Source organism: Narcine bancroftii, chromosome 9 (assembly GCF_036971445.1).
Source record: "Narcine bancroftii isolate sNarBan1 chromosome 9, sNarBan1.hap1, whole genome shotgun sequence".
In the NCBI taxonomy this organism is placed as follows: domain Eukaryota; kingdom Metazoa; phylum Chordata; class Chondrichthyes; order Torpediniformes; family Narcinidae; genus Narcine; species Narcine bancroftii.
Window position 1 is genome coordinate 50,565,972 of NC_091477.1, and position 72,089 is coordinate 50,638,060.

Genomic DNA, 72,089 nt, shown 5'->3' on the forward strand with positions numbered 1-72,089 from the left:
ACTATGTTGGGCTAGAAGTATGTTCGTGCTAAGCGCATGGTACTCAACTTCCCAAAAAAAATACCATCAAAGTCATGGAAAATAAGCAAAATAGATTGTCAGCTGCCTGTAAACATTAACGTCAAAATATTTGCTAGATTATTCTCAGTTTACCTTTGCATTTTGGGAAAGAATCAAATCACTGAAACAAGATCCCAAAAGGTTGCTAACATCAAGATGCTGAAGGTTGCTGAGTTTGAATAATAGGACCATGCAAATATTGGCTGAGTGTTTATCCAGCCTGGGATCTTCTTTCTTCATTGTCAGCCATATATTCCGAATCCTGAACTCAGCCCAGTAGAGTTGGGGTAACCTGAACCTTATGCTGGCAGTTAAATCTATTGATTTAAAGAGGCGAGCTGCAGCAAACATTTAAATTCTGATGGAATCTGAAATGGTGACTTGAAGAAGAATCCTCTTCATTCATCTGTCTGTGCCTTACATCCGAACAGGAAGTCTGAATCATCCACTTCATATTTAATGGGTAGAAACCTCAGACATCCTTGGCTCTGAGTCAATTTCATATTGAGTCAAATTAACATATGCTGTGCAACTCCTTCTCTTTATGCCATTTTGAGGTGTTATGCAACGCACCTTTGATCTCATCAGGCAGTGGCCAGCATGGAACCTCCTGCAGACACTGAGAGCCAAAGATTTGATGGATACTGTGGGGTTATCATGGTTGCGTACCCACCTTGACCAGGTACCATGAGTATTCATTCGGAGTGACGTGCGTGGGATATGGTGCGCATGCACAAGCCGGCTACCATTTGTAATGTGCAGTCAGCTGCCGTTGGTAACGTGCACGTGTGAGCAGAGTGAGGAGTTCCAATGACCACGTGTGGAGAAGCCAACAGATAGGCAAGAGGGAGTGGTGCGAGTGGAGTATAGAAGAAAGGAAGGAGACCATTGGGAATGGTTGGAGAGTGAAATAAAGTTAGGCAGTCACCCATTTATAGATGTTACAATTTGTGAGTGTTTGCTTTATTTTTAGATCTATTTAAATTACACTCCTACAGAGTGGTTCCTTGAACAGACTGTCCAGGTCATCTGGTGGAATGCCTCATTGCCAGAACTAGCACTAGGGCCGGGCATGGGTGGTGGTGAAAGTTTTCCTTCTGTTTAGTAATATCATCCCTAATGCACATTGCCCTTGAGATGAGTATGATGGGGAAGAGACAGGCTCCCACCTCTGTTGACTGGATTTTCTAAGAGTGGATGGAGAAGGATGGAAGGATCCTTAAACGGTTCATCCCTAGCAATAGCGTAACAGAGGACTTTCTGTATTACAGGCTGTTCCCAGGGACGTACGCAGAGACAGAATATCCAGAGCTGCAGGAAGTTTATCAATGAAAGAAGCCCTTTGGTCTGGAAACTTGTTGGTCATCCAGTGCCATGAGATAGCAGTGAGGGAATGCTCCAAACTGGCACGTTCCAGACTGCTGAACTACATGCTGAGGCTTGGATCAGCCATTATGAGATCTTTGTGGAGAAGGACCATAGTCAAAAATCCATCCACTGCTGGAGATTGAGAGGTAAAATTGTGGTTCAAAGAACAGCTGGCTGATGCATATTTCACAAGGGCATACAAGGACATCTCAGGGAAGAGCAATTTAGAGAGCTTCAATATTCAAAATATCACTGAATGGTCAAACACTCACATATTCAACTTACTTTGTGAATTAGAATATCCATGAATTTTTTTTGTGCTCTTTCCAGCAAGGAGATGAGGGATATTTCCCACAGGATCACATGATATGGCCAAAAGTACTCAACACACAAATAAAGGGAGAAACCAGCCTTGAAGGTTGCCCGGGCCAAATATGTCAGACTATCAAATTCTTAAAGCAAAGACAACAGAGTAAAAAAAACCACCACCAACTCAACAAAACCTTACTAAAAACCTAAAAATCAAAGAACTGTTTAGAAGTCTCTCAAATTATTTAGATGTTCACATTTTAAAATGTACATGAACAATCTATTAGAAATATAACTATTTATCAGGAAAACAAAAAAAAAATAATTATGAACCTGTCTAAAAATACTTTTACAATTAAAAAAAAAATAAAATTTGCTTGAGGTTGTTGCAGCCATCTCCTTTCAATTCAATCAAGAGGAAAAGTGTACTTCCTCCTTGCTGTATTCTTACATGAGCCTAGGATGTAGGAAAGGGGAGGCTGTTGTTCCTACGCTGAATTCCAAGAAGAGTCCAGTTAAACACAGTCAGCTAGCCAGGGTTTCAATCCTCAAACACACAAGCATGGTAGGGCTAATGTTGTTGATGCTTACATGGTGTCATCTTGACTCTGCAAAATCAGGGCCTTTGATCAGCAAGTTGGGGGAGAAAGAGGGAGGTGTTTTATTTTGAATGCTACACATAGCCTTGAAATGGTGACTAAACGTAATCGCATAAAGGATTTGCAATCATCACAGAATGTGTAAGAGGGTTGAAAAAGGTAATACGAGAACGGAGTGAAATACCAGCAAAAATGATTGAGCTGACATGCTTTTTTCCTCACTTGAGGAGTGATCTCTAGAAGTCTTTAAGGTACTGATAGTTGTCTTTGTGCGGAGGATATTTCTAAATGGCCATGCGCAGAATTAGGATCCTTAGTTGTGTGATAAATAACTGATTGAGGTAGCTGAATGCTAAATAAGTGCATTGCAGGGAGAGAAAGAGTATTAGGAGATGTGTGCAGTGAGATGGAAGGAATATTATGAGAAACTTAACTGCCAGTCTTGATCAGCTAGAGAAAGTGTCTGTTTAGTGGAACTCCATGCAATTCTATAAATGCTGTCTGAATTCAAATGGCAATTATTCCATTTTTCAGCATTAAAGCCCAGCCACTTTATGAGCTATAAAACAGGATAATAAATTAATTTCTTATTCCCATTACAGAGAACTGAATGACCTTGAATGACTGGGTAAACCACCGTGAGATGACAAATTATTAATTAACTGGCTTAAATCAATCCCATCCAAAAACCTTCCGACCGTTGTGCATGGCGGTCATCATCAAGCCTGGAATGCAGCCCCTTTACAAATTTCCACTGCCCAGAGCCAAAACAGACAATATCTTGTCTTGTAAGAAGAGCTGGTTAATATTCATATATCATTCTTTTATTACTGGCTTTCACAGAAAGACTCGTCACCTCCGTCGCTTCAATGCTCTGGAGCTTGTTTAAGTAATGGTGTTCTGGCTATTAATCAGATGCTTGGAGGTAAATTTCTTGGAAGTTTTCCATCCATTTTTGCTTTGATTCCAGGCTATTGATGCATCAGCAGATCTGCAGGGTTGAAGTTTGAATAAGGTGAGGAGATTTTTTTTAAATGTAGCATTTCTTTACAAATGAATGATGCATTGATTGAAAGATGGAGACATGGAGAGTGGGCATCTCCATCATACCCTTCACAGCTGAGCAGCTTGGGAATAATAATCATTGCCCATTTTCAGAAGGAAGGTCATAGCAGTGGTAATGGTGGTGTGTGCGTGTGCGTGTGCGCGTGTCGTGCGTGTGTGTCTATATATATCTCTATATCTATTTATCTACATATATACATATACTTATATATTAACTATACAGTTATGATATGTGTCCCAGGACTCGAAGGGCATTCCTACTGTCACTGTGCTTTCTTCACCAATCATTGAGATCATGGTTGAAAGGCTCAAGGAGTATTTTGTATCAACACTTTAGTGCCCCAAATTCTCTCCATTGCACTCCTGAATAAAACTAATGACTGAACATCTACAGCCCCCTGGCCTGGACATTTACAGCCATCAGACTGAAAACAATCTGCTCAGCTTGGTTCTAATTGCCATCACTTTATCCTGAGAATGTTACCTCTAATTCTAAAATCTTCAGCAAAGAGTAAATCTTAGCATTTAACCTGTAAACGCCTCTGAGGAGTTTGTACTTCAGTTAGAACATCATTAATTCCTCAACTTCAGAGATGCCATGGTTGGTGAAGCGATTAGCGCAAAGCCTTTACAGCGCCAACGATCAGGACCGGGGTTTGAATACTGCGCTATCTGTAAGGAGTTGCACGTTCTCCCCGTGTCTCTGTGGGTTTTCCTTGGGGGCTCTAGTATCTTCCCACTGTTTGAAACATAATCGGGGTTTAGGTTAATTGGGTATCAATGAGTGACATGGAGTTGTGGGCCGAAATGGCCTGCTCCCATGCTGTATATCTAAAAAATTTTTAATATAATTTTAAATTTTAAATTTTTAGAATGTAATCTAATTATTCCCTTCTCATTTCATAACCCTTTAACACTAGGAATCAACTGATTGAATGTTCATTGCACTGCTCTGAAACAAATGTTCCTTCCTTCAGTGAAAAGACTCAAACTACACCAAAGGTGTGACAGTTATAATCTCAACAATGTCCTATATAATCCCAGCAATATTTATTTTCTTTTGTTACACAATCACATGATTAACTGTTAGCTTGAAACGTATTGGGGATGTAGATTAATTGGGGATGTAGATTAATTGGGTGTAATTGGGCGGCATGAACTCGTGGGCTGAAATGTCTATATTTATTTAAAATTTAAATTATTCATTCACATTTTTCAGTCAGTTTTAACTTTCACAAAGGCTCCAACATCATTCTTGATCCCAACCTTTACATCCTACATTTAAAATTTATCCTGTTTTTCTATTAATCTATCCAAGCTTCATAATTTCACAGTGCCACATATTAAATATTAACTGCAATTTCTCTGCCATACTATTAAAGATGAAACCTCTTTATCTTCTTCTCAAGGCTGACTTCCTCACAGCTTTGTATCAACAGTTCCTGAAAGGATCATTTATTCTTTTACTTTATTAATGGAATATTGACCAATTCTCAATCTCAGGGTTATAAATTACCATGACCCCACAGGCCCTAATCTTGTGGAATCAATTCTCATGCAACCTTATCAAATGTTTTCTTTAAAACCCAACATCTGTCTCTGCCACATCTGTCCAACACCTGTTGTCCCCTCCCAGCTTCTTTTCCACTTCATGTACATAATATCACCCTCTTTTCACTTTAGTCTTGGTAAAGGGTCCAGACCCAAACCACTGACTGACCATTTTATCCAAGGATGTTGTCTGTCCTGCTGCGTTTGCACATTACATCAACTTTTTCAGATGAGGATTGGTGTCCCACTCTTATTTTGATCAATGAATCTTCATTTTGTGGAAGGCCCTGTTTATTATAATTTAAGGTGGTACATGTCTAAACAAATTATTCTGTTTCTATGCAGATGATGATCTATTTTGTGAAAAGTGTAAAATTTTTGAAGCCTCACTGATTCATATGTTTAGGGAATGTTCTAAATTACAAAATTATTGGCAGAATATTTTTAATTCTTTGTCAATAATTTTTAAGATTAGATTCTTGCCCTGTTTGGTTTTTCATGTGAACTGCATAAACTTTTATCGGCATCTCAAGAGAAAATTTCAGCTTTGAGCACGTTGATAGCCGTTGATAGCCAGACGAGCAGTATTAATGAAATGGAAAGATGAACTCTCACCAACTCATGCATAGTGGCTACAAGCTTAGAGAAAATTCCATATAGTATTAAAGATAAAAAGATTCAGTTTGAAAAGGTATAGGCCCATTTATAGAATACTATCATAATTGCCAGTTTTAGAGGATTAGAATGCTCTGGGGCTGTTCCATTCATCTTCTAGAGGTCACGACCTGATCCATCTTTTTACTTTTCTTATAACATTGATTAGAGGGTGGTTGGGGGGGGGGTGGGGGGAATTAATTTTTTTTCTTTTTACTTTTAGATGTGGATTTGTTGGTTAAATTATCCCTATTTTTTAGATGTTATTAAGATATACTGTGATTTGTTGTAAAAGTAATTAACTGATTTTTATGTGTAATTACTTTAATAGATAATCACAACTAATATTAAGCGATAGAATTTAAAATATGTCATATTGTGTATTTACTTGATTTTATGTTTTGTATATGTAATTATTTTGCCTTTCTTTTTAATATTTTGTGTGTGAATGGTTAAACTCAATAAAATATTTTAAAAAGAAAAGAATGGGAGAATTTTTTTAGCAAAGGGAAAGGTATGGCTGATTTGGACACAGGGAATAAGATGAGTCATGTGAAACAAGTAACTGTGGGAAAATGTTTACAGAGCCCTGATTATGATTTGAAACCATGTTTATTGTGGACCAAATGGCTATCAGAGTCTTGAACATCCCTTTGTGACACTAATTACTGACTGTTCCGAAGGGACAGCAAAGGGACCATCTGCACTTTTGGAACCACACTTATTTTGCACGATGATAATTGTTAATATTTGATGCCTATCTTTGATTTTATTATCTCGTTTTATTTTAATATATGCTATTGCAGTGTTTTTTTTTCATGAAATACCTGCTCAACTGCACCAAATGAGAATTTATTTACTCATTGAATGAACATTGAACAATGCATATCACAATAAGCTTCCATCATAATCATTATCAAGGGCTGTTCAGGCACTGTAGTGTTCTATGTTCCATGAATGTAGATCACTCAAAGGTATAAACAATCATCTGTAGTCTGACTGATTTCAAGGGGATGAGCAGGTCACGTCAGCCAATCAGAGGAAAATGTGAGGAGCATTAAAGGAAGAGATGGTTCAGTAAGGTCTGGAGACATTCTCAGCAGGAAGACAGGGAGGCAACCAAAACTGAAGCAGTCTGGAAAAGAGTAAAATGAAGAAGGGAAATTATGCATATGGCAGGTGTTGGTAATATACCACTCAAGAGAAGTAAACCAGTGGTTCTCAACATTTTTATTTCCACTCACATATCATTTTAAGTATTCCTTATGCCATCGATGCTCTATGATTAGTAAGGGATTGCTTAAGGTGGGATGTAGGTGAAAAAGTTTGAAAACCACTGTTTTAATCGTACATAATTGATTCGTGATGTGCACAGTTTCATACCTCCAAAGGAAATGGGCCAATGACAATTTTTCTCAAGCAAAATATTTCAGTAACAATTGGGTCTAGAGCAGTGGTTCTCAACCTTCCCTTCCCACTCACAGACCACCTTAAGCAATCCCTTACTAATCACAGAGCTCCGATGGCACAGGGATGACTTAAAGTGGGATGTGAATGGAAAGAAGGTTGAGAACCATTGAAGCAGACTGATTAATTTAAAGGTCAGAAGGAAACTAACAAAAGTGATAAAAACATAATATGGAATTAAAACTTCTTCAAATGTTGTGAACAACAACTGTGCAGGATGCCCACTCAGGGACCAGCATTAAGGTATGAGACTATATGGAACTGGAAAGTTGAATGGGCATATGTTTAAGCTATTTGTAGTGGATTGTCTCTCTTCACAGTCTCACCAGTGTAATGTACCATTAGAATAAGTACATCATAAATAGGGGAAGAGAATATAAAACAAGGACCTCATGAAACAAAAGGAATAAAAAACTGAAAAACAAGATGCTGGAATCTTGTGCAAACATGGTCACTGGGATTAAAAAGAGACTTTGTGCCGTGCAGGTGACTTCTGTGTGCGCCGACTGCATTGGTGGCAAGAGTGCTTTCCTTGCTGCCTAATCCTGAGGAGGGCAGACAAAGCTCTACATCAGAATAGAGAGCACCACTGTGAGAGGCTCCAGGGTGAGTAATTTGTTCAAAGATAAATAGACTCTTATGGAGGAGACCAAGGCAGGTATCGCACAACAAGTGGTGAGATGCTAAGTATGCACCTGGGGTATGGAAGTTTCAACAATCTTACCAGTAAACAAGTCACACCTTAAAAAAAGGTCAGAGGTTATCAACGGTTAGAAACAGACACCAGTCAGAGAAAAGTTTAATTAAAAACACAGAAATACTGGAGGAAGTTAGCAGGTCTTGCAGCGTCCATAGGAGGTAAAGATATATAATTAAAGTTTCAGGACTGAGCCCTTCTTCAGGGCATCATTTGCTACCTTGAAGAAAATATCAGGTCCAAAAAGTTGGCTATATAATTTTACATCCTATCGATGCAGCAAGACCGGCTGAGCTCCTCCAGCATTTCCGACCTTTTACTACATTCACAGCAGTTGCGGACTTTCACAGAGAAAGTTTGCACATTTGTATGAAAGTCATCAGAAGATATCTTGCCAAAGATGAAGAGACTTCAGAGTCATGGTTAGGGTGCAGTGCCTGGAATTTTATTTTCCCCATGGAACAGGCAAGGTTAAGGGAAGACTTGACTGAACAATTTAAAATAATGGGAATGAAGTCAGAGTTTAACAGACAATTCTGCGAGTGTTTGGAGTTTGGAAGGCACTGTCAGGTGAGAAGTGGAGACAGATTACATCAGGACATTAGAGGGAAGGGAATGCAAAGAATAGCCCTTTTTATGATTGGAAAAAAAGGGCAATTTTACCTTTTCTGGTGATGATCTATAAGGCAGATCCCACAGTGTCTTCATGCAGTGCTGTGATGAGAGCCAGATTCTGGAGCTGAGGGAGGCTGGGATGAGTGTTGCAGTCGCGCCACCTGCCACCGCGACATCAAATGTACATGCCGAGAAGGGAAAGCAGTCTATACTCAAAAATGGCAACCGAAGAGCAGGTAAGAGCATTAGTGGAGATCTGTGTAAGCAGTCTTGGGACTCAGGCAGATCTCCTGTGCAACATAATCACCACTATTGACCACGTTTTATTTTAAATTCATGCTCCTGGGTCGCGGGATGATGGTGTCACCGTGATGTGATCAGCCCTTCCCTTTGGAGCCGCATTCAGCGGCATTCCTTTTACAGAGGAGGTGGAGTGACTTCGCTCCACTTCTGAGCCTAACCCCCCCCCAGGCAGATGGAAACTGCAGTGAGTTTGACCAGTCAATCTGCCTTTGGACCTTTTATGGAGGCAAGTGAAGTGAATTAAAGACAGAGAATCTTTGTCTTCACAATCGCTTTTATTTTCCACTATAATAGGGCCTTATGAAAGACAACAGGGGTGGAACAAGGTGGGGCCACCTTGGAATTTAGCTGGATGCCTCTTACATAGGACTGTAAAATGTCTGAATGGATTGTCCCATCAAGGAAATGTTAATTAATTGAGAATTATATATTTAAATTCTTCACTTTGTTCCTTTTATTGGCATGTAATAAAACATTGAAAATGTAAGTTACACGATATACCTCAGCTTTTGTCTGCGTAAGGCAAACAAAGAGTTGCCATGAGGATTGCCCGCCACTGCTAACAATAGGAGAAAGGGAAGCAAAAAAGAATCCCTTCAGAGACACCAAGTATTCCTGGATTTGCCTCTGGTGAACCCAAAGCATCAGCAGCTGCACAGACTCTAGTTCACGTCTTCAGCAACCCAAACCCCAGATTCAGACCTCCGACACGATCAGGAAGTCTTCAATATTCAAGGCCCTTCGAGAGCCATTCTTGCCCTCAGCACCCTTTGGAATCCTGATTCCGTTACCTGATTCCCAGGAGCCAGTCTCTAGCGGCCCACCGCTTGTGTGAATCCTTCGACTGTAAGTCGCAAACAGCCCACAGCCCTTCAACCACTGAGCCCCACACCGGTCCGCTGTTTCTCCTTTTTGATGGGCTGCAGGGGTGGGGTGGGGGGGGGGGGGGGCTGGAGTGGTTGGTGAGTGGGGATGGGTGTTCTCCCTATTTCTGGTACCCTGCGCCAGTCTGTTACACCTCCGGAGCTTGCAATGCCTTGTGGCATGCTGCCCAGCACAGGTACTGCCATCTTGGGCCCAGACATCTGAGGTGGCAGGATTTTTTTTTAAAATTACCGTCAGCTTCTTTAATGGGCCACTTAAAGCCTGTACGGAGCCATCAGCATTATGACCAGGGAGTTGAATTCTGCAGTGTGACTCCACTCCCCGCTCTCCTGAGTCTACAACAATAGCAGCAACACTGCTGTGACAGCAGCACCACCATTTTTGCAATCCCAATTATATCTTCTATCTTTTCATCCAATTCCCCATATCTGCCTCAGCCAAATTGGGTTTCATAGATCAGTAATTAGCTTAGATTAAATGTAATTTTCAGATTTAACCACAGTATTACCAACATTAATCTGAATGTCTATCCTATTATCCCTCACCCTCAGGCTGTCCCTTCTAAAAGTTAATTAACCATGAGTCATTACACAATCTTAGATCCACAGTAACCTGTCATGCAGATAGGCCCTCAATCAAACATTGCAGAAACTGTCTCATATTCATTCTAGGAACTCAATCTCGAAGCTAATTGTTATCACTGTGTTTCCAATCCATCTGAAGATCAATCCTCCTGGTGAACTTTATAGTTCCCTTCAGCTCATTTAATTAATTAATGTTTACCGCAGCTGTCATTAATGATCATGGAAAATAAACATCTTGGTACTTTATAACTTTGATAATTCTTACCCACAAATATTTTTTTTCTCTTGTGAGACAAAATCATGATTTGCCATTCCCATACTTCTTATCTTAGAAAGAATAAAAATGCTATTTTGCCTAATTTCTTTAAAAAAAATGTAGTGTCTTGGAATCAAATGAGTTCCCTCCTTAAAGCCTTCTGATCTTTCAGGTCCCCACTGTGTTAGTGGCCAGAGGGTTCCAGCAATACACCATTTCCCGATCAGGATCGCATTTAGCATTGAAGAGAAACTTGCAGGTGGTGGTGCCTTATGCTTGAGCTTGCTAGTTTAGGAGCCATCCAAGTGAGCAGCATTGCATGTTTTGAAGATGGGTTGCTGTTGGTGAAGGGAATGATGGTGGATGAGGAACTCATAAAGTCCTGGATGCAGTAAGGTTTCTGGAATTACATTGGAGCTTCACTCATTGAGAGTGTTCTGGACATGCCCCACTGATGACAGAAAGGCATTGGAGTCAGTCACTCACTGCATGACTGAGCCTATGATCAGTTCTTGAGATCGCAGTGTTGATGTGGATGCTTTATTAAATGTTATAGCCAATGGCAATCAACTGGATATTGATTATGGTCCACTCAGTACTTTAGAGTTAAGCTCACTCTAGATCAAGATGGCCTTAGCATGTTTGTGCCACATATCATCCAATGCCCAGAATGTTGACTGATTTATCAAGCATGGGCTACCCCATTTCCTGCAGAGTTGTAAATGCAATCATCGGTGGATGTGCTGGCTATACAGTGGGCAAGAGATCATTGTTGGAATCTGCATTGTAGACTACAGCAAATAGATGTAAATCACTTATGTGATTGATATTCAATCCATCTTTGTTGAAATCAGAAAAATAAAACATTCTTTCTGCATGGATTGTGCTGTTCACAAGATTTGACTCATCATTTCTGCTCATGTTAGAAAGCACGAGTATGTTCAGATGTTTATTGCATGAGACACCCACAGACTGATGTCATCCATGATCCTATTCTCTTTGGAGCAATTTAATCTGAAATTAGATGAGGATTTTCTGCTTCAGAGAACCGAGTTTCCATCACATCCTATTCTTGAAAAGGTTAATCAGCCACTTGCCTCTGCCTTAGAGAATGCTTGGCCTCTGGAGAAAGTGACCCAGGGTAAAGGGGACTTCCTTATCCCCATATTACCACTTCCTTGCAGCTTCTTCCATAGTGGCCCTACGATAGGCTCCAAGAGGAGAGGCTGGAAGACAGTATTCAGGTTTGATGCAGGCATGCTCAAGGACAGAGAAAGAGAGAATCATAGCACATTTCTCTTGGACTTGTCCCTCAAGAGTGTTCAGGATGCAGTACTCTTTAGAGTTCAAACAAGAATGTCACTTCAGTCACTCGCAAAAAAGATCTGCGGTTCAGTGTGGAGGAAGCTCCAGCCATATGACTGACTCTGGACTGCTCTCTCTGTGGACATTTAGGTCACTATCATCTTGACCTTCCACGCTCCTAGGTTATCCCAGAAGACAGCAGCTGACAGTTGCCACATTTCACACTGCACCACACCACTGTAGCAGCTGTAGGTATAATATTGTTGCTTAGCGGGTGAAATAATGAAGAGAGAATCAAAGCCAGCTATTCTCAATGGGGACCATACAGCCCCCTGGGCCAACAGCACATTTAAGGGAGGCCACAGACTGAAATCATAATTTTTTTAAATGTAGTCAGTAGGAGAGAGCTATGGAACTAAGCTGGTTCACAGGGAAAGGGGCCCATAAACTTTGAACAGATTCCTTAGGGGGAAGAGCCAAAAAATATGGTTGAGAATGGGTACTCTAACCATACATCCTTTTCTCATGAGCTGATGGGAATCTCAGAAGGGCAGCCAGGCATCTCCATGTTGATGCTCATGGTTCATCATAACGGAGTAAGAGGGGAAGATTTTGATTGTAATCTTTTTATCAACAAGCAGCACTCAACCAAAAGCAGTGGAAGGTAGGATAATGCATAAAAGTTAAGCCACGTGCTACATGTATTTCTTGAACCAACATTATCCACTGCTTTCCCTTTCAAAAAGTAAATACCTCTACCCATGTGTCAATTTTACCAATTATATGTGAAATTATACAAGTGAACTAATGATCAAAAAAAAATCTACATCCACCACTTTATTGTCGAAGTATTGGAGCACATGAAACTTGATCCCTTTTTCTCTGTTTAACTTTTAGTGTTTTCAATCAGCCAGGATCAATTCCAGACATCCTGTCTTACTTGGATACATACCTCATTTCCAAAACGCCTGAGACCAGACGTTTTTGGGTTTTTTTTCGGATTTTGGAACAATGGAACAAAGTAGCACAGTCGCACTAGCAGAATACTGGTATCATCAGTTAAACAGCAACAACAAACAACGGGCAGCTTTTTTGACCACCAACATGATGCCACAAGTGGAAAATTCACATGAAATAATGTTTAGTACTTACCAAAAAAAACTTGTTCTTTACTTACAATATAAGATAATTGCAGCATCAAACACTAGAAATTCTCCTCGATGGCTTTTTCAAATGTTTCGTCCAGTGTCATCTGCCTCAGTGGTTTTTGCCTTAGAAGTCTCCCTTCGATTTTATAAACTGACGATTTCTTGCTCTGTTATGAATGCACACTGTTCTAGTCCTTCAATAAGTCCACCAGACATTTTCACCACGTCGTCTATAGGCACTTTTTCTGCAGTGTTAACAAAGTCTTCTATCTTCTCTCTCACTCACTTTAATTCAGCACCATTTCACCATCAGTCAGTGAATGAACAACTGGAGCCTCATTATCGATGTTAAAAATTTCTTCAATATCCACTTCTTCAAGCTGACTGACCGACTCTGAATGTGCATAGGAACATAGGAAGTAGGAACAGGAGTAGGCCAAAAATGGCCCATCGAGCCTGCTCTGCCATTCAATACAATCATGGCTGATCTAATTTATGACCTAACTCCACCTACCTGCCTTCTCCCCATATCCCCTAATTCCTCTATCATGCATGTAAAAATTTATCTAACCGAATTTTAAATATGTTTAATGATGCAGCCTCAACCACTTCCCTGGTTAGAGAATTCCAAACATTCACTACTCTCTGGGAAAAACTATTTTTCCTCATCTCTGTCCTAAATCTACTCCCCCGAATCTTGAGACTGTGTCCTCTCGTTTTAGTTTCCTCAGCCATACCCTTTATAATCCTATATGTTTCTATAAGATCTCCTCTCATTCTCCTGAACTCGAGCGAGTTTTGCATATATCTTTTGCATATGTAAGGAGGTCGCACAACATTGTTTCTTTCCCTCACCGGACGTACGGAATCCTTCAAAATCACCATCTTGTTCATCATCATTGCTGAATCTAGCTGCAGACCAGAGGTTGTGCCAGTCATGTACAACTGTGCCTTTAGTCACTGAGATCCAAGCGTTGGCAACAGCATAAACGGCATCCTTTATGCTAAACTCATTTTGGAAACAGGCCACACCTAAGAGCCTCTGTTCACTGCTGACAGGAAGTTGTTCAAGAAAATATTTTTATATTATTTCTCATAGATCTAGGGGTTCCTTGGTCACATGGCTGCATTAATGAAGTCACATTTGGGGGAAAAGTACATAACGTCAGCTGAATATCTGTTCGAGGATGAGCAAAACAGTTGCCAAGGAATAAAAAAAAAATCTTGCAGTCATCATCCAGTCCATTTTCCTTGGAGTTAGCACTACTTGCTGGCACAAAATGTTTGTGAAAACAATCATAAAAGATATTTCTGGTGACTCATGCCTTTCTGTTTGCATAATAATGGACTGGTAAGAAATTTACTCCTTTAAAACAACAAGGATGCAAGCTTTTGTCTATCACAGCCTGCTGCATTAACACATCCAAACACAGTTATTCTGTCCTTGGCATCCTTAATTCCTGTAGGGGCTGTCTCATCAGCTATAGTCAGTGTTCTTCTGGGGCAATATCACTAAACAGTGATGTTTCATCAGCATTATCAACTTGCTCTGGCGTCAGATTTTCCTCAGCGATAATCTTGGCAAACTCATCAATGAATTTCTCTGCTGCTTCATGATCAGCAGACGCTTTATCACCACAAATCTTAAAAAATTTAATGCCATGTCTTTTCTTAATCCCCTCAGTAATGGTCAGCCTCATGACACCCACCATCTATTCTGCCATTACAGTCAACGTGGGCTAACTAACAGCCCCAACTGCACACAAACCCTGCGCATGCGCCAACTCCAAGTCCATAGCACAAGCACACTGGAAGATATTGGCCCCTAATTATTATGTTTCAAATTAAAAATAACAATCAAATACATTAAATTCCAATACTATATAGATCTTCATTCTTCATAGGCCTGAGGATACCAGCACATAGCCTCCAAAAGAATGATCTTTACCACCCCTCTAGACCAGTAATGTCTGTAGACTGTGTAGTGTGCAAGGGGCAAAAAAGCAAAAAATAAAGTCAGCCAGTTTTTGGGTTTCTTCCACGGTCATAGCATTATATTAGGATATTCTAATTCCACTATCTTTAGCCCTTTAACGATATCCTGTTCATTTTAGCATTTTTGTCAAGAAATTCTGTTTCAAGAACACTGTCTCCTTTTGCATTCCCAATGCACATTGGAATATTTATGGTACTTCTGCAGGTTGAGGTAGCCAGGCACACAGAATCTATTTGATCCATCAATTATATCATAAACAGGGTTGAATACACAGCACTGTTAACCATATAACCATTTACAGCACGGAAACAGGCCATGTCGGCCCTCCGAATCCGCGCTGGTTGACTTGAACAACTCCATTAGCTCCCCCCTCCCGCTCTCTGCCCATAATCCTCCAACCCCCTCACATCCATGTACACATCCAACCTACTCTTAAATGACAGAAGGGACCCTGCTGCAACTATCTCTTCTGGAAGACCATTCCTTCACCTTCCCTAGGAATTTTGATCCATTGCAAGACCAATCACATAATGTAAAAACTGTACGTTGCTGGAGTGTTGTACACAGAATTGCAACTCCCTTGCATTTTGTAGTCCAAAATATCGTGACATTCGTTTAGTGCATATCCCAGATTATTACCACAGTCACCCCAGAACATCCAATATTTTGCTGAGCACCAGCAAAAATCAAACCAAACTTTGCTGGCTTTGAAAGAAAACTTGAGGACATGTCACAGACTAGCACAGTTCCCTTTATGTTTGGAATAAAGGGGAATTCCCACCATGAATACAATATTAAACACAAGAGGCATTCAGGTTCAAATTCCAATTGCTTGGATCAGGAATAGCCCTGTCAGCATCAAGGTTGGGGAGTACAATATTCACTTTTCCATATTTCTCTGCTTCTTTGGCTGCATTGGTAGACCAGGCCCCAGTAACCACATAATCCACATTCCTCCCTTCTTTTAATCCCATAAAGATACAGTTCCACCTCCCTGGAGAAAGATCACTTTGTAGTTTTCAAGAATTTTTAGTAGCTCTTTTAGATCATTTTCTGCAGTGTTGAGAACTTTGATGAAGTCTGCCGATCTATGGCTCACTTCCAGAACACTAATTCCAAATCCCTCTATAATCGAACAGCTCCTTCTGTGCTTCTGAATCCTGGAGAATACCCACAACTTCTTTCAAAGGATGCTTAACAGGAAGGGTCCTTCTGTCTCAGATCACTCTTCCAAACTCAATAACTGACTGCATTTGGGCAACTGCTACCTCAATATGTTTATCAATAACAGATTCCCTTCCTTGTCAGAGCATGAGGTAGGGAATGCTTTGTGCATCTTTATTTTCTCTAGAGGATGGATCAACCAAGTGCCTTACATTCTTGTACATGAGCCCTATGAAAAATGGTGTAATGGGTGCCATCAGCCAGCCCATGACAAATAAAACAGCAAACAGTTTCCAAAGCCCTTTCACATTTCCCAGTACCATCTTTACCCTTTAAACTTCTACGATTCATTTGCACATACCAGCTCGTGAGCATGTCCGCAAATTTGACTAGTCTGGGCACTACAGTCTGCATGCTTCCATTTCTGCTTTGAAAAATTAGATGAGGGATTGTGTAAATGAATGCATTCATTTATCCATGAAGTCGTCACTGCCCTCATCTGCCCTTCCATGGAAAAGAAATTGAATATCCTGTTGCTTCTGCAGTCTCTGAATAAGGAGTCTGGACGCATTGTACCAAGGAAGACATCCTTGAGAATATTTCTCACTCCTTTAAACCATAGATTTTCTGCTCTGACAACAGGGAAATTAATAAGGTATGACCTCAATGCATCTGCACCACAGGGATTAACAATGTGAATTGGATGTGGGTAATTCTTCTTATGTTTGTTCATTTTCTGACCATGGTTATTATGCATTGACAGGTCACCAACAGTTCCGTAACTGTCCTCACACGCATCTTCAAAATGATGCAGTTGAGCAGATGTCGTCATTCCAAATTCTGTGGGCTTGAAGCACCTGTCAACATCTTCCAGCTGGCGAAGATCCTGAACCCAACGTATCCATTCCTGTTCTTTTGTTTCTCAAATAATTTGAAGAACTCAGAGAACAATGTTTCAATTGAATTAATCTCCTTTAAGACTTTCTGTTTTTCTTGTGTTCCTTTCTCTAGCTCTGCCTTGGTCTCTTCATTCTTTTTTGTCATAGGCCGACAATTTTGGCATATTCTTCAACAATTATTTTTCATCCCTGTGCTCTATCCAAGGCTTTCCTCATGTGTGTGTTTCCATTCCAAAGGACTGCAAGCTCTTATTTTACAGCTCACATTGCAGCATCCATGACTTTCTGGCTGTATTTTAAAACTTCAACAATTGGACCAGCAGGAAACAGTAGGTGCAAAACCAGCTACGAGATCTCACTGAAAATATATTGTGCATCAGGGATTAAGGAAGCCACATCCACCATTTTGTGATTCGAATGAGAAAGAACAGACCCAGCTTCAAGATCTACGATACTTCTAGTTGTTGGAACTTCCACATCAAACTTTGTGTCCAAGGGATTAACCAACACCTTCAAAGGACTTTCCTTTAAAGGTAATCCAATGCAATAATAGTCACCAACTAGCTTGGCATATTTTGAGACAAAATCCAAGAACTGCTTGTCTTCTCTTGAAGCCTCTTAGTCGTCCCTGAGGCCCTCAGGAAAGTCAGTCCTGAACTGTTGTTCCCACAGCTCATCAGGTTTCACCACTGATTGTGATGACTGCTCCTAAGCATTATCAATTTTACTTCCTAGTTGTCCACAAGCGTGAGGTCCTTCTCCCACACTCCGTATTACATCCAGTGGTTCCAGAGCCTGTGGTACATCTGAGCCAATCAGCAACTCTATCTCACTGCTAATTTCAGGAGGATGAACATTTCTCATATGAGACCGCTGATCGATATTGTTTTGATGTGGGATGTTTCCTTTGTGAACAGACATAGTTTTCTGAGTGCATATGACTGGGTGATCACAAAATCCAGTCCATTCCCCTTCCTGGTCTTGACTTGTACAGGGCCTATTGAGAGTTTGAGTGATCCTCCCCAGCCCCAGTGAAACCACTTGTCTGAACAGAGGCTTCAGCTCTGTTTTCAGCTGCTTCCTTTCTTTCTACTCGCTCCTTCTCCATTTCCTTCTTTCTCCGATGTACATGCAGCGTCTGGGATGCTTTAAACTGCGTATGTTGCAGCTGGGTCCCTTTCTACAGTTTGTGCTGATGTGGCCTTTACCCAGACAGACAAAACATACTCCCTTTTTTAGGAAAGCGATTTTCTCCCTATGTGCCCTCTTTTCTAACTGTGGACACGTTTCCAAATCGTGTCGACCTCTACAGAACGAGCAACTCGTCACAGCAGGAAAACTCTCCTTCTCCTTGGTTCCTTTATCATTTTCCTTATCTGCAATTGTCACAGTGGTGGCAAAGATGCTTCCTTTTATCCTTGGATGAAGCTGTGCCTTGGACCTCCCCACATTTCTGCTCACTGTTGGAGCGTCTTTGATAGCTTCAAATACTGGCTCTGTTGCAATCTTCACTTGTCTTTCAAGCAAATCCACCATATCCTTAAGGGTAGCTCTTCGACTGATGAAGATTTAGCCTTCAAGAATCTATCTGAGGCCACACCTTACCAATCCCTTTGGCTGTCCTCTTGTATACTGTTCCAGATAAGAGAGACAATCTCTGGGGGGTTTGTTTTTGGTTTCAATACTGTGTACAAAGGATTTAATGAACGCTTGGTACTGAAGTGGGTCACCATCAATAACTTGAATCTCCTTCTTGGACAAAGAAGAGAGACACTGCAGCTGGACCAATAACGCAGTGATTTCATTTTGCCTTTCCATAGCTGTGAATACATTGGTCTGTTCGCCATTGCTTGTAACAGGTAATGTAGCTGGAGATGTCACATGTGGATGTTCACCCAGATTTCTGATGCTTGACCGGAGTGTCAAGGGAGCTGTGGTGAGACATTGCATTTAAGCTACAGCTCTGTCTTTGGTTGTTATTAGTGGTGTTTGTGGATTGGTAACACCGTGCTTTGGGAGGATTTTTCCATCTGCATGTGGTACTAAAGGATCTGCCTTAGCATTAAGATTTTCCTTTTCCTGTTGTCCTTTCTCAAAATACGACTCCATAACATCAGTCACTTCAGATAAGTGAGTTCGATCACCAGATCCCTCTGAGACTTCTAGTACCTCGCCTTGGCCGTATGAGCAGCAATGTTTGCTTCCAGCTCCTTCTGCCTCCTTAGTTGCCGCTCTTGCTTTTTTAAGGCATGTTTATCCTTAAGCCATTTTTTTCATGCAACAAGAGGAGCCACTTCAGCCTCAGCCTTTAACTGTGCAGATGTTGGACTGGAGACTCCACAGCTTGATCCAGAAGATGCATCATCACTTACCACAAAAGACTGAGGTTGTGAAACCATCGGGCTTTGATTGACTATAGACTGGAGCAGCAGCCAGCCTCATGGACCGATCCTGGAAGAATGAATGGTGAGTGTGCAAGGAGTTGTGGGTAGGATCGATCTTGCAAGGCATGTCCAGCCGGCAGTAGGCAATCACAGCATTACTGTGGTCACAGTATGACTTTGTTTGCTTCTCCTGCTTCCAACATTTGACACACTGTCACTTGGTTGTATTAGATCCTGCATGTCAGATATTGCCTTAATATTTGACTCTTTCTCCAGTTTGAATTGCACATCCTTTGTGTTTTCATCCTCTTCACCACCATTTTGTAACACACTTTTTCCAAGTTGCTGACTTTAAATTTAGTCGATGTCTTTTTCTATTTTAATATTTTTATTGATTTTGCACAAATAAACATACATGCGCAAAACATTATGGGATGCACAACAGGAATGAAAAATTACATAATTAAAAAATATTGATACATTGGCAGCAGCGGTGGCGGCCATTTTACGGGTCTCCATCCAACTGTCCGCTGAGCTCGAGCACCAAGCACACACAAAACTAGCACAACGTCAATAGTCCCCAGAGGACGAATGGCTGCACCTCCAAACTGTGTTCAAACTAAATAAATACAGAAGGAATCCACAAAAGTAATCCTACCACTTTTGATGGCTCTGGTGCGCTGCTGTCAACGAGCAAGTTTCCACCATGGCAGAGTCCATGGTATCGCTGTGATTCTTGACAAATCATTCTGCCAGCGTGTTCATAGGATGTTCTGCTCTAGGGTTAGAAGCCATGGACCCCTCTGTGGCCGATGCTCAGTCCAATGGAGGTGGATTGCTGTCAGCGGCCTGATCTAGGCTTTCCCAATATGGCCACCATATTGATTTCAGTATCGCTCAAAACCAAAGAGGGATGGTAGGACTGTTTCAACAATGTCCATTCAATCAAATTCAGTCATTGATGCAGCTATTTTCTACCGACTAAATGTAGTGACTAATATCCATAAAAATAGCCACTTGGAGGCTGAGTGGACTCTTTGACGTGCTCGAGGAATTCACGACAAAGACCAGATGAGTTTGAAAACGGCTTATTAATTAACACAAAAGGACTCGTAATGTTTGTGGTAATGTGCTTAAATTTGGTAACGGTAACAATTAATCCCCCTGGTAATGGTTAACAGAAAATACCATGGCCTCACTCACCCACCGTCTTTTCCACCATTACAGTCAACATGGGCTAACTAACTGTTCTAACAGTGCACAACTCCCGTGTGAGTGACAACCCAACTCCATAGTGTGTGTGCTCTGGAAGATTCTGAACGTGTGCAGCCTCCAGACCCCGGGATGCTGCCGATGCCCTCAGCCAAACTGACAATAATAAACAAAGAGCCTTTGGCTCTTACAATAGGTTTCACATTGACATCATCAAAGACCATAGGATTAGTGGGTATCCTGTCATTTGAATGTTTGCTAATAGCCCAGCCCTGAAACAAAATGACAATATTACTTTGATATAGGGAAACAGCAGAGTTTGTAGCTAGGAATCGGTGCTGATATTCAGGATCATCAAGAATATTTATTTATTCCCATCTTCCTGTGCATAAATTCTGTTTCATATATTCATTTTAAATGCATTTTGTCATTATGTTACACTCTAAAGATTTCAAATTCTCTCATGTCTTTGCACACAAAATTAACATCTTCCAGCTTTTCGAAAGATTCACAAACGTTCTGCCTTTCTGAGTCTAATTCAATAATGAACTAAATTTGCAAACAAATGCTAAATGCAGCCTCTCTGAAACTCAGGATGGAAAACAAATAACAGAGTAATATTTTTCACTCCTGTAGCCAGGTTGAAATTCATTTATTGTCGTGTGTGCCAAGGAGTAGTGAAGAAAAGGTACATTTTCACCCTCGCCCCCTCCCTTACCACCATTCGGGCCCCCAAACAGGTCTTCTAAGTGAAGCAACATTTCACTTGTGAATCTGCAGGGCTCATTTCCTGCATCTGGTGCTCCCGTTGTGGCCTCCTCTACATTAGAGAGACTGGATCCAGACTGGTTTCATTAAGCGACCTTGCTCTGGTTGCTCCAATAACAGGGATCTCCTGGTGGTCAACCATTTCAATTTCGCACCCCACTCCAATGCCAACATGACCGTACATGGCTTCATGCTTTGCTGAACTGAGGCCATCCGCAAATTGGAGGAACAGCACCGAATATTCTGTTTGGGCACTGTCTAACCAGATCGCATTAATATCAACTTCTCCAGTTTCTGTTAGGCCACTCTCTCCTTTCCTTTACCTTCCATCCCCTTCCTTCTCCATTCAGAGCTGTCCCCTCCCTTCATCACTTCTCAGCTTTTTTCTCTTATGCCCTCCCACCCCTCAGTCCGCTTGCCTATGGGTCTGTGCTCATCCCCCTTCCACTCCCCTACAATTTTATTGAGGTGCCTGTCTGCATTTTGTTCATTAATTGCTGAAAGGCCTAGCTCGAAACTTTGGTTATGTACCTTTCTCTTCGCTACATTAAAAAATGCAGTGCGACTTGTCAAGCTTCTCCAGTATTTTTGTGTAAACCTCAATCATGGCGTCTGTACTTTCATTCTTCCACTCTGAAGTGAAAATTATTTGTTTGGGATGCAATCCAGCAAGACCACCCATACACCACTAAAACAGGGCAGCATGCACATTTAGAAAACAATCAATTAGAATGGCATGAGGACAACATATTTTCCCAGTGCGAAGCCCTTCTTCAGTGCCAAAGAAACGGTCCTTGAATGCTGGGGTACACAATTTCTCATTAGTGTCATAGAACATACATCACATCTAATCCATGCTAAACTATTATTGTCTTGTACTATTGACCTGCACTCAGACCTCCATAACCCTCCCATCCATGTACCTATCCAAACTTGTCTTAATTGTTGAAATCGAGCTTCCCAATAGGAGGAAGAAGAAAATGTTGGTGTGGGAGGAGTCCTTTAATTTGTTGGCCACTTTTCAAAAGCAATAAGATGGGGTCATGGTGTTCTACAGCATGGAAACACTTGGTATAGTTGGAGTCAAAATGGAGGTTTGTATGATGATCTGAATTGCGTTCACCACTCTCTATAGTTTCTTCTTCATTCTATTTGCTCTGTCTGCTCTATGCACTTTGATTCTCTGCTTTGGCCAGGTGGTAAAGGTTTCATTATTGTTACATAATACAGGTGCCTAACCATTTATCCAGAATTCCAAAAACCAGCAACCTCCAAAAACAGGCAATTTTTTTTCAATAGGTGGCATCTGCTCATCAAAGTTAGGGTTTGGCATCAAATAGGACCCTATGTGACCCTCGCTCAACTCCTGTGTATCCCATTGTGTTCCACATCCCTAATTAGTGATATAATTACTTTATAAGTATCCTACCCATCGAGCATGACCCTCGCTCAACTCACATTGGAATATCCCATGTTGGTCCACTACTTTATAAGCGGCTCTGAATTGCTGTACATTGATGCCGGTCCAGCGTTGCGGCGCTTTCAGTTGGCCCGGCAACTCAATGGCCATTGTTGCTACCCATTATCCCCCCATGCACCTGTAACTACTCTGCCAATGTAGGGGAACTGAGAAGGGGCCATTCTCCTGGTGCTGGTACAGTGGTGGGGAAAGCGAGAGACTGCAGCGCCATTCGGGCAGGTGAGGGGGTGAGATAGCAGCGAGACGTGGGCAAAGGGGGAGAGACAGCAGCCCGAGGTGAGTAGATGGGGAAGAGACAGCAGAGTGACTCAGGTGGGCTTAAAGGGACCGAAATCAACACGATTCCAAAAATCTGGAAGATTCCGAACAACAGCAGGTGTCCAGTCCCGATGATCCCGAATTAAAGGTTAGGCACCCGTACTACATTCAGAATGTAACAAACATGAAATTCTCGAACTTTTGTCTAGGGTAAGGCAGACAGAAAGTTGCCACTTTGTCCCGCGCCCCTCACAGAAACCTACAGCACCTGGTGTTCCTAGGCGGTCTCCACTCCAAGTACTACCAGGCTTAGCTTCCGCAATCAGACAATCCCAGGCATACTCAGGCTATTAGGTAAGCAAATATTGTCCTTCAGAAACTATAAAATGCAAACTGCAGATAATTGAAACATAATTTGCTGAAAATAACTCAGCAGGTCACGCAATTTCTCTGAAGAGAAACAAAGTTAACTTTTCCCCAGTCGATAACCTTTCAATAGAACTGGAAACTAGAACATATTTTAAATTGCTCCTTGTACATATCCTAGTTGCTCCATCCTGTAACAGACATTCCCCTTCTTCATGATCTTCCCCCTACTCGATGACTTGTAACATGCCCGTTTTCTAACCTTTCCCAGTTCTGATGGAAGGTCTTCACCCTAACTGCTAACTCTGGTCGTCTCTCAACTGATACTAATGGGCCTGCTGTGGTTGCCAACATTTTCTATTTCTCTGTTGGAAACATGACCTGCATGAGTGGTCATTTTCTGCTGAACTCAACAGATTCTGTTATCCTTAATGAGGTTCTTCCCCTTTACATTCCTAATCATAATAGCTCTTTGTAACTTTTTTTATGTACGTTCAACCTTCTTGTCTTGAAAATGACAGGGAAGACACTATTCTGATTCAAGTATCACACACCTGTTCGAAGAGGAGGTAGTTTATTTTAAAACAATGGAGAACTGGCACAGAGGAGATGATGACTGCAACTGACCAGCCATGTTCACGTTGATGCTGCTGGAGGGGCTGGATAGCTCTACTCTCTTGCATGCCAAAATGAAATAGGAAGATAAAGAACAGAAACATTGAGACTGGATGACTTTGAACCAAGTAATAATACGAGGCACAACAAATTTAATACTATTGATTTGCAAATATACAGACAACTTGAAACTCAATTACATGCTTGCAGAAACATTATGCATTTTCACTGAGATCCGAGTTACACAAAAGTCACATCATTCTTCTTGACACTTACTCCCTGTCCGCTTCTCCCAGTCGAGGAGGGACACCTTGGCCGCCTGCTTTTTCATCGACCTAAGCTGAAGGAAAAAGAACCACAGACTTGCGCTGACCACTGGGCAAACAGTGGCTTTTTACACACACTGCCGGTTAAACTTTACAACTTCTTCTCTGTCCCCAACATTAATAACATCGATCTTGTTAATACAACACCCCAATGAGGTACAATACAAGCAAAACATGAACATGGTAAATTTTTATCTCCTCAGAATGTTCTCCTGTTCCCTTGGTGCAGGCACAGAAGCAGCAAGAGAACACAAGACTGATTTTATTGATGCTATTATCGTATGATATCAAAGGGTTATATTTTAGAATGCAGACAAAGCAATAGAAGGAGACCCTTTTTATATTACAACTAATAGAAGCGCCAATAATCCCCTAGTTTAGGCTTCAGCCACTTAATGAGGCATAGCCAAGGCCTATGATAATGAAAATAACTAAAGACACAGAAAAAATTAATGAAGCAGAGGTAGTGAAAGTTCTTTTGACAAAATCTCCAGAAGACCAACATGAAATTGAAAGAGGAGGACATTTTTTTTTAATTTTTAAACATGCAAACACTTCTGGAGTCATTTTGTGATTCCCAGTACCTGATAGGAGGCCAGTTTTGAGGCCTCAGACAGAACCGTGCACAGTTTTCTAACCATCCAAATGAAAACCAGAGGCAGTGCTCCTTGAATTTCTGAGCATTGTTTACAACATGCAAGGCACTCTACAGTGCACACATAGTTAACAATTACACTTCTGTTTTTTTTGTGATGGGAATGGCAGTGTTGCTGATTCTTTTACCGCCTGGGAAAGGGCCGAATTATTATTTGATGGTAACGTGACACAGTTTGAGAATGCTTCTCCATCACACATCAGCATGTAAATTATGAGATCACAGTGGAACACAAGTTTATATTTTTGCATACAATTAAAAGACATTAGAAACATTGCTCCCACTATTGACAATAAATAATGGCCCTGATTATTCACATGCACAGTTAGCGGTACCTAGTGACAAGTGAACATTGAGTGATGAGGAACTGAATCTCCTGTGGCTTTTGCTGTCTGGGAGCTTGGAAACGTTATTCATCCCGATGATCAAGGCCCCAGTCGGACAAAGAGGAGCTCAGGTCAATTTTGAACCTTCTCAACCATTATTTCATCATCTTCTGTGGAGGAAAAGAGTTCTTCACTTTCAGTAGTTTCCTGAAAACAGGCAAGAAGAGCAGATAATGAAATATTATCATCCCAGGCTGCACATTAAGAGTTGAGTCCTTGTCACTCCCGATTTAAGTGCAAGTATGGTCTGACAGGTCATTCTGAATTTATAGGCTAGAAACTTGAATCACACTCACACCTTCAGCACGGCAAGTCATCCAGACTATCAGGAATTATAGACCAATGTGGGTACCAACATAGTTTAATTTTTGTTAGTTCATAGGAATAAGCTGCTAGAACCTGGGAAATGCCCAAAATATTAATTTGTTTAATTTTACTTTGTAACTTTTAACAATGTACTTTAAATCCACTGGGCGGCATCTAGGGCAAGGCTAGATTTTCCATTCAATACTTCTAACAAGAGGCCAACGCACTATAGATGGCACTGAGATTGCCAATGGGTTTGAGGCCAACTCAAAACAGGTGAAGTGGTTGCATCAATTTTTCTGAAGTCAGTTCATTTCACCGATACAAGGACACAGCAGGAGAGGAATACATTTATGTAGGAAGACTCTCAAACATATAGCAAAACATTGGAAGTCTTTGCGAAGGCATGTAGGGGGACAAAGAAGGGATGGTGAAAACAGAAGGAAAAGACTTTGGTTTGAAGATCAAAGGCAGAGACCCCACTTGATGTGCAGACAATTGAATGCTGAGAGAGGTGACTGTGACAATTGGCTCTCAGGTTCAGTATCATAGCAGTCCTTGCAAGGAGATGCAGTAATGTTGCACCCTTGTGTCTATGACCATACAACCTTTATGTTACATGGTCACTGTACATGCCTTTGCAGAGGATGCATCTGTCCTGCACCTACTTGTCTGCTCACTCAGATCCACATCAATATTCTTGAGAGGTATTTGTTCCATAATCACGGAGGTAAAATATGAATGGTGTGGTGCCACTGGGAGCACAAAGGAAAACACCCAACTCCAGTTGAGATGAGCAAAAAAACTGTTTTATTCCCTTTCCAACCAACTTTTAATGTCACTTCCAGTTTGGCCATCCCAAAACCGGAAGTGACATCGTGAGGTCCCCGGCGCGTTTCTCAGTTCACGGGCTTTGTCCAAGGTGAAGTGGGGGGGGGGGGTGGGTCTAGCGCCATCTCAGCATGGGCCCACAAGATGCAAGGTCAGCCGCCCTAAGGGGACGATTTGCATGCCACTCCATATGGGATTAATGAGGGCGTTCCAAACATGTAGCACAACACTTGGTGTGCCAATAGTCATTAATTCAAAAGATAAAGTAAGGTAATTACTGCATCCCAAATGGAAAGCAAATACAACATTCTCTCTCTTCATCCCATCACCAAATCACCTTTTCAGACTGATTACTATCACTGGACAACAAAGATTTTGCTTCTTGAGTACTTTTGGGTGCATTTTATGGATTTTGAGCTGCTGATCATGAAAATTGCCTTAAAGATTTCCCATCATGAATTTATTTAGATAAAAACCTATGTTTTGTGATTTCCTGGCATATTTTAAGTCGACTAGTACATTGCCCACAAAGCAAGGTGTTTTTGGTCATTCCAAGCACACCTGGGCATGGATTCAGTGCAGGTACGATGCAAACATTGTCTGAGGCCTGGACATGCTTGGAAGGCATTTAAAGATGTTGAGAATTTTCTTGGCAGCTGTGGAGCACCAAGGTACACCAGCTCATTGACAACGTGGCTCCCGCACACAAAACCATGAAGTGCATCATCTCATTCAATCCATTCTCTGTCTTCACATTTGGATTTCTTCCCTGCTGACCCTGGTGCCATCAGAGATGAACACAGTGAAAGGTTTTACCAGGACATTGTGACCACGACAACTGGAATCCATCAATGCTGGCCGATTATTGTTGGACGCTGACACAAGAGGCATCTGATTCAGAGTACAAACAAAAATCAGCGGGAAAACTTTTTTTTAGGTCAATTGAACTGACGCAGTGTGTCAGCATCATTATGTGATTAAACATGCAGCACAGTTAGTATAGAAGTAGTATATCTAAAAAAAATTAAGAAGTGAAGAATGCCAAATTCAGTAAAAGTTAATTTAATGTTTCTCCAACTTGCTACAGCCCCTTTCACACTTGCATTCCATTAAATTGCCTATTCAGTGTCCTGGGATAGGAATAGGGGTTTGACTTTTCCACTCCTAACTGGGACACTGAACGCTATCACACTTGCAAGGAGCCATCGCCAGGGTTAGGACCCTTCGACCTTCTACCAGAGAGGTCATGATGCATCGAGTGATTTTTTAACCTGCCTTAAATTCTGATCGATGTATTATGATCTTATATTTGAACAAACTTAATCATGCCTAATTATAACATAATTAAGCTTTATGTAGAGCACAGTTGTGATAGTACAGATCTATCACCAATGTACATAGTGTATATAGTTACTGTATCTAGACTGTGCTTACAGCGATTGGCTGAGAGCTAAGCCACACCTATTGTCTGGGCCTTAAAGGGTTGTGTCCCGAGCCAGGTCAGATCATTCCGGACTGGTCGGCCACCTGTGAAGAGCTCCGGTCTTTTGCTAATAAAAGCCTTGGTTTGGATCAACAAGTCTTTGGTTCTTTCGACGAGCTCTACAACAGTATGAGCTCATCAGCTCCTGTTGTGGTTGTGCTAACCTATATAATCACTCTGGCAAGAGTGAAAGGGGTTTACGAGATACAGCAAATCTGAAATCAGGTTGGTGTTCAGATCAAAGTTGACTCCCATAATCCCCAATTTTTTCAGGAACCAAACCTTTTAAAAAATTTGTATTCCAACAATTTGATACAAATTTAAATTGATCAATGTAAAAGATTGCATGGGGGAGTGGGAGGGAATGATTTGTAAAATGTTACAACTGGATAGAAGATCTAAACTTCATTTCACACCACTTACATCCCACATATTATTGAGTGCTAAATACTTTAAAGGAAGTGGCTTTTGTGTGAATGCAACAATCAGACCTACAATGAAGGCAATTAGCAAACAAGTCAAAACACTTGCAAAAGTTTTTTTTGTGACCACAGGATATTTCAAATTGATACACAGCCAATGAGCTACTTTGGAGAAGCAATTGCTTCCTGACATGAGACTCTATAATAAATTTGTCCAAAACAAAATCTCACAAGCAACCATCTATTGTGGTTTCCTCGCACAACCCAAGAATTGGGTTGGTGGGCTAATGGGATACTGTGAATGACCGGCTGGTGGTGGGTAGAAAAACCAAGGAGAGTGGCAAGGTGTGTTAGTAGAGTAACTGCCTCATAGTTCCAGCAATCTGATCAATCCTGGAGGTGCACAAGTAGAGTCTGGGTTGGGGGGACATTGATGAGAACAGCACAGCTGGTCTAGCGGTTAGCACAACACCATTGCAGCGCCAGCGTTCGGAACCGGGGTTTGAATCCAGCGTCGTCTATAAGGAGTTTGTAAGTTCTCGCCATGTCTGCGTGGGTTTCCCCGAAGGGGCTCTGGCATCCACCCACCGTTCAAATGGGTGGCACGGGCTCATGCGCCAAAATGTTACCATGTTGTATGTCTAATTCAAATTTAAATAAAGAGCACAGGGAAAATAAAATGTGATTCGTGCAAGAGGTGTTTGATTGTTTGAACGGACTCAGGAGATTTGGTGCTGGTCATATTCCACATCTTCTCAAGACTTTTTAAAAAAAAAAATCATCTATTCATCTGGATTCATAAGCTTTGATTTTTAGCTTTCAGAGGAATCCATCCCTATAGCATAAGAAAAATGTATAGAATTAAGAGAATTCAATGTAGGGAAATACTTGGGAGAAGGGGAATCATTTAACAGCCTTCATGGACCCAAAGCCACAAGGATATTAGTATATTTTTAAATTTTCATTTAACTGAATTATTCTTTCCAATAGATTACACAGGCACAATAGGCCAAGTGATCCCCCTCAATAACTCGTAATTCCAGAATAAGAGTGAGCAGCTTGTGCTGATCAGGTTAGATGAGGGTCTGGGATGGCTGTCGGGGTTATTGAACCAAATGCCATTTTCTAAAGTGTGCATTCCATGCAATTCTGAAATAGTGGAATGGTCAGCAAGCAGTGGGTGTCTCGAGCTCTCATTACCTTCAGTTTTTCCAGTTCTTGTCTTCCAGGCAGGGATATCTGAGGCGTGTGAAAAGCCTATCACAAGAAGAAAAGTCCTTGGTCACCAGAAAAATCAGAAAAACGTTTGGGACATGAAATAGATTTGGAGGTCAACAAGGATGAAAGGGACACTTTTCCTCCTGTGTGCCCAGGCAGATTTCACTTCTCAGAACTTCTTTTAGAGAGTATCTTGCCATTGGTTTTGTGCACTGGTAGAACCCACGTGCCCAGGTACAGAGGAGACCAAGACCTCCAATCAATAGATGTATTTCAGTACATTGTCACATTAAGAATCCAAAGTTCAATTCAATTAAAATGAACATATCTCCATTTTAAAATTCATAACCCTGTGTGAATCATATTGTCTATCAACATGCAAATATATACATTGGTTTTAATGATACAACATGTTAGAAGGCCCTTCCTGTCCAAGAAATCCATGTTGCCTAAATAACTCACCAACCCCATACATTTTAATCAACTGAGGTTGCTAGTTATTAAAGGAACTCTCCTAACCGTCCTGTGTGCAATTAAAGTAAATAAATATTCCTTATGGAGGTAGAATGAATGTACACATGAGAAGCAGGAATAACCACTTAATCCTCAAGCCTGCTCTTCCATTTAACAAGGCCATGGGTAATATGATGCATTCTTTCCCATCTCCACTAGCACCCCCCCCACCCGCTGTAATCTTGTTTATTTCGAACCAATGATAGAATATTCATTGATGTGATCATCTTCTGCCCGACTGCATACAAAGAATGTTACTAGAATAACGTAGCACCCATTGAAGAATAATTCAGACCAGAATCTCAACAAGGCGGCTTGGAAAAGCTGATACAGAAATGATCTTTCAACCACAATATGAATTAGCTTGACGGGCAGGACTCGTCTTTATCTAGACAGGGAAGGGTTTCAACAAGTTGAACGTTTATAAAGAAAGACCTTCTTTGCCTGCACAATTTCATCCGTGGATTTTGAGCGACTCTTGACATTTTGCTTCTGTGGTGAAGGTGATTCATTCTGAGGGAAAACAGAAGGTTGCAGGGCATTAAAAGTCCATTCGGGAGTGTCAGCTTCCAAATGAGAAGCTGGCAAATCTTCTGCGAGTTGTTTCCAAGTGATACAAAGCAAAAAGCTGTAAATACTGCAAATGTGAAAACAGCTGCTCAAGTCACTAATTCGGAAAAAAGGAGACCAGCATGAAGCATTACCCTCTTTGGAAAGGTGTTGCCTGACCTTTTGAGTGTATCTTCTTTATTAAATATCAAATTCTAGAATCTGTAGTTATATTTTCTCTTTTTCATAAATTTAACTTATTTAGACTTCAGAAAATAAGGCGATATAACTATTTTAGGTTCTGATAGGATATATACTTTTATTGTTATGACATGTTTCATATCTGGTAATGAAAAGACTTGCAATGCACATTGGTTAATGGTCAGCTTGCCTTCTCTACAGTAAGGTAGCAGTGGCAGTGAACTTGAGAGGTGAATTTTGTGTCTTGGAACTATCGATCTACCTGATCTGAGAACAGTTAAAAACAACAACAACAAAAAAACTTTTAAGGTAAAACTGTGTGAAAAGTCTTTGGACACAGTCACTCTGACATGTGAATGACCCTTTACAATTCACAAGGAAAGAAAATAGCCATGGTTGAATTATTAGTTCACACCGTGGCCACTGTCAGAAATTGATCACACTTGAGCTGAATGAGGATAAAGGACAGGAGGGTTGAATATCCAAAATATGGGAGGAGGAGTAGCGACATTATCTAGTCAAACTCATGGAAGAACTTTAGGCAATGACCAATTCTATAAGGAATGATCCTACGCAATTGACATTGATTCTATTGGGAACCTATGATTAGATTGGTGCTGATGAATTGAAAGTAAAATGGTGGATAGATGACAATAACACTTATAGAGAATTGAATGTATTTGAACGTGCAACACAAGTTTTTTTTAAAATTTAGACATACACCATGGTAACAGGCCATATCAACTCATGAGTCCATGCCGCCCAATTTACACCCAACTAACCTACACCACCCCCCCCCCCCCTCCCCGGGTACATTTTGAACAGTGGGAGGAAACCCGAGCTCCTGAAGAAAATCCATGCAGACACGGGGAGAACGTACAAACTCCTTGCAGATAATGTGGGATTTGAACCCTGGTCCTGATCGCTTGTGCTGTCAAGGTGTTGCACTAACCGCTGTCAACTGTACGACCCATACAATTAAAAAAATAATAATTCAATTATTTGGTTATAATGTCATAATTAACTGTAAAGTCAGAATTATAGAAGGAGCAGAAAGGCTCTTCTGACAATGCAATAAAGAAAGGGGGCCAAACTGAGTACATTTATTGCATTGCTCTTTCTGATACAAAGAATTAATATTAGAGGTAACTGTCTTACCATTTTGTCCATCTTGAGCTTTCTGCAGGAGTTCCGTGCACTAATTGCTGTGGCTTTCCCTTGTTATCAACCTTCTCCCTTTAGCAGAACAAATGCATATGCAAATAAATAGCATATTTATTGCCCACTTACAGAAAGTCATTGTACTAAAGTGTTCTTGGTACTGCACCTCTTACATCCACGTCAAACTCAGCAGGAGGAGGCTGACCCAAGGATGCCTCCCTGAACCACTCACAAATGTACCTCCATGTGAATTACTGAAAATATACTTCAACACAAGCCAGCTCAAACACATCAACATTGTTGTAACTGCAACAAAATATAATTCGGCCCAAGGATACAACACAAATTATCTAAAATATACGTTGACAGTTATCTCAACAATATTTCATCACAAATACCCTCAACATGAACAAACTGCAAACAAACACATTACAGTAATAGAAAAATATCTCAATGGGATGTGCTATAAAATATTCAGAGATTAGTGCAACTATAGAGTGACACCATTGCACTGGGAATGGAGAAGACATTTAGAATAGAATTAATTTTAAATTGGGCCATTTTGGCCCACGAGTCTGTGCCACCCAATTTACACCCAAATAAACTACAACCCCTGATATATTTTGAAGGGTGGGAGGAAATCAGAGCCACTGGAGAAAACACAGAGAGAGAGGGGTGAACGTACAAACTTCTTACAGACAGCCCAGGATTCAAACCCCAATCTGGAATGTTGGTGTTGCACTAACCTCTGCACCAACCATGCCTGGTTTAAAATGGAGCTTTTGAAATGTAGCACTCTGATATTGCTCAGGAGGGTAAAGTTTTGTCTATGTAATGGTAGCCAGGTGACAATAAATGGTGAAGGTGTCTGATCAATTTGAACGTAGCTTGGAGGAATTTGCAACTAAGAGTGCCATTTCAATGACTTTAACTATATCATGGAGATAATCATCCTCATGGACATCTCTCACCAATTCGATCTGATCTGCAATCAGATTGCAGAATGTCAGTTCAACAGAAGGTTTTTCTGGAGGAGTCACGTGATGGAGTAGTGGCCAGTAGGAGAATACCAGCCCGCTCCAGAAAAGAAGGAAAAAAGTAAAGAAAAAGCAAAGCAACAAACACACAAACCACAACAAATAAAAAATAAAGATGTGGAGAAAATGGCACCAAAGAAAGAAAAGCCAAAAACAACGGGAAAAGAAGAAGGAATGACGTCGGAAGAGAAAGGTGAAGGCCTTACCTGTATGAAGAAGTAGGGACCCACTGTGGAGAGAGGAGCCCACTACCTGAGGTCAGTGGAAACCTCGAATGGTCATGACCCACCGAGCGCAGGACTACAAGGATGGCTCACAGAGCCAAACAGAGGTGCGCAACCGCGCATGCGCACAACGAAGACAACACCGACGGGAGGGGGGACCAGCTGAGTAAGACCCGACAGCAGGGCTCCCAGCAGGAAGATACAGAAAATAATGGGAATGAGAGGGAGGAGAATGAAAAAAGGAAATCATAGACTCAACAGATGACCAGCCCAGAGAAAGAGGACCAACATCAAGACACCATTAATAAAAAAAAATACCCAGCAAACTGAGATAAACAGCCCAACAAGAAAGTCAGAAGAGACACAGATACAAGGAAGAGAGGTAGAGGACACAGGTCTTGGAGTGGACTCAGGGGAAGAGGAGGGAGAACATCAAGCTCTGCATTGAAAAATAGAAGATAAAGGGAATGGACTGTATATAGATAGGAAATTTTTTGAAGAATATATAGAAGCAGTAAAAGAATGGCAGACAAGAGAATTTAATGAAATAAAAAGAAGAATAAAAGGTACAGAAGAAAAAGTGAATAGATTAGAGATGGTAATGACAAAAATAGGGAAAAGAATAGACAAGATGGAAGAACGAGAAACAGCCATAGAAATGGAAGTGGACGACTTAAAAAGGAAATTGGAAGAATCTGATAAAAAATTTAAAGAAACACAGGAGTTGTTAGCTTAGAAGATGGATATAATGGAAAACTATAGTAGGAGAAACAATATAAAGATAGTGGGCCTTAAGGAAGATGAAGAAGCCAAAGATATGAAAGAATTTATAAAAGAATGGATCCCCAGGGTCCTAGCAATGCCAGAATTACAGGAAGGAATGGAAATAGAAAGGGCACACAGAACATTAGCCCTTAAACCACAGCCACAACAAAAAAATCAAGATCCATTCGAGTAAAATTCCTGAGATATACGACAAGAGAATATATATTGGAGAATGCAATGAAAAAAATAAGAAAAGACAAAGAGCCACTGGAATACAAAGGTCAATTTTTTTTTTCTACCCATACACAAGTTTTGAGCTCCTGAAGAAGAGGAAGGAGTTTAACGCAGCAAAATCGATCCTATGGAAGAAAGACTTATGTTAAGATATCCAGCGGTGCTTAAAATAGTTATCCCGGAGCAGCAAAGCAAACTGTTCTCCGATCCGGAGAAAGCACAAGAATATGCAGAACGCCTGCAAAACAGACGGAGAGATGAAGAGATGTAACAAGAACAAGAATGATGAAAAAACTTCATATAAAGAAGAAGAAGAAAGTATAAGTAAGAACTAAGAAGGGGAAGAAAGGAAGTAAGGGGGGAATTAAGAGAGTGAGCTTTGTTATATGTGAAGATATAACTTCTGGAGGGGGCTGTGTGGGAGAGAACAACCAGTCACTGCGAAATCAGTTGACGCTTGCGAGCGGGTTCGCAATCCAAACGGAGAGGGGAGATGTGGTTTCCCGACCAGGGATAAGGGGCAACTCAGAGAGGGGGGGGACATTTGGGGTTAAGTGAATTTTAGATGTGGGAATAGTGTAAATATTTTATGTTTTAGAAGTGTTGACTTACAGTGCGTTCAAAAAAAGAAAACAGAAATGGATAAGGAGGGAAGGTGGTGATGAGGAAGCAGAAAGGAAAGGTAAACAAAGTATGAAATGGCCATGTTGAACTATATGACTATAAATATTAATGGAATACATAACCAAATCAAAAGGAAGAGGCTGTTAAATTTACTGAAGAAAAAAAAAATTGATATAGCATTTGTGCAAGAAACACATCTAATTGAAGTGGAACACAAGAAATTAAGGAGAGACTGGGTAGGGCACATAACGGCAGCATCATATAATTCAAAACCAAGAGGAGTAGCTATATTAATCAATAAAAATGTACCAATCAAAATAGAGGAGGAAATAATAGATCCAGCAGGGAGGTATGTAATGATAAAGTGTCATATATATTCAGAATTTTGGAATTTACTCAATGTATATGCACCTAATGAAGAAGATCAAAAATTTATGCAAGGTATCTTTTTGAAGATTGGAGATATGCAGGGGAATATACTGATAGGAGGGGACTTTAACCTTAATTTGGACTCAAAGATGGATAAAACTGGAAAAAAAGACTAGCAGAAAGAACAAAGTAACCAAATTTATGGTTAAATCGATGCAGGAAATGCAACTTTTGGATATATGGAGGAGACAACACCCAAAGGAGAAGGAATACTCATATTATTTGGGTAGACATAAAACATACTCAAGGATAGACCTGTTCCTGTTGTCAGCCCACATCCAAGGGAGAGTTAAGAAAATGGAATATAAAGCTAGATTGTTATCGGATCATTCACCCCTGTTATTGGCAATAGAGCTGGAGGACATCCCACCGAGAATGTATAGATGGAAATTAAAAAAGCAGGATTTTAGAGAATTAATTGAGCGACAACTTAAAATGTACATTGAAATAAATACAGAATCAGTGAAAGTTTATACTATGGGATGCAATGAAAGTGTTCATCAGAGGGCAGATAATAAGTTATGTAACTAAGATGAAGAAGGACTACAATTGGGAAATAGAACAGTTGGAAAGGGAAATAGCAAGTACAGAAAAAGAATTAGCAATAAAGGAAGATACAACAAAAAGAAGAGAATTGGTGGACAAAAAAATACAATATGAAACACTACAAATGTACAAGGTGTAGAAGAACATAATGAAGACAAAACAGAAGTATTATGAGCTGGGAGAAAAAAAACCACACAAAATACTAGCTTGGCAGCTTAAGACAGAACAAACTAAAAGAACGGTATTGGCATCAAGGAAAAAGGACAAACAAATTACATATAACCCAACGGATATCAACAAAAACTTCAAGGAATTGTACGAGCCACTATATAGAACTGAGCATGAAGGGAAAGAAGACAAAATAGATGAATTTCTAGCTAAAATTGAACTACCGAAATTGCAAGAAGAGGAGCAAAATAAATTAATAAAACCATTTGCAATAGAGGAAATACAAGATATATTAAAAGGATACCTTCTGGTAACCTCAGACTGCTTCCCAATTTGTCCTTCAAGTAGGTTTATGAGAGAGGATGGACTCCCAATAGAATTCTATAAAACATTTAAAGACTTATTAATTCCTCCTCTCCTGGAGGTAATGAACCAGATTGAAGAAACACAAAACATGCCAGAGTCATGCAAAACAGCAATAATTACAGTAATAGCAAAGATGGGAAAGATCCACTAACACCAGCATCGTATAGACCAATATCTCTACATAATACAGATTATAAGATAATAGCTAAACTATTAGCAAATAGATTGGCCGACTGTGTACCAAAAATAGTAAAACTAGATCAAACTGGATTTATTAAGAAAAGATGAAAAACGGACAATATCTGTAAGTTCATTAACTTAATCCATGCAGTACAAGGAAAAAAGATGTCAACAGTGGCGGTTGCTTTAGACACAGAGAAAGTCTTTGACAGAGTAGAATGGAATTATTTATTCAAAGTACTACAGAGGTTCAACCTACCAGAGAAATATATTAATTGGATTAAACCATTATATAAGGGACCATTGGCGAAGGTAAATGGATATATATCAAACCAATTTAAATTAAGCAGATCAACTAGGCAGGGATGTCCACTACCTCCCTCACTGTTCGCATTAGCTATAGAAACCATGGCAGAACTGATAAGAACAGAAAATAAAATAAGAGGGTTAAAAATAAAAGAGAAGGAATATAAAATCAGTCTATTTGCAGATGATGTCATAGTATACTTAACAGAACCAGAAATATAAATAAAAGAATTAAATAAAAAATTGATGGAATATGGAGAAGTATCGGGATACAAGATCAACGCAAATAAAAGTGAAGCAATGCCAATGAATAATGTGGATTTCACAAAATTTAAGAAAGAATCACCATTTAGATGGCAAACACAACCAATTCAGTACCTAGGTATACAACTAGATAATAATTTAGGCTATCTATACAAACTTAATTATCAGCCATTAATGAAGAAATTACAAGACAACTTAGAACACTGGAAAGACTTACCACTAACACTGATAGGAAGGGTAAATTGTATTAAAATGGATATCTTCCCAAGGATACAATACCTATTTCAATTGTTACCAATTCACTCAACAGAGAAATTCTTCAAGGAGCTAAAGAAAATATTAAGGAAATTTTTATGAAAAGGGGAGAAACCGAGGATAGCGCTAGATAAATTAACAGAATGGTACAAACAAGGGGGCTTACAGCTACCAAACTTTTAAGAATTATTATAGAGCAGCACAATTAAGATACCTATCAGATTTTTATCAAACAAGGGAAAAATCAGATTGGACCAGATTAGAGCTAGATAAAATAGGGGAGAAGGTACCTGAATATATACTATATAAGTGGGATGAAAAGCTGGTGCAGCATAGGAATTCACCAGTACTGCACCATCTGCTCAACATTTGGAAGAAGATTCACATAGAAAGGAATAAAACAAATTATCAACTATCAAAATTAATATTGACGCAAAATCAACTAATCCCTTTCACAATAGATAACCTTTCCTTTGGAGAATGGGAGAGAAAAGAGATTAAAAGAATAGAAAATTGTTTTTCGGGAAATGAATTATTATCTTTTGAACAAATGAAGGACAAATATGGTATAACTCACGGTACAATGTTCACATGCCACCAACTGAAAACCTACTTGAAGGACAAATTGGGAAGCAGTCTGAGGTTACCAGAAGGAAGCAAATTTGAATATGTGATTACAGACATAATGATAATTAAAAGATTTATAACAAACATGTACATCAAACTGCAAGAGAAAGAGAACGAGGAAACAAGCTGTAAACCCAAACAAAAATGGGAACAAGATCTAAACATAAAGATAAAGAATGAAACATGGGAAAAGCTATGCTCCGGAACTATGAGAAATACAATAAACACGAGGTTACGCATGATACAATACAATTGGTTACACAGGCTATACACCATGCCCCAAAAGTTAAATAAATGGGATCCAACAATATCAGATAGATGTTTTCACTGTAAGAAGGAAACGGGAACAACAGTACATGCAATTTGGGTATGTGAGAAAGTGGAAAAGTTTTGGGAAGATCTAAACCAGGTATTAAATAAAATCACAAAAAGAAACATACCAAAAAATCCAGAGATCTTTCTTCTAAGTAATTTAAGAAGTAAAGAACTTGGACTCGATTTGGATGGAGCACAAAAAAAGATTTATTATGATAGCCTTAGCTGTAACAAAAAAATGTATTATGTCAACCTGGAAATTAGAAGAGAGCCTGAGAATACAGCAATGGTACATAGAAATGAATAAATGTATTCCATTGGAAAAAATAACATATAATTTAAGAAATAACATCACAGTATTCGAACAAATTTGGGAACCGTACATGGAACACAACAGAGAAGTCCTACCATGGACCTCCAGCACCTAAAATGACAGAAGGAGAAGACAATGAAATGAACTGACCCAGTATGTAAAAGTTAAAGACACAAATTTCTTGTTTATATTTATTAAGTGATGACATTGTTTAATGGGTTTTATGTATCATATAGGTTGAACATTGAGTGAGTGGGGGGGGTGAAGGAGGGAGGGAAGGCAGCAGGGAAAAAGGGGAGAAAATGACACTGTGTATATTCAAGAGGGAAATGTCTGTGTGTATTTTGGTCAGTATGGTTCATAGTGTGAAAAATATATATTTTTTAAAAAAACGAGGTTTTTCTCATCTTTAGTAGTTTTATAAATTGCAAATACGAAAGATTGTAAACTCCCCAGCAGTAGCATCCGCTACACTCAAAGACACACACACAGGAGCAAATTCAACACTGATTTATTGTGCTGGCAGCTCTGTTTATAAAGGGCTCAGAAGCCCATATCTGATGTCATCACGCCTCCCGACTGGTGGCATTACCATCCGCTTGCTGGGATTGGTTATTTAGTGCTACCTGGGGAGCGGCCAATCCATGAGCCCCTCTCATCCCTGGGTGTGGCTGTTTCTCTAGCTCCACCCAATTGTCTGCCAAGCTCCCAGTGACAGGTCACCGCTTCGGGTGTGGAGCGTTCGGCGGCCCGCAACAAGATCCAATAAAAACAATGATAATACTAGCAACAAAGGAATTAATTTTTACATTTCTGAAGGACCCACATCAATCTTGAAGGGTTGGCAACTGGGTTTGATTAATGTTAATCAGCTGGTAAGAGGAACAAATAAAGTGGTGAAAGAAGAGATGAACCTAGCGTAGGGAGATGTCTAATGGGGGGTGGGGAGATGTCTAATGGGGGATGGGGAGATGTCTAATGGGGGATGGGGAGATGTCTAATGGGGGGTGGGGAGATGTCTAATGGGGGATGGGGAGATGTCTAATGGAGAGTGGGGAGATGTCTAATGGGGGGTGGGGAGATGTCTAATGGGGGGTGGGGAGATGTCTAATGGGGGGTGGGGAGATGTCTAATGGGGGTGGGGTGTGGAATACAGTCTAAGAGGAAGTAAATGACAGCAGAACTTTCAGGCGGCCAAGAACTAATGGGATAAACTAGGAGGTAATTCTGACCTTGCCCCCCCCCCACCTTCTTGTAACTGGTCTTCCTTATCTGACAATGGCTGCGTCATCACTATAGCAGAAATTTTTTTAAAAATGAAGGTGTAACTGCATGCAATCAAGCAAACAAAATGATGATGTGAGGCTTTCCCAACAATATCCACATCCCTCAGAGTTGATTTAAAAATCTCCCTATTGTGAGGGAGGGCAAGAATAAATCGAGTTTCAGAAATCAGACATGGACAGGTTTTAACAAGATATACCAGTTGCATTTATGTTAACTTTTAAGATTTGGGTGTAAACAAAAGGAAGTGGATGATAAAAATACATTTTTTTTGTGGGTAATCAGTGAGGATTGGCAAGAATTTCTCTTCTACAATCTCCATCAGTACCGTAAAACCACAGGGCTGTGTTCTTAGCCCCCTGCTCTACTCACTTTACACGTACATCTGTGTGGCTTGGTATGACAGTAACACCATCTACCAATTCACAGACGTAGATACCATGGCAGTGGGTTGTATAAAAAGGGGTGATGAGTTAGCCTACAGGAGGGAAGTTGAAAACTTGGCTGAATGGTGCACCAACAACAATCACATACACAATGTCACTAAAACCAAGCAGCTGATTAATGACTTCATGAAGGGAAAACCAGATGTCTACGATCCAGTGATCATTGGGGAAGCAGGGTGAGCAAATTTAAGTTCCTGGGAGTCACCATCTCAGAAGATCTTTCCTGGACTGAACACACTAATGGCATCATGAAGAAAGTACATCAGCACCTTTACTTCCTCAGGAGTTTCCAGAAGTTTGGTATGACATCAGAAACCCTGGCAAATTTCCACAGATATGTGATGGAAAATGTGCTGATCGGCGGCATCATGGTCTGGTACTGGGACATCAATACGCCCAAGTGTAAATCCCTGCAAAATGTAGTGGACACGGCCCAGGACATCACAGGAAAAACTCTCCGCATCATCGAGAACATCTACAGGGAACACTGCCATCGGAGAGCAGCAGCAATAATCACAGATCAACAAACCACAGCACACATTCTGTTCTCGCTATTACCATCAGGAAAGAGGTATAGGTGCCAGAAGACTCGCACCACCAGGTTTAGGAACAGCTGCTGCCCCTCCACCATCAGACTCCTCAACGACAAACTTAATCAGGGACTCATTTAAGGACTCTTAATTTTGCACTTTATTGTTTGTCATTTTCCTCTCTGTATTGCTGCAACCGTGTCTGCCCGTCCCGCATCGGACTCGTCAGCCACAAACGAGCCTGCAGCTGACGTGGACATTACCCCTCCATAAATCTTCGTCCGCGAAGCCAAGCCAAAGAAGAAGATTGCACAGTTGTTTACATTTCTTTATTTGTTTACATGTGTACATTGTGTCCATTTTTTTTGCACTACCAATAAGAGATAATTCTGCCTTTCCCACAGGAAAAAAATAATCTCTAGATTGTACATGATGTCATGTATGTATTCTGGCAATAAATATGAAATCTGCATTTAGTAAATAAAATAATTTTCCTACAACGGCACTGGCAACAGCCAAATTCCTGAGTGGCCTCAACAAGATGAGGTTGATCATTCTTCGAATGTTCATATGGCTGAGTGGCTGGCTGGTCAAATGTAGAGAGCAGCTAAGAGTGGTCCATGCTTATGTACGTCCGGAGTCGCTGGGGTCATGGATGGGTCAGTCTGGATAACGAAAAATGTTTCCATCCCTGAAGCAATTAAGCAAACTAGTTTGACATGAGCAGCAACGTGGCAGTTTAATCATTACTTTTACTGATTATAGCTTTTAGTTTTTTTTCCATTCTAATTTATATTCTGAAACAGTGTGATTTTGAACTCTGGACTTTGAATTCACCAAAAAAGGATCAACACATTGATAAGGAAACAGATTATAGAAAATGAGTGAAATCTTACAAAGAAAACAAAAAAATAATTTAGAAAAGCTTTTTATAGTTGTGTGACTAAGCTTAATAAATGTAATTCTAGTTCCAGTATTAAGCATTACATTGCTTCAGCAACCAGGATGAATGTTTTATGATTGAAAAGAAAAGCTCTGACAGGCAAGAGGTGCTTTCACTAGCAGTCCTGGGGCCTGCTGGTGTGAATCCTGTGCATTCCTTTTTAGTATCAATGTGAGGTCAGTCACAGACTGTGAGTCAAAGGCCTGCGCCATCAACATCGAGGATAGGTTGAGAATAGACTCGACTAACATTCTTCCTCAATTCCTACATCACTCATAGGCTGAGTACTTCCACATTAATAATCCCACATTTAAAAAAAATCTTACTACCTTTAAACATGTGGATTCAGATACTAAAGCAGTGGTTCTCAACCTTTTCCCTTCCACTCACATACCTCTTTAAACAATCCCTATGCCATAGATGATCTGTGATTAGTAAGGGATTGCTTAAGGTGGTATGTGGGTGGAAAGAAAAAGTTTGAAAACCACTGTTTTAATCGTACCTAATTGACTCGTTCCGTGCACGGTTTCATAACTCTAAAGGAAATGGACCAATGACAATTTTTTCTCAAGCCAAATATTTCAGAAACAATTGGGTCCAGAGCAGTGATTCTCAACCTTCCCTTCCCACTCACACACCACCTTAAGCAATCCCTTGCTAATCACAGAGCCCTGATGGCATAGGGTTTACTTAAAGTGGTATGTGAGTGGGAAGATAAAAGGCTGTGAACCACTGTTCTAAAGGTAGCTGTTAAGAATTGCTAATTTCACATTTCAACTCTTTGGGAATGCTTTGATTCTGACTTGGAAGAGAGAGAGAAAAAAAATCAGTTCTTCCCTCCATGAACCATCATTTTCTTTCTGGTGTTTGGGACCGTTGTTCTGGAATCCTCTCCCCCAACTGTTTGATTATCCCACTCTGGCCCTCATCATTCATGGAGAGGACTCCTTTCCTTTGGGTCTTCATCCAATCTCCAGGACTGACAACCATTATCATATACAAGTCCCCTGCCCTTTCAGAATTCCACATTCTCCTGCACCTCTCACATTTTGCTATTTTGAAGATATGGTATTACTCCGTGAATCCAAATCCTGGAACTTCCCACCCATCAGAAGTGGGCAAGGACCATCAACAGGTAGATTGCACAGCACCTAGAAGAGAGAGAACCCGATCCCCCCCCCCCCCACCCCACAAACATCTGATTAAGCAATAGCCACCAACCTGGCAGTTATGCTTGAACAATGAAAATTAAGATTTAAAAAATACATAACCCTTTGAATATCAACCTTGGCATAAAGCTACCCATCGTCATCATACAAACAGGCCCTTCGGCCCAACTTGACCATGTCAACTAACTTGTCTACTCAAGCTAGTCACGTTTGCTTGCATTTGGCCCATATCAACCCCCCACCCCCCAAACCCGAGCATTACCCATCCTTCTTTCTTTGGCTTGGCTTCGCAGATGAAGATTTATGGAGGGGTATGTCCACGTCTGCTGAAGGCTTGTTGGTGACTGACAAGTCCGACGTGGGACAGGCAGGCACGGTTGCAGCGGTTGCAAGGGAAAATTGGTTGGTTGGGGTTGGGTGCTGGGTTTTTCCTCCTTTGTCTTTTGTCAGTGAGGTGGGCTCTGCGGTCCTCTTCAAAGGAGGTTGCAGCCCGCCGAACTGTGAGGCGCCAAGATGCACAGTTGGAGGAGATATCAGCCCACTGGTGGTGGTCAATGTGGCAGGCACCAAGAGATTTCTTTAAGCAGTCCTTGTACCTCTTCTTTGGTGCACCTCTGTCTCGGTGGCCAGTGGAGAGTTTGCCATATAACATGATCTTGGGAAGGCGATGGTCCTCCATTCTGGAGACGTGACCCACCCAGCGCAGTTGGGTCTTCAGCAGCGTGGATTCGATGCTTGCAGACTCTGCCAGCTCGAGTACTTCGATGTTGGTGATGAATTCATTCCAATGAATGTTGAGGATGGAGCGGAGACAGTGCTGATGGAAGCGTTCTAGGAGCCGTAGGTGATGCCGGTAGAGGACCCATGATTCGGAGCCGAACAGGAGCGTGGGTATATCAACGGCTCTGTACACACTGATCTTTGTGTGTTTCTTCAGGAGATTGTTTTTCCATACTCTTTTATGTAGTCTTCCAAAGGCGCTATTTGCCTTGGCGAGTCTGTTGTTTATCTCTTTGTCGATCCTTTCATCAGATGAAATGGTGCAGCTAAGGTAGGTAAACTGGTTGACCGTTTTGAGTTCTGTGTGCCCAATGGAGATGTGGGGGGGCTGGTAGTCATGGTGGAGAGCTGGCTGATGGAGGACCTCAGTTTTATTCAGGCTGACTTCCAGGCCAAACATTTTGGCAGTTTCCGCAAAACAGGACGTCATGCGCTGGAGAGCTGGCTCTGAATGGGCAACTAAAGCGGCATCGTCTGCAAAGAGTAGTTCACGGACAAGTTGCTCTTGTGTCTTGGTGTGAGCTTGCAGGTGCCTCAGATTGAAGAGACTGCCATCCGTGCGGTACCAGATGTAAACAGCGTCCCCCAACCCAAGCTTACCCATCCAAGTCCTAGCCTAAAATCAGCATTGCAGCATGACCTGGGTCCGTGGCTCTTGCTTGCCCGATCACAGAAATCCAAAGGAGGAGGAGATTAAAAAATGTGGTTTTGATTTTCTTCTTCCCTGTGGTAGCTCAGCGGGAAAAATGTGGTGGGTTCAGGGAGATGATTGTTGCATTTGGGCCTCTTTCCACAGGAGCCAGAGCCCCAGAATCCCTGCACAATCACCATTTGTGGCTGCTACTGGTGAATGCCTGTGGGGGTTGAGCAGGGATGTGCTGTTCACCTGAGGAATAGTGCTGCTCTCACAACCCAAATACCCTCATTCTCTAGATGGGCACGACACAAGCGCAGCTGCCAGAAGCAATCCAGCTGCAACCAGTTTATAACAAGTTGTCATATCCACTGTAAATGGGTCTGATGCAAACAGTGCCCACACTTGTGTCTGGCACTCACCTAGAAGTGAGCTTCCTGCTCACAGACGGCAGTGGCAAAAAATACTTGTACCAAGAAACTGTACAAGTACTGATTGTTACAGAGCCACAAATGTCCTGCACAGCATGGAAACAGGTCCTTTGGCCCATTGAATTCAGGCTGATCCTCAACCAATCATTCATGCTAATCCAACACTCTTGCCATTTTATTATCCCACATTCCCATCCATTCCCCACACCCCTCCCCCTCAGATACAAACTGGGAAAAATTTTACAGTGTCCAAGTGATCCATCAGTTCACGTCTGATAGAGAGGAAATTGGATCCCATCAAGTCAGAGGGAGAACATGCAAGCTCTACAGACCAGGATCAAACCTAGGTCACTGGAACAGAGATGGTGGCAGCTTTCATCAAGCAGAATACCTTAGCATTACTTGATTCAATTCAAAGCAATATCACTGGCTCTCAACTCAGGTCCAGATCACCTCGAACACAGCAACTCATATGTATGGCTGCTCTTCATCGACTTCAGCTCAGCCTTCAACGCCATTATTCTCTTAGTGCTGGTCAATAAGCTACAAACTCTAGGCCTCTATACCCACCCATGACAACTGAATCCTTGCCTTCCTTGTCAGAAGACCACAGTCAGGATAAATTAGAAACAATGTCTCCTCCTCACTGATCATCAACACAGGCTCACCACAAGGATGCGTGCTTAGCTCACTGTTTTACTCATTATACACCCATGACTGTGTGGCCAGGCACCACTGTTGTCGGCAAAAAAAAAATCACAAACAGCAATGAGGAAGTGTGTAGGAGGGAGATGGATCAGCTTGTTGAGAGGTGTCATGCCAACAACCATGTGCTTAATGTAAACAAAACCAAGGAGATGATTGTGGACTTCAAGAAGAAGTCAGGGAACACAACCCAGAACTCATTGAGGGCTCAGAAGTGGAGAGGGTCAAGAACTTCAAATTTCTAATGGACATCTACAAGAGGCGATGTCTTTTTAAAAAAAAAGTCCCACCACCTAGGCCATACCCTCTTCATTCTGCTACCATTGGGGAAAAGGTACAGGAGCCTAAAGACAAGCACTCAGCAGCACAAGGACAGTTTCTTCCCCACTGCCATCAGATTCCTAAATAATCAATGAACCAAAGACACTGCCTTACTTTTCGGGCACTATTTTTAAGAATAGATTGTTGTAAGGTAGTTTATATGAATGATCGCACTGTGATAATGCCGCAAAACCACAAATTTCGTGACTTATTCATGACAATAAATTTCGATTCTGAGGCAAATAAATTCAATAGTTTTCACTGCCAGATAGAAGCTGATACCAGCCATTTAAACATATGCTGCCAATTGCACCCAAATTAACCTGCAACCCGTACATTTTGGAGGGTGGGAGGAAATTGGAGCACCCGTGGTAAACCCACACAGACATGGTGGGGAACGTACAAACTTCTTGCAGACAGCAGCGGATTTGAACCCAGTTTGCAGTGCTGTAAAAGCATCACTAATCTTGCTGAAATGCACATCATTAATCAAGCTAGAATAAGTTCAGAGGCAAAGTGCCAGAAAGCTGGCAAGTCCATTTTGGTTTGTGGACTCCCACTACAGGCAGAACAAGATCACAATGGAACCCAAGCCTTAGCAGCCTCACCCCAAACCTGAACCCAAGCCTCACCTTTCAGCTTTCAACTGCTCTCGTTTAGGAAGAGAGACGGGCAATGAGAATGCTGAACAACCAAAAGAACTGCTCACACTAACTATCGGAGACTCATTTTACAAAGCAAAGTTTATTTATTTATTTATTTTTATGGATTAAAATTTTGTCCTGCATTACATATTGTTTGCCTGTATGTCTCTTGTGTGTCTGCATGTTTTGCACCGAGGGCCAGAGAACACTATTTCGTTGAGATGTACTTGTACAAACAGATGACAATCTATTTGACGAGTAGGGAGAGGAAACAACAGCTGTTGGCATTCTGGCTCAGCTGTAGGCAATGGACCTTTGGCTTCCAAGAAGAACTGGACACAAACCTCAGGAATGGGGGGGGAGGGGAGAAGGGGGTAGGGGGGGCAGAAATGCAGTGTTTAAAAACACCAGCAGGTACCCCAAAGACCAGAACCAATAGCGCTGCCAACAATTTGATACTGATAACAAATACAGTTTCCGTGACAAGAGGATGCATCAAATAATCATGTTATGCCTCCTCAAACTTTGAAAAAGTGGACATTTAGCTCCCTGTCTGTCAATTTTTAATTTCTTCAGAATTCATGAGATTCAGGAGGGTACCAGCAGATTGGGAGGGAGACAAAAATGGGAAACTCCCAGTTGGCTTATTCTTAGTATCTACAAATCAAAAAAGAACTGGTGAGTCATTTGGAAAATAAAAGGATATCATGTTTGACAAATGAGCTGGTTCGATGAGTGCTTTGGTTCTTTTGAAGATTTAATAAGCAGATTTGATAGAGGGGAAATTGATGGTTTCAGTTTAGATTTTCTGAAAGCATTTAATGAGGTGCCTGATTAAGAAGACACACTGATGAAGTGTGTCATTGTAGGTGGAAGAATGATTAGCCCAGAAGACAAAAAGAGAACAAGTTTTATTTTAAAAACTGAAAGGATCAAACCAGAGAAGCATGCTGAAGATCAACACACTGCCCTCAAGGTGATGTTATCTACATTAAAAACTAGGAGGAGGGGCAAAATTTTCAGTATTTTCTGGAAGTTGTGCTGCAACAGAATAGAGCAAGTTGAATGTGAAGGAAGATGTATGGCAAAAGGAATTCTGTACCAAAAAGTGAACGGTCATGTACAGGCTAATGGAATCAAAAGGCAAACTTGTCCAAAAAGTGAAGCGAGTAGAGTGTGATCGAGCTTGAGATGTTCTTGATCATGAAAACCCAGGTTAGCATCCAGGTACAGCAAGTAATTAAGTATGTTGGCCTTCATTGTTATTTTAAAAAATAGAACATCATGGCAATTGCTGGCAAGGCTTTCCCTCAACCTTTTTCTTTCCACTCGCATACCACTTTAAGTAATCCTTATGCCATCAGTGCTCTGTGATTAGTAAGGGATTGCTTAAGGTGATATGTGAGTGGGGAGGGAAGGTTGAGAACCACTGCTCTAGACCCAATTGTTACCGAAATATTTGGCTTAAGAAAAATTGTCATTGGCCCATTTCCTTTGGAGTTATGAAACCGTGCACATAACGAGTCAATTAGGGACGATTAAAACAGTGGTTTTCAAACTTTTTCTTTCCACCCACATAGCACCTTAAGCAATCTCTTATTAATCACAGAGCTCTGATGGCATGGGGATTACTTAAAGTGGTATATGAGTGGAAAGAAAAAAAGTTGAGAACCACTGGGGTTCCTCTTTAAACATTATTTAAAACACTTAGCTTAGCAGGAGAATTAATGGTAATGGGGAATGGACAGGTAAATCCACAGCCAAACCAGACACCATATTTTTAAATGGCAGAGCAGGCACGAAGTGCTTCATGGCCCTCTCCTGCTCTGATTTTGTATGTTCTTGCATTGAATTGGAGGTGAACCAGAAGAGATGCAGTAGACTATTTCATAGATTGACAGGGTTGTCCAATGACAACAGCTTAAAAAGTTAAATCTATATCTCATTGAGCTTAGAATGAGGAGTATCCTTAATTAACTAACTATACAAGGTACAAAGGTAATATGACAACATAGATATTTCCATGAGTTGGAGAGTCTCCAAAAAGGGAAGATTATTTATAATGGAGATGCCCAGAATGCAAACAAGGTTTTGAATCTCTGCATTTCTCTGCCCCAGAGGAGTTACTGGATTATCATTCTTATTTCAACAAGTTTTTAAATTTTAAAATGTCAGTGAATTCAGTGCTGTGTGGACTAGCAGAGGAATAGAGGCCTGGAGCAGATTGACCTTCATCACGTTGACTGATGGAGCAGGTTCAAGGGCCCAGGCAGGTCATATGTTCTTGTGTGCAACACACGTATAGATTTCCATACATGATCACCATGAAGTCTTGCCGCTGGGAACAACTGGGATTGACAGATTAACAGACATCCACCAGAAGGAAGGAACTATTGGCATTGACATGGACGTGCTTTATAGGCATGGGGTGATGGCCTTTCCATGGGTGTGGCAAAACCACCTGTAGGGCTTGAAAGTTGCTGATAAAATAAATCATTCTTCACACTGGAACCTACTATATTTAGAAAGAAGAAGGCGGCTGGTGGGGGTGTGGGCGAGGGTTAACCTGGAAGCCCACTTCCTGATTTTTTTTTTTGTACTTGCGCAAAGTCTTGCTGCCTTCCAAACAATTGTTCTCTTTTCTGATTACTTCCCTCAATGTGTCGTTCCTGCCTAAACTGCAACTACCAGAGAGATCAACAGTCTCATCCCTTATTTTTTTTTGTTATCATCCTTGCAACTTTAAAAATTCACATAATTCAATGCCAGGTTTTCCATAAATAGCTGTGGTTCAAGTAACAGCTCTTGGTAATTCACATTAATAGTGAATTGTGGAAGAACTGAAAAGCTGTAGAAGCCATTTCGACAAATTACACTAATGAATACTTTGTTCCCATTTCCTCTGATTTTCTCCTTGTGGGTGTGTTTTGACATTCTTGCCCTTTATTTTCCCCCACACTGAAAAGACCCGCTATTGCCATATACGTGACCCCTGTCTCTGGAAGCCAGCTTGCTTGTTCACACAGAACCAAAAAAAGCTGGCTCCGCGAGTCCAATACGCTCCACCGCAGAGACTACCTACCTCTGCAGATCAAAACAAGGCAAGTCTCTAGATTTTCTCAATCTACCTTCAATACTTTTACACAGCATTCGAAAGGTGGATAAAACCCAGCTCTCAACTGCTGTGCAAAAAGGGCTTCTGACAGCACCTTTCACAATCCCACACCATCCCAAAGCATCTCACAGATTTTCAGATTTATTGTTAGGGTACGTACGTACATGACATCACATGCAACCCCGATTCCTTTTTCGTGCAGGCCCGGCAGAATTATCACCAATTGGTAGTGCAAAAAAACACTGTACAATTACATACACATGTCAACAAAGATTTGTAATCAGATAATGAATGTAAACAAATGACTATGCAAACAATAAAGTGCTTACTAAGTATCCTTTAATGAGTTTGTCTTTGAAGAGTCTGACGGTGGCATCTTTCCTGATTGGCAGCAGAGAGAGCAGAGCATGTGCTGGGTGGTGTGGGTCTTTGATGATTGCAGCTGCTCTTTGATGGCAGCATTCCCTGTAGATGCACTCAATAGTGGGAAGGGTTTTCCCTGTGTTGTCCTGTGCTGTGTCCACTAGCTTGAGGAGGTATTAGTGTTTCCATACCAGACCATGATGCAGCTGGTCAGCACACTTTCCACCACACCTCTGTAGAAATTTACCATTGCTTCTGATGTCATACCAAACCTCTGCAATCACCTGAGGAAGTAGAGGTGCTGACATACTTTCTTTAGGATGACATTGGTGTGTTGGGTCCAGGAAAGATCCTCTGAGATAGTGACCCCCCAATAATTTAAATTTACTCACCCTCTCCACCTCTGATCCCCCAGTGATCACTAGATTGTTAATTTCAGGAAAATAAACAAGGGGTATGCAATCTGCTCCTTAGTCTTGGTGACATTGAGTGTAAGGTTGTTGTTGGTGCACCATTCAACCAAGTTTTCAATTCCCATCCTGTATGCGGACTCATCCCCTTCCTTTATTCAACCCACTACCGTGGTGTCGTCAGCCAATTTGTCATCAAGTCACACAATTGTAGGTGTAAAGGGAGTAGAGCAGGGGGCTAAAATCACAGCCCTGTGTTGCTCCGTTACTGATGGAGATTGTGGAGGAGACATTCTTGCCAATCTTCACTGGTGAGGAAATCTATGATCCAATTACACAGTGGGGTGTTAACTTCCAGTTCTTGGAGTTTGTTGATTAGTTTTGATGGAATGATGGTGTTAAATGCTGATCTGTAAATGATAAAGGACATCCTGATGAATGTTTCTTTACTGTCCAGGTGTTCCAGGGCTTTGTGTAGAGCTAGTGAGATGGCATCTGCCATAAACCAGTTATTACAATAAGCAAATCGGAATTGATCCATGTCACCGCTCAGACAGGAGCTGATCTGCTTCATCACCAGCCTTACAAAAACACTTCACCACTGTTGATGCAAGTGCTACTGGTCAATAGTCATTAAGGCATTCTTCTTGGGCACCAGTATGATTGATGTCTGTTTGAAACAGGTGCTCTAGTGAAATATTGATGATATCTGTGAATACCTCGGTAAGTTGGTCAACACAGATTTTTAATACTCGGCCAGGTACTCCACCTGGGCCAAATGCTTCCCTCAGATTCACTTTCCTGAAGGCAGCATGCACGTCACCCTCAGATATAGACATCCAATGTACTTTTTAAATCTGGTCAATAGTTTAGAGGAATTACAGTTGCCAGTGCTTATGCAAACTCTCTATCAAAAGTGAAAAAAAAATTGCCAGATACTTTGGTTTAATGCTATTTGTTGAAGGCTGGCCATTGGTCAGCAGTCCTCTAATAGTGGCTTTATACATGCTGACCTGTGCTAATGACTAGACAAACTCAGCACTATGTGGGGTGGCAGAGGAGATGAGGCCTGGGGCAGATCGACCACGATCATAATGAAAAGGTAACCAATGTTTCGGTCCTGGGCCCTTCGTCAGGTATCCCCAGGCCCGAAACAGTGGCAACTCTTTACTTCCTATGGATGCTGCGTGACCTGCTGAATTTCTCCAGCACGCCTGTGCGTTGCACTCTAGCCCAGCATTTGCAAGCTTTATTGTTTAACACCTGTGATAATAAAAGTTCTTCTTCAAAATAGTGCACAGTGTTCTGATGTGTGTTCTTTGACCCAAAACATTGAATCAATTTCCCTCCCCACAGATCCTGTCTTTCGACAGAGAATTTCCAGCATATTTGGTTTTCTACTGAAAAGTGGACCAAAATACTGCAGTGATGTCACAGCCCGTATCCTTACGCTTTGAGGTGACAGTGCAACCATGAAGCCCTGCTTAACCACAAAACCCTGAGCCTAATCAGTGTTTCCAACATTAGATGTAACAATGGCACAAAGCATGAATGAAAATCTCTCAACTGGGCTCTGTTGACAGCTGATTATTCCACACCCACCCACTTGTTAGACCTGAATTATTTAGATTATGAAGAGCAGACGCTGTGCAAGAGTCACTGAGAGAAAATTGAAAACCTCAGTGCAAATTAGTTCTGCTTTTATGCAGACTCCTTCATTCCAAAAAGGCAGTAGCCTTAAACATGGGTTCAAACACATTCCACAACAAAGCAATTCTGCACCACTGAAAGCGCTAGCTTAGATGCAAAATGGTAAATCGCTTCTGCCTTCAATTTGAGAATTAACAATCTTTTAAAGCACAATTAATTCTCCTCTAATTTATTGGATTTTATTTATCCCTCAGACTTCATCACCAATGGAGTTTGTACGGTAATTTAATTGTAACCTGTGGGTCTTTATTTTAAAAACGGGCTTCACTACAGTGATCATTCAACAAAAACATCTTGGGTTTCTGGAACATTCAAGTTCTTTTGGACAAAGTGAGATCAATCATAACTTTTTTTTATCTGTTCATAAATGTCTGCGCCACTGTTTAAGATGCATACAAACACATTGGGTTTTTTTTGGGGTTAAAAAAAAGCATTGTGACGTACAATTCAAATCAGTCATGACATAGAAAGTGAGTAAGGTGTGAGTCAACACCTCTCATAGGTTTTAGGACAGTGAATGCTGGATGAATCATCCGTGCCAGATCATCTTTTTGAGGAAGTTTGTGGGCATTGTGAATAGAGGGAGTCATATTGAATGCTCTGGAGAAAAGCATTTATTAAATAGCCTTGGGCTGGAACCTTTGATTGCTGCAGATTATCAAATTAGATCATTTTAAATTATTGCACTTCTTTTGTGATACAGTTCGGTGTCAGTGCTGCGCAATGGCTCAGCAAAAGGAGGAGTAAGGCTCTCCTTTCATCCGACAGCCTACAAGTCATCCTTGGGCAAGGGGCAGTATCTGTCTAGCTTCCCAATTAGGGTCACGTGAAGCCACAGATTGCAGATGGTGGATGTTTTCTTTTAAAAAAAACAAGCAGAATTTATGATTGTAAAACTAAAAATGCTGGGCAGATGAATCTGCTGATCAATGGCCAGTATAGACACTGCAAGCGTATTCCCCTGTATAATCATGAACTCAGCATCGACTACAGGCTCAGCTCAAAGATGGAGCCTTCACCGAAGGAGAACAGGGGAGGCAACAACTATGATTCTTAGGGTCAGATATCGGGACGGATGGAGAGACACGATTGCCCACGCTGAACAGCAATGCACCTGAATTATGATAATTGTGATGCAGACAATGATTGTTCCTTTGTCTGAAATGCATGAGCCGAGAAATTTTTCTTTCCCCTATTTTGTTACTGGTGTTAAAATAGTTTGTGTCTTATTCCAATATTGATTGTAGAAGTTCCAAATAGATTTGCAATTGAAGATTGCAAGCTTTGATTAATTTCCCCGTGCTACGCCATAGGTGTTCTCAGTCTGAAATATAATTTTGATCCATTGCAAGATTTTGAAGATGCTACACTTATCCTTTGCACAGTACAGCCTGCACTCTTCTGGCTAGGTGTAGTTAGGAATGGCCTCTGCGATCCTTCACAGATGCTGGGCAGAATCATTGTGCAAGGGTGGTCACTGCAAGGTGAGATTCTGCCAGATGATAATCGAGTTAGGCTACATTTGGAATTGTGTGTGTCCGCGCAGTTCTGGTTATCTCACTAAAGGAATGATGTGGAGGCTTTGGAGAAGGTGCAGAAGAGGTTTACCAGCAGACTGGCTGGATTGTATTAACCGCAAAGGACAAACTGGGTTTGTTTACTCTGGAGTGCCAGAGGTTGTGGAGGGGGTGACATGATAGAAATGTATAAAATTATGAAAGGCAAAGATAGAGCTAGACCGAGAGTGGTAGATAGCTCAGGATGGAAATGTCAAATATTAAAGGATCAAGGTTTAAGATGAGTGAGGGCAAGTTTAAAAGAAGATTTTTTTAAAAATACATATATGTACACAGTCTGGAGCATGCTACCAGATGAAGCAGTACAAGCAGATAGAGCAGCAACATTCACGAGGCACTTAGATAGACACAGAAACAGGCAGCAAATCGAAGGATGTGGACCATGTGCATTAATTGGGATTAGTTTACATTGGCATCATGTTCAGCACAGACGTGGTAGCATGAAGGCCCTGTTCCTGTGAAGTTTCAGCTTCTGGACAGAAAAGGATTAATGAAGGTGAATAAGAAACTGCCCTTCACATTCTCGAAAGTGAAGGAAGAACCAATATAATTAAATGGTGTGATTATAAAGTGGGTACAGATTTACATAGTGCATGCAAGAGTAGTTGAGGGAGAGGAAGTTAATTGAGGGGAAAATATCTTGCATGCTTTAATCGGGAAGGTGTGCAGAAATTTTATGAATCACTTTTGGGCCACTTTTAAAATCACATATGGAGTGAATTTTCGGAAGGTTGTCAGACTTGGAGAAGATGCAAAGGAAATTTTCAGGATTTATGTGGAAGGAATAGAAAGTTAGTAGTTTAGGATTGATTGAAATAAAAGCCCTGGAAGATAGACATGGTTACAAACTTTTTTTTGAGGATGCTAGTCCTTGTTTTTATTAATCCTCTCTCAACCCCAATTGTTCTTTCAACCCCTTTATCTCAATGTCTAAACACAATTTGGAAATTTGGGTCTGAATAAACTATTCAGCACTGGTCCTACCTAGTACAGAATCTACACTGTACAGTAACTCTAAATTTGGTTAACCAATTATTTTCCCTGTTCACAATTATTCCAATCAAACTGTAAACGGGATTTAGAAAAAAGAGAACAAGAGTTAAATTCAGATTTGACCAACAGTGACTGCCGAAAACAGAAACTCATATTTTGATACGACATAGAAGGAAACTCAGCCCATTGTGCCAATGCTGGCCTTTAGAGTCATCCTAGCAATTCCATTCTCTCTTACACACTGATTCTCCAGCCACTCACCCCCAATGGGTGCAACCTACAGCAGCCAATTATCCTATCAATGGGCAACTCTCCAGGATATGGGTTAGCATATACCGTTAGCACCCACAATAACATTGAACCAAGGTCACTGATTCATCCTTCAGATGAGGACTGGGACACCACTCTTAATTTCACCAATGACTCCTCATTTTGTGCATGACACTGTTTGCTACAATTCAAGGCAGAGCACAGAATACACGTGTCTAAAGTGAAATGATCTCATTTTGATTCTGATATCTATCTATTGTGTGATAAGTCTAAAATCTTTGAACCTCAATTGATTCATTTGTCTTGGGAGTGTGCCAATATAGAAAAATTTTGGAAAACTATTTTCCACATTTTGTCAGTGATTAGAACCATAACCTTTAAATGTTTTATTTGATTTTTCTTCAAGAAGAGACTATATCCCTGACTTCAACCCAATTTTAGCTTTTACCTCGCTGATAGCTAGATGAGCAATCCTAATGAAATGGAAAGATAACTCTTCACCTACTCATACCCAATGGTTATGTCTTATTTAAGTTTGTAAAAATAAAATTAGATACAACATTAAAGATGTAAAGTTTGAATTTGAATAGATGTGGGATCCATTCATGGATTATTATCACAACTTGAGGATTTAAGAGGTATGGATGCTCTGGAGACTCCCTGTCTGGTCATTAATTAATCCATAATCTCCAATTTATACAAATTAAGCTTGTTTAGATGGAGGGGTTAGATTAGAAGGGTTTTTTTTTAATCTTCTTGAATGGCATAGCAGGCAAAAGGACAGAATGGCCTCCTCCTGGTTCCATTCCTCTGGTCCTTAAACCCATCAGCAGGGTTAAGGTGGGGGGGGCAGCCTGCTGCTAGCAATCTTAAGTTAAAGCTGGAATTTGCCAGGGACCTCAATAACCAACCAAGGTAGTATCAGGCTTATCTGCAGAAGTGAGGTCTGCTTCAATGGTTGAGACCAGAGTCATTGATGGATCCTATGTGATACTTACTAATTAGGAGCAGTGGGAGGGTGCAGGACCCTTTGAGCTAGCTCTGCCTGTTAAAGAGATCATGACTTCACCTCAACATTCCTATTTATTTCAGGTAAACACGCACTCCCATTAACCTCTACTGTAAAAAAATTATTCAGAGAATACTTTCCTCCACCCTTTGAGTGGAGTTTCAAAAACAGAGATTTATCCAAAAACAAACTTTCTCCTCACCACCATCTTATTGGGTGATTTGTTCTTTAAGCCATGACCCCTTACCTCCTGGTTCTCCCACGAGCAAAATGTTTCATTTCACATCCGCCCGCCCAAGATCTTATGTGCTTCAATCATTTTAGCCTTCCACTTTCCAGCAGACAAACATGGTAAGACAAGCCTCCCACACCCAGTCGTGGTCTACAATGCTTCTCTAAACTGTTCGAACAGTTCCACTTCGTCCGATATCACTGCACATATCCAATGGCTTCTCTGCATGGACATTAAAAAAAATACTGCAGATGCTGCAATCAGAAATGATAGAAATACTCGGTGAGCTGCTCAATGTTTCTAGCCCTTTATCATTGCAGTTCAGCCTTCCAAAAATGGATTACACAGAGGTTAAAGGCGTGCTGCTGATTCACGTCATACAAAGGCCCACAGGGTGCTCAATCGCAAAGGACAACTGAATTGCTGAGATAGTATTCCATCACTGGGTGCATTAAAATGTTGTATTACTGCAGCAACCTGTTTTGGTGGTGTGTTAAGGGGATCTTAATTCTGCATTGTTAAAAAACTCCAGCTGAACACAAGGAGAGGGCCACCAAGCCCTTCAAACCTGCCCTACCAATGTGATCTTGGCTGCCCTCAACTCCTCTTCTCTGCCAGTTCCTTCTAGCCCTCATTTCCCTGTTTTTTTTTAAAATCTATCTATCCCTACCTAAAATAAGACCAATGACCTAGCCTTGATCTGACTTGTCTCATCCAAAAGGAGCAGGCCGAGTTTAACATGTCATCTGAAAAAAAAAGGTCAATGACAATGCATTTCCCTCAGTTTGTGTTTTGAGATCCATAGTTAGGGTAGACAGAGTCTTTCTCCTCACCATGACAAATATTAGACAGCACTGGTTCTATTTAAAGAGTTGCAAGTGTGTTGTTAGCATCTCTGATATTGATGCTGAATGCCCAAACTCAAAACTATGAGCATTGCTACTGGATTGGACTTCTATTTGTCACCACCCTTCCCCTGCTTCCCCCCACCATCCCACCCCCGACCAAAAAGGCAGATGGTAAGAGAAGGGCATTTAAAAGATTTTAACCTGAAGCATCTCAAAATTTAAAACTGTTTGTTCAGGAGTCAGAATGCAATCTGTCTTGGTTTGAGTCACCCACTGAAGTGTAAGCTATCTGATGACGGAGATGCCAGTGGCAGGTTTTTGCTCTGGGGGTGAGGGAAAGAGAAAGAGAGAGAGAGAGAGAGAGAGAGAGAGAGAGAGAGAGAGAGAGAGAGCTGAAAAGCCCTCAGCTTCTGTCCAGGACTTTTCAATCTTGTTCACTCACGGCATCAATGAGAAATGTGCATGACTAAAATAAGACCTGTACCCGAGTTGCTCCATCCTGCCTCTCAAATCTCACTCCTCGAGAAAGCAAACAAACAAAAAAAAACTGCAGATGCTGGAAACAAGCAAATGAATGAAAACCGGCGGGAACTTCAATGAATCAGGTTAAAAAAAAGGGCAATATTCTGGAACTGGATTTTATTTTCTAGAATCTGAAACAGGAAGGGGTCATATTAAGCAGCAAGACATTTGGTGGGAGTTTACAAAATGTCACCTGTAGGGTGTTTCCCCATAGAGCAGTGGTTCCCAACCTTCCCTTCCTACTCACAAACCACCTTAAGCAATCCCTATGCCATAAGTGTTCTGTGATTAGTAAGGGATTACTTAAGGTGGGATGTGGGTGGGAAGAAAAAGTTTGAAAGCCACTGTTTTAATCATTCCAAATTGATTCGTTATGTGCACAGGTTTCATAACTCCAAAGGAAATGGGCCTTTTCTTAAGCAAAATATTTTAGTAATAATTGGGTCTAGAGCAGTGATTCTCAACCTTCCCTTCCTACTCACAGACCACCTTAAGCAATCCCTGACTAATGACAGAACACTTATAGTGAATACTTAAAGTGGTATGTGAGTGGAAAGTAAAAGGTTGGGAACCACTGCCATAGAGGATCATCTCAATTCACATTGTAAATATAAATATTGTTCTAATCAACACATCTCTGCCCTGAACATCTGCCCCCTGAACATCTGCCCCCTGAACATCTGCCCCCTGAACATCTGCCCCCTGAACATCTGCCCCCTGAACATCTGCCCCCTGAACATCTGCCCCCTGAACATCTGCCCCCTGAACATCTGCCCCCTGAACATCTGCCCCCTGAACATCTGCCCCCTGAACATCTGCCCCCTGAACATCTGCCCCCTGAACATCTGCCCCCTGAACATCTGCCCCCTGAACATCTGCCCCCTGAACATCTGCCCCCTGAACATCTGCCCCCTGAACATCTGCCCCCTGAACATCTGCCCCCTGAACATCTGCCCCTGAACATCTGCCCCCTGAACATCTGCCCCGTGAACATCTGCGCCCTGAACATCTGCCCCCTGAACATCTGCGCCCTGAACATCTGCCCCCTGAACATCTGCCCCCTGAACATCTGCCCCCTGAACATCTGCCCCTGAACATCTGCCCCTGAACATCTGCCCCCTGAACATCTGCCCCCTGAACATCTGCCCCTGAACATCTGCCCCCTGAACATCTGCCCCTGAACATCTGCCCCCTGAACATCTGCCCCCTGAACATCTGCCCCCTGAACATCTGCGCCCTGAACATCTGCGCCCTGAACATCTGCGCCCTGAACATCTGCGCCCTGAACATCTGCGCCCTGTCTCAAGTCCCCTTCCAAGAACCAAGGAACATGATCCAGGGCAAGTGTGTGATTCAAAGACCTAGTTCAAACAGACTGAATCAACGACTTATATCTTGCTACTACCAACGAGGTCATTTAAACGGAGTGTGTATGAGCAGCCTCCTGATTCCCCGTTATCAATGGACAGAAGGCGAATAATACGCTGATCCACCCCCTTCCATTCCGTGCTGCTCGTTATTTGCCATCCTGCTGCTCACCTTCAAGGACTGGGTTTCGGAGTGGTCCGGGACGCAGAGAGATGCTCACAGCCGTCCTCCCTCCATCCTTGGTGGCCCCGAGACAAGCCGCTCTCACACGTGCCCCGCCAGTTTCATTCATGACTTCGGATCAGCTGCTCCCCGGTCGCTGAGAGGCGGATTGGTCGCTTGAGTGGCTGGGCCAATCGGGTCCCGCGCATGCCTCAGGCAGCACCGTTAGGGGGGGGCGGTCCCCTTGATTGTAACAGAGAGCTGGATACAACTTGCTGCGGGCTGTGAGACAGCAGGCACTTACTCGTCGCGTGTAAATGCCTTGTTGCTTCGCCTTGAGCATCCACCATCGACTTCTGTCGCGTTTAAATCTTCCGTCAGTCAAGAGAAAAAAATCTGACAGATGTAGCAGGCGTTTTCCACCCTGTTAACACATCGGGGTCACTGAATCTGCTCCACTCCCCGTCCCTGGGATTGAAGCAAATGTGATGGACTCCAAATGTGAACTGTCTCCTTGATCTCGGAGCCATTAGGACTTGCTAGATGAATTGGCCTCTGGAGATTGCCCCTAGTGGGCATGTAATAGATTCTGGGTGGAAGTTGATTTAAGATGGGGATTTGTGCAGGAGCAGTGGTTCTCAACGTTTATTCTTTCCACTCACATCCCCCCTTGAAGTCATCCTTAAGCCATCAGTGCTCTGTGATTAGTAAGGTGGTCGGTGGACGGAAAGAAAAAGTTTGAAAAACCACTGTTTTAATTGTCCCTAATTGACTCGTTATGTGCACGGTTGCATCACTCCAAAAGAAATGGGCCAATGACCATTTTTCTCAAGCAAAATATTTCAGTAAGAATTGGGTCTAGAGCAATGATCTCAACCTTCCCTTCCCACTCACATCCCACCTTATGCAATGCCTTACTAATCACAGAGCACTGATGGCATAGGATTACTTAAAGTGGAATGCGAGTGGAAAGAAAAAGCCTGACAACCACTGGACTGCAAATGGATGCATGATAGCATGCTCAATGGGCTGAAGGCCTGCATCTCTTGTTTAACTTGGGTTTCAATGCAGACTGCTTGGTTCCTGCAGATACATGGTTTACTTTAGTCTTTCCCTGATTTCGATTGCTTTGCTCTTCTCATTTTAAGATAACACCTCCTCTTTTGAACCCTGGGGCTTGAAATTATACAACCTGCCAACAGTTAGCATTGGAGATTGGAGCTGTGCCAGATTCTTGCTGGGCCAACAGAGCGCAGGCTTCTTCGCAGCTCAATGAATAGGGTGGTGTGAATGTAACCTGCACCATACCTAGCTTTGACGTGGCAACCACGAGCAATTCGAGTCATTGCTTGAGAAGCATGTCTGATGTCCCAATGTAACAGTGACTGCTGCTTCCTTCAGTGGGCTTGAATGCAAGCACTTTAACCAGATGTGGCAGGTCAGCCTGATCTATGTTGGATGATCAGGTACCATGACATGGTAGAAGTAACATAATGCTCAGGGTCCCTAGGGTCAACATATTGTCTCCCACCAGGAAAATCATTACAACGACCCTCCTCTGACCCCTCTTCCCAATGGCCAGGAGTTGTGATGCCGAATATGTACAAGAAGAGATACAATGGACATGATCTTCACCACACAGTAAATTCAGGAAAAACTTGAAAAGTATTTATTCCATCTTTTCTTCCTCACCAAAGCATTTGACTCCTACATCCAAGAGGCAACCAGGAATCGGGTACAGGATTCACAAGGGTGCAGTGACAATCAGAGCTTCCCAAGCGGGGTGAGGTACTAACAGCTCCTTAACGTGTTAGGGATTCGGAACTGTGGTTCTATGAGGTCTCATTTGGATACCTTGATCTCAGGCTCACCACTGAATGATAGGCCATGCAGGTACGAAGGTTATGAGGCTGGTGGAGGGGAGCAACATTGGAGATGGGGGAATCCACTGCCACTCACTTTTTCTGATGGAACTCTCTTTTACTTCTCTTTCTTGTTTTAATTATGATTCTTTGTTACCATTTCAGGGCGAACAAAAGAAAGAAGTTTGCGCACGTGAAATAACCTGCATCTTGAATTTTGAAATGTCCCATTCTTCACTGATCTACAGTATCTATCTGTTGTGACCTGTAACATTCAAGTTCCTCAATCACAATCTTGCAGCCTCATCAATTTTCTTGGCCTCATTCACAGGTATAGCATATTTCTGCTTCTACCTTTGATGCTCTAATGAGATATTTAATGCTTTAATGAGGTATCATTCTTATTGGCCAAAGAGAGTGACAAACCTCAATAATTATCAGCGTGCATAGAACAATGAAAAGCAGTCCCATTTTGGGGCTGCTAAAATTCATTGAACTGCTTCCAGCTGCTATCTCTCTCAGTAGCAGCAAGGCCTATTGAGACAGGCTGAACACAACACATTTCCCAAGAAATAATTAAACTGAAATGTTAGGAATGTAATGAAATTAATACAGGCAATTCTCAAGATTGGGAGTGTTGGTTTCTTTTTCTGCATTCTCCTAATGCCAATATCAATTCCAACTGCTTGGCAACTGTGACTGAATGTGTGGGTTAATCTGAAATAGCCACAGTAGGCAAGTTGCCTTTGAAAGGACTTGCAGGACTATCAGTCTGGACATGTGCAAAGGAGACTTCCCCAATGAGTAGCACAGTAGGCAATACTGCTGTTTCAGGGCTCCAGCCCCTCAGGTTTCATCCTGGAATGGGCTGAGTGAAATATGCATATTTTCTTTTTTTCTGTGACCATGTGGGTGTCCCCGGCTGCTCGGCTTTCCAACCACAGTCAAAAGATCTACAGGTGGGTAGGTTGACTGCAAATTATCCAGGTGTAGGTGGGTAGCAGACGAATCAGTGCCAGTGAATAGGAATTGTTGACAGGGAAATAGCAGGGGCAATAAGCTGAGAGGATTTCTCCGAAAACTAGCATAGGGTTTATGGGTCCTGTTTTCATTCTGTGTATTGGAACTAAATGAAAAAAATCAGTTGCCTGAAGTCAAATTTCAATACTAATGCAAAGATTTATATTGATGAGAGAATATGGAAGTGATTGGCATATGTTGGCACTAAGGAACTTGCATGGAACAACATCAGGCAGAACCAGCATGAAGAATTGAAGATTCAATGATGGAACTTCACCAAAAAAGAAAAAAATATATATATTCACAAACCTTAATGGTGTACCATGTCTTGGAAAACTTACTCCCTGCCTCTCCCTGTCTTGACACCAAGATACACTAACTTGCAAGGGTAAGGGAGGGAGATGGAGACTAATTGGATAGTTCGTGTCAGTGACTCACTCCTCTTGAATAATATACATCAATTTGTGTATTAATCACATTTCCATGAAGTCATGATACAGTGACGGTCACAGCATGGCTGATTCCAGCTCACCATTGTGATAGTACAGATTCTATCACCAATGTGCATATTATAGTGTAGCAAGACTGTGATTGGCTGAGATCATAGCCACGCCTACTGGCAGGACTTAAAGGGTAGCTCCCAGATCATTCTGGACTGGTCGACCTACATGTGATACGCTCCAGTCTTCTAGTTTTCAAAAGCCTTGGTTTGGATCATCAAGCCTTTGATTCTTTTGACGTGCTCTACAACCATCAAGCATTTGAGTCTGATTTTCAACTGCTACAGTTATTATGGAATTGGATGATTGGATGTCATTAGTGGCATTTACTTATTTGGCTTCTGAACTGAGAGGCTCCAGACCCAAAGGTTCTCCAGTACTGTTGAAGTTGAGGAGGAAATGTCAATGACATCAGATCTTCCTCTCCCAAGCAGGTTCACGAGCATGAGATCATGCACCACCAGATTTAAGGACAATTTCCCCTGCCATCATCAGACTACTGAAAAGATCTCAAAATGGTAAAATGACATGGCTTTTGCTCCATACCATCCAATCACTCTTTATAACTGCATTTTTGTCCTGTGTCATACTTGTGCTATAGATGTGGTGTCCACTGGTCTGCCTGCAAAGCTACCTCAATCACTGCATCTTATTACACATGACAATGAACCTGCACTTGAATTAATATTTCATTTTTGTAATGATGGTCCATAGGTAAGTTATAAGTAATATGTACTGATGTTGCAAAGTCATATATTACCGATATAATAAAATAGTACAGTAAAACCCCCTAGTATCTGGAATCCAAGCAACCAGCAGTCTCAAGCTGCTGGGGAAAAAAAACCAAAGAAAATAAATTTTAAAATTAAAATAAATAAGAATAAAATAATAGATTAAAATATGTAATTTTAAAATTGTAAAAGTAAATGTTCTCTGAAGTAATACATAAACCTTTGGTGAAGGTGGGAGCAAATATTCAGCTAACCTTGGTCGTGTGTTGCATGTAGCAGCTGTTTGAATAAAGTTGTGTGAAATAACAATGTTTCACCCAGGATGAAGAGCTGGTTGATGCCACTCACTGTTGGGGTGACTCTCTTAAAGTGTCTACTTATTCTTGCTTAGCAAGAGTTGCCCTAGTCAGAGGCTTTATCTGTAAACTTGGGGTGGGGGGGGGGTTAATAATCTATAATAATATTGTTCATCTTTTGGGTGGCTCCATGGAGGGGGAGAAACCTGCAGATGCAGCGACGATTAAATGTTTTCAAAGAATCTAATTGAAAATAAAGAAATTACTTTAAGATTTATATATACATGCAAGTGAAGTTTGTTCAGTGCCTGTTTTGATGTCTTTCAAATGTAATGACTGTGTCTCATTCCACCACCTCCTCTGGCAGGGCATTTACTCACTGCGTAAATGAACAAATATTATCTTGCTTTCTCTCAGTGAGAATTTGGACATATCGGGATCTGATAAGCTATATTAGGAAGACCATTTTCATGAACTAATAAAGGAACTGTGGGGAAAAAAAAAGAAAACATTATCTTAAAGTCTGGTCCATAGTATTTCTGAAGTCAAGTGTTAAGTATTGATGCTCAGTTATAGATGTCGAATGTCAACTTTGTCTATTAATTGGCAAAGAGCCCCAGAGGTTCATCACTCTCCCATCTCCTGCCTCCAGTTTAAATTCCATACTGAATATTTTGGAGGATCAAGAACCAATCATAAACCTCTGAGAATATTATGTAATGGATAAACTAGGCTGAAAACTTTTATTTCCTACTTATCAATTATAAAACACAGGAGGTTTAATGAACTAGGCATTAAATTGTCACAATCCTTGTCCCATGTAGAGTTTTGATAGCAGTGCCTGATGAATATAATTGCATTTGAGTCACAATACATGAACTGCATGTCAGCTCGAAAAAAAAAGAAATTACATGAAGGTTGCTATAGGCAACAGTCCTGTCAATGCAGCACAATTTATACCAGTTCAATGAAATGTGCTACCATATCATGCATTTTCCCTTCTTTTGGCAGTACTTGTAGAGCCAAAGAATTTTACAGCAGGAAGCAGCATCCATGCTGGCCAAGTTGTCTACCCAAGCCCATTTGCCTGCACTTGGCTGTATCCTTCTTTCATATCCATCTACTTGTCTAAATGCCCCTCAGACATTGTAATTATACTCACCTCTTTCATTTCTTTGGACAGATTGTTCCATGAATCTGCCACTATCTGTGGGAAAAACATTCACTTTTTTTTTTAAATGTAATTTTTAAAAAATATCAAATTTAGACATACAGCACAGTAACAAGGCCCTTTCAGGCCACGAGCCCATGCCTCCCAATTACACCCAGTGAATCTATAAACCCCAGTATAGGGTGGGAGGAAACCAGAGCCTCTGGGGAAAACCCACGCAGACATAGGGAGAACGTATAAATTCCTTACAGACAGCATGGGATTCGAACCCCGGTCCCAATAGCTAGCGCTCCAATAGCGTTGCACTAACTACCACACTAACCATGCCACCCTTTTTAGATCTCTCCCCTCTCACATTAAACATATCCTCCAGTTTTAGAATCTCCTACCCTGGGGAGAATACTGTCATCGTTCACCTAATCCATGCCCCCCCTCATTATTTTAGTCTGTAAGTTCACCCCACAGCTCCCTTCACTCCAGGGAAAATGGCCCAGCTTATCCAGTTCTCATTTTAACTCAAGCCCTTGAGTCCTAGTAACATCCTCCAAACTGAACCCTTTGCATCATAATTATCTCCTTTCTGCATGACCAAGAAACTCTGTGGCTAGACTCGCAAGATCTGCCTGTTCTATAACATCTCCAGGACTCAACCATTCACTGTGTGAGTCCTGCCCTGATCTAACCTTTCAAAATGTAACACCTCACACTTGTTTGAGTTAAATTCCACCAACCAATCCTTGGCCCACTTTCCCAGTTGATCCAGATCCTATTGTAATGTTTAGTAACTTTCTCTTTTTTTTTATGATGTTATTTAATTTTTCTCAATAAACTGAGAAATAACCCTTCCGTACCACAAAAGAAAGGAAAAAGAGACAGTGGACAGTGGGGCAGAAGAAGGAGGAGGAAAAGAGGGGAATAGCTGGCATCAACATTTAATACAATCAAAAAATAAATAGAAATAAAAATATTAAATTACTAATAAGGGATGAAAATTGATTATAAAATATTTAATAAATAGCCTAAACTATCCAGACATTTAAATAATTCCAACGAAGCTGCCAAATATCGATGAACATGTTATATTCATTTCTAAGATTATAAGTAATTTCCTCCAGAGGTTTAAAACTTTGTATTTCCATATCTCAATGATCAATCTGTAAGAGGGAATTGAATTCCCACGTTACTGCTATACATTTCCTGGCTATTGCCAAAGTAATTTTAATCAATTTGGATGAACTTTTAGCTAAAGTTAACATTCACGACAGCCAAACTTCCCAAAAGGAACAATTGCGGATTGAGATGGAAGTCCAACCCATAATTTGCATACATATTTCCCCCAAATTTTCCAAAAAGGTCTTAATTTCATGCAAAACCAAGTAGAACGTATAAAGGTACCAATATCTATGTCACATCTAAAACAGAGATTTGAGATTCAAATTTAAAATGATGTACCTTTTGAGGTGTGAGATAGAGTTGATGTAAAAAATTGAAATGTACCATTCTAGATCTTGAATTAATAAGATCAATCATATACTATCTAAGCATGAATTTGACCAGCATTGTTGATCAATTACAATGCCAAAATCTGATTCCCAACTCTCCCAAGATCTCTGTAACTGAATTTCTGGGCTTTGATCTTGGGGCAGGAAATACATAGAAAAAATAAATTTAGTTGCATCCCCCTTTCAAATTAGAACCTTCATGTCTGTGCACATTGGTAGAGCTAATGATAGTCCCAACTTATCTCTTAAAGCTTTCTTCATTTTCCACTACAACCACCAATTTTGTCGTCATCCACAAAGGTGAACCTTGCCATCTCTATTCTCAACCAAATCGTTCATATAAATAACAAACATCAGTGAACCCAGCAGTGACCCCATGGCACAGCACTGGTCACAGGCCTCCAACCTGATAAACAGCCTCGATTTCTACCAAGATGATTGCGGTTTCAATTGGCCAGCTCACTCCAGATCCCACATTCCAGACCAGCTCTTGTCAAAGACCTGATAAAGTTCACAAAGGCAACATCTACTGCTCTCTCTCATCAATTTTCTCTTCACTTCTTCCAAAAAGAAAAGCAAATTTGTGAGCTATGATTTCCTATACCAAGAGGCATGCTGACTATCCCTATTCATGCCTGTCCAAATGCTGGTAGATTCTGTCCCTTAAAATCCCCTCCAGTATCTTTCACGTCACTGATGTTAGCCTCACTAGTCTGTGGTTCCCTAGCTTGTCATGCAGTTTTTTTAAACCAAGTCATCTTCAATGTCTAAAGATTATGCAAGTATCTCTGCCATGGCTCCAACTCCTGTTCTGCGATCATGTTGGTCAAGGAGGGATTTAAACACCTTAGTAAGTTGTAAGACTACCAGCGAAACCTTTTTTGTAATGTGGATGTGTTCCGACTTATCACTCTTCATCTCCCTTTTCTGTGAGTTTTTGTTTTTGCTTTTACAGCAATCAGCTTTTCAATGGCATTGTTTGTGCACGCGCAGTTATTTTGATCCATAGAAGTCTAAAAAATTAGGAGCAGGTGGAATCAGTTCAGTCTTTTGAGCCTATTCTGTCATTCAATTCCATTGTGGCTGTTACCTTGTCTTAGTATCCAATTCCAGTTCTCTGACAGTGCCCCTTGGTACCTCACATGTCCAGAAATCAAAGTCTTCTTGGCTACATTCAGCAACTTAGCCTTCACAGTCTTCTGTCATGGAATAAGTGCTCTGTTATGTTGTTTATAATATTGCACAGCATTTTCTCTCTCTCTCTCTCTCTCTCTCTCTCCTTTTTAAGTTGGTGCAGTATATTTGCCACTGTCCAATCGACAGGAATTATTAGTTTTAGTACTTGTTAAGATGGTCTCCTACCCCACATGTAATTTACTCCTGATGTGGATTTAGTGGGCAAGAAATAAGCAAGTGACTAAACTTTGGCTTGCAGCCAACAGGTACAACATGACTTTGAATTAAAAATTACGAATGTCAGGACTTTAGGCTAAGAAACTAGCAGGAATCAGTGAGTTATCCATAAACCAGAGGAAGTCAGTGCTTTGACTTAGTAGATCTGCAGGAGGTGAATCTTCATTTTAGAGATCAGTGGGACATTGGTGGTGGAGGTCAGGTGAAGTAAGATGTTTAGACTAGCCACACCATGACTGGACCATCTGAGGAGTAGCCACACTGCTCATAAGATGTCCCACTACATTGGCACCTACCTGGCAATGGGAAGAATTTCTTCGATCTGTCCTGTTCACAAAAAAAAACAGGATAAATCCTCTTGGGCCATTGATTGCCAGATCACCTCTCAGCAAAGATAAGGATTCTGTCATCTGGCACTTGCTGGGCAGTCATCATCTCACTGGTGCCCTGCTTGACTTTAGCTCTGATCACTGCTTCAGATCTCATTATATCTTTGGTTCAAACATGTACTTGGCTCAAACATTGGATTCCAGAGGTGAGATGGGAATGTCAGCCCTTGGGAGCAAGGCAGCTGTTGGGATCACAGAGCATTGTTTAGAGTGAAGTTAACAGGCTTAAAGGAAAAAACCCGGCACTGGTTGGAGTCCTGTTCTCACCACATTAATTGGTTCATTGATGACCTTCCCTCCAGCATAAGATCAGGTGTGTATGTTTGATGAGTATTGATCAATGGTCAATTCTATTAACAACTCCTTAGCAATTAAACATGAAAGTAACAAGACCCAACAGTTACATGGCCAATAATATTCACACCATAAACATGCAAGGGAGAGTCCAACCACCTCATGCTCAATGACTTTGTCATCACCAAGTTCTCCACCATCAACATCAAGAGAGTCACCATTGGCCAGGTAATCAACTGGATCAGCCACATAAATTGTGAGGTGAATGGGAAAGGTCAGAGACTGGATATCTTCTGATGAGTAAGCCATATTCTAAAGCCCTTCAACTATTTCTTCCTATTCCCTGTCATTTCAACTCTCTAAATGGACCATTCTCTTTGGAAAACATTCAGTTTTTCATCTCCAATATTTAGACACCTGCTTGCAGCACCCTTCCATACAGCCACAGGAGACGTTATGCAAAGATTGTCAGCAATGTCCTAGGTTTCTCTTCCCTTATTAGCCTGGAGTATATCCTGTCTGCCGGGGGACTTAGCTGTCTAAAGCTTTTTAAAAGTCACACTACTTCCTCTTTCTTGATTTCAATACACTCCAGCATTTGTCTGTTCTACATTGACCTCTCACTGTGAAAAATGAAACAATGTATTAATTAATAACCTCCCCCATCTTCTCCTCTTCCATGCATCTGTTACCCACTGTATCCCTGAGAGGTCATATCCACACTTTCACCTGTGTCTCCTTAGGGTTTTCCTTAATCCTATTTGCCAAGCCATTCTCGTGCCGCCTTCTAGATCTCCTGAGTCCCTTCTTCTTTCCTGGTCACTTTATAATTCTCATGAGTTCTTCCTGATTTTTGCTTCCTGAACCTGATGCGTGCTTCCTTTTATCTTGATGAACTCTTGCACCTCTCTTGTCAGCCATTTTTCCTTTACCCTTCTATCCTCTCCCTGACTCAGTAGAAGAGAGTGAAACACGATAGGCTGCAGATGCTGTGATAATAGGAAACACTCCAAAGTGCTGGAGGAGGAGCTCAGCTGGTCTTTTCAGCATCTATAGGAGACAAAGATACATCGCTGACATTTCGAGCCTGAGCCCTTCTTCAAGGAAAAATCTGAAAAGGCAGAAGCAGGATATATCAGAAAGTCACAGAATTCAAACAAATGGGGGAGGAATCCAGACCAACAAAATGTGTTAATTGTATATGATAAGGGAATAAGTGAGAATTTATCATGTCTGTGCGAAAAGAGAGAGGGAAATGAGAGATGACAGGGGAAGCCAGAGAAGTCGATATTGGAGGGTGTCCAGTCGGAAGATGAGGTGTTGTTTCTCCAATTTACGCGTGGTCTCGATCCACTAGTACATGAGACCATCAACAGACGAGTCGGCAAAGGAATGGGATTGGAGAATTGAAATAGGTAGCCACTGGGAGATCCAGAAAGCTGAGGTGCTCAACAAAGCGATCTCCCAGTCTGCGTTCAGTCTTACCGATGTAGAGGAGACCACAGCGGGAGCATCGGATGGAGCAGATGGCCCCTGCAGATTCACAAGTGAAATGTTGCTTCACGTGGAAGGACTGTTTGGTGCTCTGAATGGTGCTGAGGGAGGAGGTGTGGGCATGTGAAGTATTTCCTGTGGTCACAGGATTTGGTCCCAAGGGGATGATTGGTGGGGAAGGAGGAGGGGACAAAGGAGTCACAGAAGGATTGGTCCCTGTGGAAGGCAAAGAGGGGAGGAGAGGGGAATATGTGTCTAGTGGTGGGATCACATAGTAGGTGGTGGAAGTCAACGAGCTCATCATGGATACATGAGGCAGCACCAAAGTAGTCATCAAAGTAGAAGGGGTAGAGTTGACAGACCTTGTCTGTGTAGGCAAGTAGCATGGATTCAGGGTGAAAGTTCATGTTGGAAACTTGATCTCGTAGGTCACCGGGATCAAGGTGGACTCCCGTAACAGGAGCTCCGTCCTGTAAACCTATCTAGAAACCTGCACAAGTGGTCCCTAAACTTCCTCCACATTTCTGCTGCACATCTGTTCCCAATTTACCCTCCCAAATTTCTGGCTAATGCCAATAAAAGGCAGGCATAGTTGGGGCCTATGTGGGTTCCCATGGCTACCCCTTTGGGCCTGAGCCAAAGGAGAAATTATTAAGGGTGAAGACAGGTTCTACCAGTTGGAGGAAGGTGGTGGTAGAGGGAGATTGTTTGGTTCTATTGTCTAGAAAGAAATGAAGGGCTTTGAGGCCTTAAGAATTGGGAATAGAGGTGTTTAGGGATTGGATATGCATGGTAAATATGAGGTGATCAAGTTCAGGTAACTGGAAGTTGTTGAAGTGATGGAGGGCATGTGAAGTTTACCAGATGTAGGTGGGGAGTGCAGGACCTGTGACCGAAGCACCTAGACCTCCTCCCTCAGCACCATTCAAGGGCCCAAACAGTCCTTACAAGTGAAGCAACACTTCACTTGTGAATCTGCAGGTGTCATCCAGTGTTTCTGTTGTGGTCTCCTCTACATTGGGGAAACTGGACGCAGACTGGGAGATCGCTTTGTTGAGCACCTCAGCTCTGTACACCGCAATAATGTGAATCACCCAGTGGCAACCCATTTCAATTCTCCATCCCACTCCCTTGCTGACATGTCTGTCCATGGTCTCATGTACTGCCAGACTGAGACCACCCATAAATTGAAAGAAAAACACCTCATCTTCCGACTGGGCACCCTCCCAGCGGATGGCATAAATATCGACTTCTCTGGTTTTCATTAAAATTTACCCCCCCACCCACCCCCTTGCTTCCCCATAATTTTTCCATTGCCTGTCTTATTTCGCACGAACATGATAAATTCCACCTAGACCCTAATCACATCCAATTAACACCTTTTGTTGTTTGAATTCTGAGACTTTCTGTTATATCCTGCTTCCGCCTATCTGATCTTTCCTTGAAGAAGGGCTCAGGCCTGAAACATTGTTGACAACATGTTTTTGTCAAAATGATCCTAGATGCTGAATAAACCAGCTGAGTTCATCCAGCATTTCAACTGCAATCATAGCATCTGCACCCTATCATGTTTGTCTCCGTAGGTGGGGAGGACTGGACCAGGGAGGACAAATCAGATTTGAGGTAAGTGGAGACCAATTTAGTGGGGCAGGAGTATGTCGGCATGATGGGTCTGCTGGGACAATTGTGTTTGTGGATCTTGGGTAGGAGGTAGAGACAGGGGGTCCAGGTTGGAAAACAATGTTAGAGGCTGTGCCAGGGAGGTGATTGTAAGTGATGAGTTCAGAGATAGTACACGATACAGTGGTTTGATGAATTTTCATGGGGTCCTGTTGGAGGGGGCAAGTCGGAGGAGGTGTCTGAGAGTTGTCACCTGGCTTCGACCAGATAGAGGTTAGTGCGCCAGAACCACAACAGCACCACCATTGTCTGAAGGACGGATGGCAAGGTTTGGATTGGTGTAGAGAGTATGGAAGGGCAAGCGCTCCAAGAGGATGAGATTGGAATGAGTGAGGGGAGTTGTTGTTGATGTGGTTGATGTCATGGAGGCAGTTGGAAATATAAAGGTCCAGAGCAGGTAGAAGACAGGAATGAGATGACCAGGAGGAGGAAAACGTTTTAAAGTGGGAGAAAGGATCTGTAGTGGGGGGTAGAGAATCATGGTTCTGGAAGTAAGCATGGAGACGGAGCCAACAGTTCAACATCATGGGATGCACAGAACTCGTTAAGGTGTGTTTAA

General features: G+C 41.5%; 1 long non-coding RNA gene and 1 pseudogene across 3 annotated transcripts; both read right to left on the reverse strand.

The window, feature by feature from the left end:
- Positions 1 to 15,322: 15,322 nt before the first annotated feature.
- On the reverse strand, positions 15,323 to 16,349 carry LOC138743540 (phosphoserine aminotransferase pseudogene; annotated as a pseudogene).
- Positions 16,350 to 24,122: 7,773 nt separating this feature from the next.
- Positions 24,123 to 59,330, reverse strand: LOC138742930 (uncharacterized). 3 transcript variants are annotated; one of them, XR_011344523.1, is made up of 6 exons: positions 59,188 to 59,330; positions 36,391 to 36,467; positions 32,057 to 32,134; positions 30,584 to 30,661; positions 29,618 to 29,674; positions 24,123 to 25,522 (listed from the first exon to the last, which is right to left on the reverse strand). It is a non-coding gene; the product is annotated as an uncharacterized lncRNA (long non-coding RNA). The 3 variants fall into 3 exon arrangements; XR_011344524.1 differs by lacking the exon at positions 36,391 to 36,467 and adding an exon at positions 50,824 to 50,897; XR_011344522.1 differs by lacking the exon at positions 36,391 to 36,467 and having other exon boundaries at positions 59,188 to 59,328.
- Between the last annotated feature and the right edge of the window lie 12,759 nt (positions 59,331 to 72,089).